General features: G+C 41.7%; 1 protein-coding gene across 1 annotated transcript; it reads left to right on the plus strand.

Moving 5' to 3' along the window:
- Nucleotides 1–15,599: 15,599 nt before the first annotated feature.
- metrnl (meteorin like, glial cell differentiation regulator) lies at nt 15,600–54,775 on the plus strand. The gene is made up of 4 exons (XM_003217167.4): nt 15,600–16,040; nt 25,512–25,900; nt 51,204–51,263; nt 53,670–54,775. The coding sequence occupies exons 1-4, from the start codon at nt 15,922–15,924 to the stop codon at nt 53,984–53,986; spliced, it is 885 nt and encodes a 294-aa protein (XP_003217215.1). The 5' UTR covers nt 15,600–15,921; the 3' UTR covers nt 53,987–54,775.
- The last annotated feature ends 17,314 nt before the right edge of the window (nt 54,776–72,089 follow it).

A 72,089-nucleotide genomic window follows, 5' to 3' on the forward strand; every position in this document is an offset into this window, starting at 1 on the left:
TTAACAAATTCAGTTTAGGCCCACAAAGAAAAGGGACAGATTACATTTTCAAGGCAATGCAAACATGAAATATAAGTTATAGGTGTGAACAATTGTCAGTGTGTCATTCTTTGCAGTTCTATAAATATGGGGACTATGAGAAAATCTTGAGGGAAGATTGTGATTTGGGAGAGGCAGTGCCCTTATTTTGCTCCCCACTTAGCTACACTATTACAAATAGAACAAAACTCATAGAAACATGTAATCTAAAATAAATGCATCTGTTGGGAAAAATGTTACAGAGTAATGGAAGAGTTTGCTCAATGATCATTTCTGTTCTAGCCAGAGGCAGTGTCCCACATTTGTCAATGAGACGTTGGAGCTTGTTTTCTGGGATCCTAATTTTGGTTTACATGACAAATGCAAAAAAGCCAAGCATCTGTAAAATGGGCTGTGTTTCATTCATTTTTAAAGTTCTGAACTCTGTGTTCGCCTCTCAAATAGGACTGTGTCCAATATCTTTGTGTATCATTCAGATGTATCCAGTGAGTTGCTTACCTTTTCACTGTTGTGCTATTGCTTTCCTACCTACTAACACAATAAGAAAGGAATGAGGCCTTGTTGAGGATGTTGTTCAGCAATGTAAAGTCTAGGAACTCCTGTACACTGGATTGTTATCTCACACAAGTCTTGGAATACCCTCTTTTTCAGAAAGCTGGAACCACTCAGCAAATCCATCACATTTGGAAATAAGTAAGTCACATCCTCTCCAGAACTTGAAAAAGTGGTTTTTGGGAATATTTAACAATTTATTCATAAAATATTGTATGTAATCTTATTTGATTGTGCCAAGATGGACGTTAAGAGCTTTAATTTTCATATTTGGTTCCAATCATGATCTTATATTGAGTGACCTAAGTCCTGTTCCCACATCAGTTTTAAATCTTGAATTATTTAGAATTATTCATGGAATTGAACAGTTTGTTTATGCTAGATACTAGAGATTTGGAATGGCTGTTGTATAATGTTATCCATAATTAAAATGACGTAAGTGCACATATACCAGTAGTTGGGTGAGTGATTTTTTTTATTTGAAAAAATGCAAGCTGTGAAGACTCCTATACCACATACATACCAGTATACATTTTAGATTCTTCCTTGGGTTGTTGCTTTGCGAGATTGTGAGAAAGAAATATGTCAGCTTCTTCCCAGTTCACAAATGGAGTGTTTTTATCATCAACATAATTGACTAAAGGAAGAGATGCATGGTATTAATTGTTTTTGTCATCTATTCCAAATTGTAATACAATGGATTTTGAGTTTTGTTAATGGCACAGTGATGCCAATTGAAGAAGAGGAATTTTTAATTTGAATCTTCTATTAATTCAGCGTAAAACCCATAGTTTGCCAGAGGGCACTAGGTCCCATTTTCTCTTGGAAGCTAAGCACAATTAACATTGCTTAAACTTGTATGGGAGGTCAACAACAAATATCAGGTGTTGTAAGCAATATTTCAGAGAAAAGAACTGGCAAAACCACCTCAATGAATTCCTTGCCAAAGAAAAAACTTTGAAATTAATGAGATTATCATTAGTCAACATTAGTCAACAAGTCAAGGTGACTTGAAGGTGCACACATACATTAGACCAGCATTTCTCAACCTGGGAGTTGGGACCCTTGGAGGGGTCACAAAAGGGTTGTCAGAGGGGTCACCAAAGATCATCAGAAAATAATATTTCTGATGGTCTTAGGAACCCCTTTGTTTTTGATTAATGCTCCCATTAGAAAATGCATAAGGGGCCATGTTGGGTCTGTGTCCCAAGTTTGCTTCAGATCCATCATCGGTAGGGATCACGGTTCTCTGGATGCAGGGAGAACTACAATTACCATCATGTTGGATCAGTCCCTGCCCTCAAACACCACCAGTATTCAAAATTAGTCATATTGGGCATCTGTGCCAAGTTTGATCCAGATGCATCAGCTGGATGCACATTGCTCTGTTAATGTGTGTGAACTATAACTCCCAACCTCTGAGGTCAGTCCCCTCGAAACCCCATCAGTATTCAAAGTTTGGCATGTTGGGTCTGTGTGGCAAGTTTACTAGTTCCATCACCAGTTTGGTACAAAGTGCTCTCTGAGTATTGGTGAACTACAACTCCCAGAATTCAAAAACAGCCCCCACAACCCCAGCAGTATTTAAAATTGGCCATGTAGGTAGTGTGCCAAGTTTGGTGCAGATCCATTGTGGGCTGGGTTCAGAGTGCTCTTTGATTGTAGGCTAACTATAAATCCCAGCAACTACAACTCCCAAATGACAAAATCAACCCCCCAACCCCACCAGTATTCAAAATTGGGTGTATTGGGTATTTGTGCCAAAATTAATCTAGTGAACCAAAATATATCTTCCATATCAGATATTTATATTACAATTCATAACAGTAGCAAAATTGCAGTTATGAAGTAGCAACAACAATAATGTTATGGTTGGGGGTCACCATAAAATGAGGAACTGTATTAAGGGGTCGCAACATTAGGAAGGTTGAGAACCACCACTGCATTAGACACTATTTTTGGTGGAAGAGCAGTACACATATAAATAAACAATAGGTGAAGTCTCCTGAGACAAGTCCTCCAGAAGTGGATGATCAACCCACTGCAGACTGGGTGGGCCCTTATGGATAGCATTCAGGTAATTAGGGCCTGTTTGTATAATATGTGAAACTATGACACAGGGTGGTGTTTGTGATCAGCAGTCTTTTAGCAATAGAGCCTAATGCTACTGCAGTAAAACAGAGGCTAGCAAGTAATTACATAGGAGCAGATACTGTATTCTTAAAAAGTACAAGAAAGCACACAGAAGCACAGTTCTTTGTATCTCTATCCTCCCACTGCTTGTCTCCTGTGGTAGTATTTACCACCAGATTTTTGTTGGAGAATAAGGCATTTCTTTACAAAAAATTAAGAACCTGAGAAAGCAAGTTCAAATTATGGTATGTGCCCAAGTAAATAAAGCATTTTGCAATATTTCATCTCAGAGTGCGACAGCATAGTATTGCTTTAGCCCAGTAATTAGATGTTTCAGTCACTGCATCATCATTTGATGTAATTACTGTAAACCACATTGGAACTTTGCAATCAACTGATTTGGTTTTTCAAACAAACAAAAACTCTAATTTGCAAAACAAAATTGACATGGAAAAAATCCACAAATAGATGGTGATACAGTTGTAAGACTGTGACCTTCTCCATCATAAGTGCTATGGGAACATAACCTCCAAACTAGAATATGTGAGCATGAATTTTGCAAGCATTTTTGGAGCCACCAGGGTTGTAAAAAGAGAGCTTTACAAACAAATTTCAGTGCTGATGACCTGCAGTCCGGGGGCAGGTTCACACAACTGGTTTCCCCACTGTGATTGTGAGCATGGGGGTGCGAAAGCTCATCTCTGTGGTAGGAGATTTCCAGTTTCCCATGTGCTTGAAGACATTTCTAGGGATGGATCCACACTGCCCTATATCTCAGGATCTAATCCCAGATTATTTTCTTTGAACTTGATTATATGAGTCTACACTGCCAGATAATCTGGGATAATCAGATATTCTGGGATCAGATCTTTGGATATAGGGTAGTGTAGATCCAGCCCTAAGGTTCCAACTACTGCTCAAAGCAAGTCCATATATTACAGTTATATCTGATAATGTAAAGTTCTGGCTCCCAAACTTTGGTCCTCCAGAAATTCTGGACTTCAATTCTCAGGAGCCCCAGCCAATTTGGCTAACAGTCAGGAATTCTGTGAACCAAAGTCCTAAACATCTGGAGAACCAAAGTTTGAGGGCTGCTGATTTAAAGTGTAGGCTGGAAAATATTCTTGGGTGGGCCTCCGTTGCTAACTTTAAATTCAGGTGTTAGTTTACCCACATTTGTAATTGCTGTTCCTGATTTCCTGCTCCCCTTTATACCCCTGGGCCCAGAGCCCAGGGGGTTGCATCAGCTGATTTCCAGGTTCTCTAGTGCTCTGAAGAATTGCTATAGCCACCATTTTGTAGGTCAGAAGTATTTTGAGAAGGTTCTTTATGTTTTAGGGTAAGGGATCTCCAAAAGAATTTACATTCAGGCTCAGCCATCTATGGCTTGAAAATATTCAATAAAATATCACCAAAGGCAAACCTTGATCTGGCCATTTTATAGAAATGACACTATTTATTATGCCATTGTATAAAATGGAACATGAGCATTTATGGATTTTGGTATACAGCAGTATCCGAGAGCCAGACCAAAGGTCCACTGTATTTTAATGTACTTAAACTATTTCTTGGCTGAAAAGTGAGTACAGTAGAGTCTCACTTATCCAACATAAACGGGCCGGCAGAACGTTGGATAAACGAAAATGTTGGATAATAGGGAGGGATTAAGGAAAAGCCTATTAAACATCAAATTACGTTATGATTTTACAAATTAAGCACCAAAACATCATGTCTTACAACAAATCGAGAGAAAAAGCAGTTCAATACATGGTAATGTTATGGAGTAATTACTGTATTTACGAATTTAGCACCAAAATATCACGATGTATTGAAAACATTGACTACAAAAACATTGACTACTAGCTGTGCCTGGCGAAGTATGGTGGTATGGGAAATAAAGTATTGAGGAATTGGTGGTAGTTAAGGTAAGGGGTAAAGGTTTTCCCCTGACATTAAGTCCAGTCGTGTCCGACTCGGGGTTGGTGCTCATCTCCATTTCTTAACCGAAGAGCCGGTGTTGTCCGTAGACACCTCCAAAGTCATGTGGCCACTGGCATGACTGCATGGAGCACCGTTACCTTCCCGCCGGAGCAGTACCTATTGATCTACTCACATTTGCATGTTTTCGAATTTCTGGGTTGGCAGAAGCTGAGGCTAACAGTGGGGGCTCACTCTGCTCCCATCCAATTTGAACATGTGACCTTTCGGTCCGCAAGTTCAGCAGCTCAGCGCTTTAACATGCTGTGCCACCAAAGGATATTATTTCCTAAAACTTGTTAATATACAATATTTCTGATTGTTCCTTTTTTTTGTCTGTTGGAAGCAAGTATGAATGCTGCAATTAGCCAAAATGATTAGCATGTAATGGCCTTTCAGCTTTAAAGCCTGGCTACTTCCTCCCTGGGGGAATTTTTTGTTGAGAGGTGTTAGCTGGCCCTGATTATTTCCTGTCTGGAATTCCCTTGTTTTCAGAGTGTTGTTCTTTGCGATATTTTATGTTCTTCTACTGTCTGTGTAGATGAAAAAGTACCCATATGCAGTGCTTGAATGCACACACTCAAAAAAAGAAAAAGAAAAAAAGGCTGTGGCCCTCAGAAAACAGAGGATTTGCCAGATTTTGGTGATAGGAATACAGTAGAGTCTCACTTATCCAACATTCGCTTATCCAGTGTTCTGGATTATCCAACGCAGTCGGCCTTTTAGTAGTCAATGTTTTTGTAGTCAATCTTTTCAATTCATTGGTGCTGAATTCGTAAGTACAGTAATTACTACATAACATTGCTGTGTATTGAACTGCTTTTTCTGTCAAATTTGTTGTAAAACATGATATTTTGGTGCTTAATTTGTAAAATCATAATGTAATTTGATGTTTAATAGGCATTTCCTTAATCCCTCCTTATTATCCAACATATTGTATTTTTCTGTTTTATTATACCACAGTAATTTTTATATATTCTGATGTTAGTGTTTTTTAATACTTGGAGCCAGATTGTGTTCATTTTCACGGTTCTCAGCAACACAATAATAAAAATAAAATAATGATAGTAATAATAATGACTTTGGTAATACACACTACTTCTCTCCCTTCTCAGCTTCCTTTCTGGAAGAATCCTTTCTTGGGAGGTGTTAGCTGGCCCTGATTGTTTCCTTTTTGGAATTCTCAATTCCCCTGCTTTCAGAGTGTTGCTCTTTATTTACTGTCCTGGTTTTAGAGATTATATTGTTCTGTGTTATTATACCACAGTAATTATTACACATTATATTTATAATCTTATATTATCTGCTTAGAACTGGATTATATGAGGCCCCTTCTACACAGCTGTTTAAAATCCACACTGACCTGGATTATATGGCAGTGTGGACACAAGATAATCCATTTCTAAGCAGAAACTGTGGATTATCTGCCTTGGCATTCTGGGCAATATAGCTGTGTGGAAGGGCCTTGAGTCTACACTGCCATATAATCCAGTTCAAATCAGATAATCTGTATGTTATAGGCAGTGTGGAAGAAGCCTAAGTGCCTGTCCCCTGGGCACCATCTTGGCTGAGGGAGTTGCTAGGATACGAAGGGGGTGGGGCCTAAAGGCAGCCGGGAAGGGGGGGGGGGGGCTAAAGGCAGCAGAGCCTACCTTTCTAATTGGCAGGTAGGGGGATAAAGGCTCTTTCCCATCCTCTGTAATTTGGACTATTTTTCTAGATTTTTTTAATTGAAAGACATACCTTGGATGACTATGGCTTTTGTGGCCAAATTTGGTGTGATTTGATCCAGTAGTTTTGTTGTTTAATTTAAGGGGAAAATGCACATTACATGTTTATATATATAGATTAAAAGGCCGACTGTATTGGATAATACAGAAAGTTGGATAAGCGAAGGTTGGATAAGTGAGAGACTACTGTATATGGAATTGGGAGGTGGTAGGGCAGTGGTTTTCAACCTGTGGGTCCTCAGATGTTTTTGGCCTTTAACTCCCAGAAATCCTAACAGCTGGTAAACTGGCTGGGATTTCTGGGAGTTGTAGACCAAAACACCAGGGGTGATAGGGACTGTGGAGGCCATGAAGGGCCCCAGGGACTTACTATTTTTCAGGTTCCTCATTCTTAGAATTGTCTCCTTCCCCCTTTAAAGATACCTATCTAGCACAGCTCTCGCATCTCTAGCTCCTTCTTTAAAGAAATATCAAAATACAACAAAATGATTTCTGAACATATACAGAGTAACCCTCCCCCCCCCCCCAAAATTAAGTACACTTCCTCCAGAAATTTAGAAACAGACTTTCCCATGGTCAACAGAAAGGTCCCTATTTGCAAGTAGACTCTGGCTTTTTTTCAAGCATCTCTCACATACCATTTTCTTATTCAAATGCCTCCATGATTTCACAGTTCAAAAGCTTACATAATATATGGAATTTTATGGAAGAATTGTTTACTGATGGTAAGTGTAATTGTATTATTGTGTACCTGACCATGCTCATTCACTTCAACAATTTTTGCAATTCCATGCTATGCCAGCTCCTATATATGGTACTATGTTTGTATGTGGTAACAGGGCTGGAAAGCTCAGAGCTGCCTGATTGTTTTCAAACAACATCTGTGCTGATCAGGTTTTTCATGTGGCTGTGCCAATGTACTTGGAAATGTGCTTTTAATGTGCTAATAGCCAGCATACCTTGTTATGCTGGCACAACCTTTTCCTCAAGAACAAGTTGATCACGTTCCTTAATTATACAGCCAAAATATGTGAGTTAGGTCACTATTGCAGATACATAACATTAATTTGTCTGAGGACATGTAAGAGTCCCCACCTATTGCTTTACAGCGATTAATTGAAATGTCTCCAGGTTCAGACATCCGGACTCTGACCAGTTTTAGTTTAGTGTATACTACAAATCAGCATGTATGTATTACTGAGAAGTCACAACTACAAAAGTCTGTTCCCATGCATACGTCATTGGAGCTACATATTCTACATTTGATTTAGTACCTGACATATTGAACTAAAAAGGATCTCAAACATCAAAGTTGGCAAATACTTTAATGTCAACTTTTTGAAAATGGACTTCTAGCCACTTATTTTGTTGGACTTTTTGGAGAAGGGGATTTGAGACAGGGTTTCAGGGCAGAAAATTCATGCATGGCAACTGTCTACCTCAGTTCTAAATCAATATATGTTAAAGTGACCATTTTAAAGCCATTTGGGAATTATTTTTACATTTTACAATATCCAAAGATTTAGACATTCCAGAAAAGAAATAAAATACAGGCTATAAATATACTTAGATTCTTCTCTAATGGCTATTTCCTTTGGCCCCCTATTGAAGGGGTGACTCTCGCCCCATCTACACTGTCTTATAAAATCAGATTATCTGGTTTGGATTGGATTATATGGCAATGTAGACTCATATCCAGTTTAAAGCAGGTAATGTGGATTATCAGATTGATAATCTGGATTATATGGCAGTGTAGAATGGCCTTAGAGATAAGAAACCCATAATATGCAGTTCAGGCTGTCCTCCTATACACACTTTTTATTAGTCCTTTTAAATTCAATGGTACTAAAATATAACATGTATAACCGTGTATAGTATCTCTAAAGTTAACAAAGGCCATATTTACACTGTAGGATTAATGCAGTTTCACACAATAATTGTCATTCCTCAATGCTATGAAATCTTGGGGGTTGTCATTTGATGAGGCACCAGTACTCTGACAGAGAAGCTAAAGATTTTGTAAATTTATTTATTTACTAGCTGTGCCCGGCCACGCGTTGCTGTAGCGTTGTCTGGATGTGTTGGTGAGAAATTGTTGAGGTAGTGGTGGTATTGAATGTCTGTTGTATGGTTGTCTTTATGTTTAGCATGCACACTGAAGTGGATTATATGGCAGTGTGGACTCAAGATAATCCAGTGCAAAGCAGATAATATAAGATTCTAAATGGGTTATATAGCTGTGTGGAAGGGCCTTGAGTCTACACTGCCATATAATCCAGTTAAAATCTGATAATCTGTGGAAGAGGCCTAGGTGAGGCCTAACTGTGCCTGTCCCCTGGGCTGAGGAGGTTGCTAGGAGACCAAGTGGGCAGAGCTTAGCCTTCAAACTGGCAGCAAATGGATAAAAACTATTATTCCTCTCCCTGTAATTAGGACTTTATTTTTCTTTTCTTTTTGTTGTATCAACCTAGAGCTGTGAATGATGGGTTGTGTTGTCAAATTTCGAGGTTGGGGGGCCTGTAGTTTTGTTGTTTTGTCCGCTGCCCTGATGCCATCACTCTTTTATATATATAGATGGTACTTTTACCCCGCCTATTTCAACCCCGGAAGGGACTCAAGGCGGCTTCACAACATGGCAACAATTCAATGCCTTCAAAAACATAGTACAAAAACAACCATTTAAAACATTAAAATACAATTAAAACCATTAATATTTTACTCTGAGCAACAGAGTAAATCACGTGACCCATAGGCGTAGTCCGGGCCATTCCATTGATCTGTTCCGTATCTTCAAATCTTCATATCTATTACTGCACCAGATTTCCGAAGGCTTGGTCAACGAGCCATGTCTTCACTTTTTTGCGGAAGATCAGGAGGGAGGGGGTTGATCTTATCTCCCTGTGGAGGGAGTTCCATAGCCGAGGGGCCACCACTGAGAAGGCCCCGTCTCTCGTCCCTGCCAATCGTGCCTGCGAAGAAGGCAGGACCGAGAGCAGGGCCTCCCCAGATGATCTTAGACTCATAGATGGTTCATACATTCAGACAGGTAAACCTACAACTTCAATGGTTCCCTATCCTTGAACTATGGCAGTTAAACTTGTGTCAATTCTATAGTGTAGGTGCACCAAAGCATCTGACAAAAAATGTTATTTTTGCAACGTCCTTTTATACCTGACCAGTGCATAGATTTTCTTCCTCTGTCTAACTGAAAGGATATTTCTTCCTTAACAGCATTGGTTTTGGAAGGCTGATGAAGAAGAGTTGGAAAAATTCAGACTTGCTCTCAGTTTGTAACAGTTTCTCTGCAGTAAACAATAATGTGAAGACATTTGAGCTGGGAAAGAACAGAAACCTATCTAGCTGATCTTATTGCAGTTGTGTGTGCCTCCCTAAATCAGGCAATGTAAACAGCAGCTGCCTCCTGAGTTTGTGTGATCAGCAAAATAGACAGAAAGAGAAATCAGTGTTTCATGGATTACTGGCTCCACATACATGTTTTTGAAAATCATAGTTCTGGCAATGTAAATGGAAATCATAAGAAAAGTGGAGACTAGTGAAAGAAAAAAACCCTGGATACAATGTGTTGTTGAAGGCTTTCATGGCCGGAATCACAGGGTTGTTGTATGTATTCTGGGCTGTATGGCCATGTTCCAGAAGCATTCTCTCCTGACATTTCGCCCACATCTATGGCAGGCATCCTCAGAGGTTGTGAGGCATGGAGCAACCTCTGAGGATGCCTGCCATAGATTTGGGCGAAACATCAGAAGAGAATGCTTCTGGAACATGGCCATACAGCCTGGAAAACATACAACAACCCTGGATACATTTTGAAAGGAACTGTCACGTGGTCTCAAAAAGGTTCAAAATGTTTTCCTTTTCTTATACAAGGGTTACCTAACCTGGGAGTTTAATTTTACTTGTGCATGTTGTTAGCTTGGAATAAAACCTGTGCTGAAACCTGTTGAACTGCTTGTTTTGTTTTGTGGTCTAGGAAACTATTCTATTCTTTCTATGTTATTTCTGCCTCTGGTACCAATTTTCCTGTCAAAGGTGTAATGTCCAGGAAAGCATCTATTGTATTTTGCTAACTGGGATATATCTGTAATCGTATGCCTTATTCCTTTACAATAAATAGTACTCATTAGTTTAGATTTCGGTTTCCATTAATTTAGTGTGCATTGTAAAGGTCACACTGGGCCAGCCCTACCCTTGGGCAAAGTGAGGCAAATGCCTTGAGTGGCAGATGCTGCGGTTATTTCCCTAGTTTTATGTTTGAAGAAAAATTTCACTACATTGCCTGAAATGCTCTTAAATGCTCTTAAACTAGTCTGATTCTTTCAGGTGGTGTGGAGAAAATTACCACATCATCAGTATTGAATCGATATTTGATTGCCACACCAATTCATGTCTCTACATGAAAGGAAAGGGGGCATGTGCTACCTTGTTCTTTGTCCCAAATAGGCAAGTGCTATGATCTGTATAACATTGATCTTAATACTGAAGGTCCACTATGGGTGAATTTACATTATAGAATTAATGCAGCATGCTACCACTTAAACTGCCATGGCTTAATGCTATGGAATCCTGAAAAGTGTAATTTTACAAGACATTTAACCTTTTATGCCAAAGAGGACTGGTGCTTCACCAAACTATAACTCCCAGGATTCCATAGCATTTAGCCATGGCAGTTAAAGTGATGTTAAACTGCAGTAATTCTGCAGTGTATATCAACCTAAGTTCCGTATCATTTACTCCCACATAAATAGGCACCGGCTTCATTTTCCAGTCCTGACTTCCTCCAGCACAGGTTTTACATAACTGGTGGTTTTTCAGAATAACTAAAGAACTGAGTGACTGGGACCAGATGGGATATATCTGTGTGGAATTCTGCCCCTTTTAAGAATCTGTTCATGGCTATTGTTTTATTCATAGCTGCTGTTTTAGGAATTAGTTAATGAACTTTTGCTTGTCTTGCAATGTGGCTTTCTTGAATGTGTGATATTTGGATTTGTAACATAAGTCAGGACTAGGGGAATTATGACCCTCCAGATATGTGTTGGCTATCACAGGCCTGGAGTAAAACATTGACACACACATTTTTCTAATATTGTAGCTGTTTTAATATATTTTTGAGTGTTGAATTTGAAAAGCATAATAAAAATGTCATACCACCCACAATTCTTTTGTGAATTTCATTACTAATTTCACTCAGTCACATACTGCAACATAAATACGTCAAAGCTTGTTGTGAAAAAAATGTATGCGACGGAGAAAATCTGAGGTCACTTTTGGATTTAGAACACCAAATTCCCATAAAATCCATATGCATTTTTAAAATGTTTTTATGATCCTCAGTTTTGTGAGCCTATGTAATCCTTCTCTACTGGCCAGGTTGGCTGCAGCTGCTGGAATTGGGATCTAACAACCTTTAACAGAATCCAGCTCCAGTATAATGTTTTAAATATGTGTGAATATGCATATACACATACAGTGTTCCCTCACTTATCGCGGGGGTTACGTTCCAGGACCACCCGTGATAAGTGAAAATCCACAAAGTAGGGATGCTAGGCTTCTCCTTAGGAAGGAAGTAGAAAGAGGGAGGAAGGGAGGGAAGAAAGAGGCAGGGGAACATGGCGTCGCCTCCTTCTCCTCCTGTTGCTATTCTCCTCCTCCCTGCCACCTGCACCCGACTGAGACCACTGCCATTGTAAATCATAATTTTTTATGATTTATAATATTATTTTAGTGTTTATTAAAAACCACAAAACAGTGAGTCCGTGAAAAGCAAACTGCGAAGTAGTGAGGGAACACTGTACTCCCCTCTAACCTAGTCTGGCAGATCCTTTCCAGAGCAGTTCATGTGTGTACATGTGTTTGTTGTTGTTGTGCGCTTTCAAGTCTTATCCAACTTATTGCAACCCTAAGGAGAACCTATCATGGGATTTATGTGGCAAGATTTCTTCAGAGGGAGTTTGCCTTTGCCATCCTCTGAAGTTTGAGAGAGAGTGAATTGCCTAAGATCACCCAGTGAGTTTCCATGACTGATCTGAATGCTGGTGCCCAGAGTCACAGTCCACTATTCAAACCACTACATCACCCTATATATATTCGCAGCTTGGGAATTCTCCTGGACTCATGGCTGAGCCTGGAACCTCAGCTCTTGGTGGTGGCCAGGGGAGCATTCACACAATTAAAACTTGTGTGCCAGCGGCGCCTGTACCTTGGGAAGTCAGACTTGGCCATGGTGGTCCATGCTCTTGTTACATCCCAAAAAGACTACTGCAACGCGCTCTACATGGGGTTGTTTTGAAGATTGTTCAGAAGCTTCAAGTAGTTCAACAGGCGGCAGCCCGGCTGCTCACTGGAGTGGCATACAGGAAGCACACAACCCCCCTGTTACATTAGCTCCAGTGACTGCCATTCTGCTGCCGAGTACAATTCAAAGTGATGGCTTTAGCCTATAAAGCCCTAAACGGTTCTGACCCAGTTTACCTGTCTGAATTATCTCCCTCTCTGAGCCAGCCAGGAGATTAAGATCTTCTGGGGAGGCCCTGCTCTCGGTCTCGCCTCCTTCACAGGTGCGGTTGGTGGGAACAAGAGACAGGGCCTTCTCAGTGGTGGCCCCTTGGCTTTGGAACTCCCTCTCTAGTGATATTCGATCAGCTTCCTCCCTCCTGACCTCCAGGAAAAGGCTGAAGATATGGATGTGGGACCAGGCATTTGATCAGTAATCTACCAGTGCAATAAGAGAATATGGATTAGTGCAATGACAATCTGGAATGGCCTCGGACTATGATATTGGATTTTGTGATTTTAAATAAATGGTTTTAAAGTTTGATCCATTTTAATGATTGTTTTAATGTGTACGTTTATATTACTAAGTATGTCCATATGGCATTAAATTGCTGCCTATATATGTAAGCTGCCTTGAGACCCCTACGAGGTGAGAAGGGCAGGGTATAAAGAATTCAAAACGATCTTAACAGCCTAGAGAGATGGGCCGAAACTAACAAAATGAAGTTCAACAGGGAAATGCAAGATACTTCACTTCGGCAGAAAAAATGGAATGCAAAGATACAGAATGGGGGACGCCTGGCTCGACAGCAGCATGTGTGAAAAAGATCTTGGAGTCCTCGTGGACAACAAGTTAAACATGAGCCTGCAATGTGATGCTGCAGCAAAAAAAGCCTGCATAAATAGGAGTATAGTGTCTAGATCAGGGGTCCCCAAACTAAGGCACGGGGACCAGATGCGGCCCTCCAAGGTCATTTACCGGGCCCGCGCCCTCAATTTTAAACTTAGGCTCGCCCAAAGTCTGAAATGACTTGAAGGCACACAACAACAACAATCCTACTTAACTTGACTATCTCATTGGCCAGAAGCAGGCAAACTTCCTATTGAAATCCTGAAAGGTTTTCAGTATATTGGTTAAAACTGTTTTTATTTTTAAATATTGTATTGTTCTTTCATTTACTAATATTGTGCTATGGTAATAATATAATATATTGTGCATACATATAATCTTGATAATAATATTATAATGTAATACAATATAATATTTATTTATTTGTTTATTACAGTATTTCTACCCCCGCCCTTCTCACCCAATAGGGGACTCAGGGCGGCTAATAATAATAATACAATATAATAATATTGTATAATATAATAATATTAATTATATATTATATATTAAATGTAATATTACTAATAATATTATGGTATAGTGGTATAGTACAATATATTCATATATAATGCTAATATTGTACTATGCTGAAAATATATAAGAACCTCCGGTGGCCTAGGGGATAAAAGCCTCGTGACTTGAAGGTTGGGTTGCTACCTGAAGGCTGCCAGGTTTGAATCCCACCCGGAGAGAGTGCGGATGAGCTCCCTCTTTCAGCTCCAGCTCCATACGGGGACATGAGAGAAGCCTCCCACAAGGATGGTAAATACATCAAAAACATCCGGGCGTCCCCTGGGCAACGTCCTTGCAGACGGCCAATTCTCTCACTTCAGAAGCAACTCCGGTTGCTCCTGACACGAAAAAAAAATTGTATGTACATACAACTTGTAAGCCGCGCTGAGTCTCCTTTGGGGTGAGAGAGGGTGGGGGTATAAATGTAGCAAATAAATAAATAAATAATTGTTGTTAGGTGGGGTTTGCACTACAAATAAGATATGTGCAGTGTGCATAGGAATTTGTTTTTGTTTTTTTTTTCAAATGATAATTCGGCCCCTCAACAATCTGAGGGACCATGAACCAACCCTCCACTTAAAAAGTTTGAGGACCCCTGGTCTAGATCCAGGGAAGCCATGCTACCCCTCTATTCTGCCTTGGTCAGACCACACCTGAAATCACACTGTGTCCAATTCTGGGCACCGCAATTGAAGGGAATGTGTCCAGAGGAGGATGACTCAAATGATCAAGGGTCTGGAGAACAAGCCCTATGAGGAGTGGCTTAAAGAGCTGGGTATGTTTAGCCTGCAGAAGAGAAGGCTGAGAGGAGACATGATAGCCATGTACAAATACCTGAAGGGAAGTCATAGGGAGGAGGGAACAAGCTTGTTTTCTGCTGCCCTGCAGACTGGGACGTGGAACAATGGCTTCAAACTACAGGAAAGGAGATTCCACCTGAACATCAGGAAGAACTTCCTTCCTGTGAGTGCTGTTCGGTAGTGGAACTCTCTCTGCCCCGGACTGTGGTGGAGGCCCCTTCTTTGGAAGTTTTTAAGTAGAGGCTGGATGGCCATCGGTCGGGGGTGCTTTGAATGTGACTTTCCTGCTTCTTGGCAGAAAGGGGGTTGGACTGGAGGGCCTGTGAGGTCTCTGCCAGCTCTAGGATTCTCTGAAGGGGCCTGAGTCCTGTTTGGCAGAGAAGGCTGAAGACTCGGGGCCCTTCCCCACAGCCACATAACCCCGAATAGCAAGGCAGAAAATCCCACAAGATCTGCTTTGAACTGAGTCCACACTACCATATATTCCAATTCAAAGCAGATCTTGGGATGTTCTGCCTTGCTATTCGGGGTTATGCGGAAGGGCCCCGAAGTCCCTGGATCCCCGGGCCTTGAGCCAGGGCAGTTGTAGTAAGATCCGACGGCGCTCCTCCTTCAGGGCAAGCGCGCCCCTTGGAAGCGGCGCCAGGGGAGGCAGAAGCGGAGTGCGGTCCGGTCCGGGCTTTGGACGCGGCTGGAGGGGGGCGGGTCCCGAGGAGGCGCGGCGCCGCCTCCTCCCCTCCCTCTTTCCTTCCTTCCTTGGGCTGAGTTTGGAGCTCAGAGCGAGCGAGCGCTGGCTGCGAAGAGGCGGCGCAGAGCGGGACGGAGCCGAGGCAGCGGTCAGTCGTGGAGCCGAGGCAGGAGGCGGGCTGTTTGGCGGCGCCCGGGTCGGGCCCCTGCCGGCCATGTAGCGCCCCCTCTTCTCCCTCCCTCGCCGCGCTCGCTTCCAGCCTTGCCCGCCTCTGGGGTCTCCTCCCCGGAGCAGCCCGCGGGGACCATGCGGAGAGCCCCGGCGCCGGCCCCGTCTCCGCTCCTCGCCCTGCTCTTGGGCCTCCTGGCGCTGGACCGGGGCTGCGCCGCGCAGTACTCCAGCGACCTGTGCAGCTGGAAGGGCAGGTAAGCGCCCCCTCCCCGGACCCTTTCCTTTCCCTCGAAAGTTGGACTCCGGGTCTGCAAGGCAGTTAGTTGGGAACATTATCCGAAGAGCATTGTACTGTGCCTTATAGTATACTGAGCATATCATCTCCTGCATGGTTCGGCAACCGCGATCCAGCCTTTGTCCGGGCACATCCCTACTCTCAGGCTCCAACTTACTGCCTCATCACACTAGAGCATGAATCTGCCTTAAATCCATTTTTTGCCGCTTTCAGGGTGCTGGGGTTTGTAGTTTGGTGAGGCCCAGGACCTTTCTGGCTGAGCTGTTTAAAGCCCCCTCCCTGAAGTGGATTTAAAGTGGATCCAAGCTCTAGTGTGATGGCAACCCCCCCCCCCTTACTCCCAAGACGCTTCAGACCCTCCATCTTCGGCTAGATCTACACCTAGAGTGCCACAATCACCATTCAGACCCATTGAAACTGCATGATAGGATAGTCTATAGACCCAGTCGTGCTCCCTCTCCTCGCCAGGTCCTTTTAAAGAGGCATCCCCTCTCCTTCCTTCTTTTCTTTCGCTCTTACTTTTTGGGGGAGGGTCAAAGAAATGGCGGGGAGACGCGGCTCAAGAGTGCCCACCCTTCTCCTCCTTCCCCTCCTCCTTTCCTTCTCCCCCGATCCCCCCTTTTTCTTCGGCTCTCTCTTGGGGGAAAGGAGACCAAGCGCATCGAGGCGCGGAGACTTGGTTGCTGGCGGAGCGTCGCTCTTCTTCTTCGCCGCCTTCTGAGTCTCTGCGAAGAAGTTTCGTCCCTCCTGGAAGGAAGGGTCGCGCGGAATCGTTAATCCCAGCCCACCCCTCTTCTCTCTCTCTCTCTCTGTCGTTCTCTCTCTCTCTCCCCTCGCCTGTCGGACACATGGATCTCATTGCGCGCCCCTTTCTTTCCCTTCTCTTCTCTTTCCTCCGCTGGTGTTTGCGCTGATTTATTATGGGAAGGGGGGAAGCTTCGATTCGCATTCCAGGCGCGTTTCGGGCGGAATCGATTGCCAAAGCAACGGGAGCGGGAGCCAGAGGCCTGTGGGAAGGGGAGGGCACGGGAGACAGACAAAGGTAAAAAAAGGGGGCAGCATTTCCGATCGCCCCCCTCCACATCTGGCCCACCCACCCCAGCAGGAGACGGACTCTTCCAAAGAACTCCACCGACTTGGGCAAAGCCTCCCTTTGAGTGGAGCAGAGGTTTTGGCAACTTGTCCCAAGTTGGAAAGCGTTTGTTGTCGAAGGATTTCGTGGCAGGAATCACTGGGTTGCTGTGAGTTTTCCAGGCTGTATGGCCATGTTCCAGAAGCATTATTTCCTGACGTTTCACCCACATCTATGTCAGGCATCCTCAGAGGTGTGAGGTCTGTTGGAAACTAGGCAAAGGGGGGGGGGGGGTTATATATCTGTGGAAGGTCAAGGTTGGAAGAAAGAACTTTCCTCTGTTCCAGGCAAGTGTGACAGTTGCAATTGATCACCTTGAACAGCATTTAATGGCCTTACAGATTCAAAGCCTGATTGCTTGCCGCCTGAGGGAATCCTGTGTTTAATGCTGGCTACCAGCATTTAAAAAACTCTAAAATCAGGACAGTGAATAAAGAACAACACTCTGAAAACAGGGGAATTCCAGATATGAAACAATCAGGGCCAGCTAACATCTCCCAACAAAGATTCCCCCCAGACAGGAATTAGCCAGGCCTTGAAGCTACCAGGCTTTTCAATGCTAATCAAGATGTTTAATTGCAACATTCACACTTGCCTCCAGCAGACAAGAGTTCTTTCTCCCAACCAGGACTTTCCACAGATATATAACCCGCCCCCCCCCCCTTGCCTAGTTTCCAACAGACCTCACACCTCTGAGGATGCCTGCCATAGATGTGAGCGAAAGGTCAGGAGAGAATGCTTCTGGAACATGGCCATATGGAAGGAGTTTTTTTTTCTGGAGTGGATTTTCCCTCCCTCCTTAAATATCGGATGAGTGTTTATTTGCGTGGTTTAGGGTGCAGCTACACTGTTGCATCAATGCAGTAGGGCACCACCATGGGGGCTGTCAATTTTCAGGTACTTTAGCTTTCTCTGCCGGATCAAACTACAACTTCCATGATTCCATAGAATTGTGAAGTGGTGTCAAACTGCACTAATTCTATAGTGTAGATCAAGCATGGGCAAGAAGGAGAAGGAGACTCTTAAGCATCTGAAGGGGAAAAGGAAGGGGGGCTGAGGCTGTTAGAGATGATGGGAGTTGAAGTCCATAGCACCTGGAGGGAGGGCCCAAGTTTGCTCATGCCTGGTGTAGATGCACCTTTAGCCTGATGGGGCCGTCAAGGGAACTTTCAGTTGGAGAAAATAATCCAAAATCCAAGCCACATTTTAGGACTGGATTTAGTGTAAATGCCAAGGGGGTGTCTGTGAGTAAAGGGGGCAGGAGGGTCCATCAATGGGTGGCTTCTTCTGGCACTCACCTGCTGGAAGGCAATACAGATCTGGAGAGATCCTGGGCCTGGTGGCGCTCTTCCACCTGTGGCTTAACATCAATGATGCTACTTTAGATTTCCATCAGCATTGCTGATGGCAAACTCTTTGCCCAGTAATTCCTTGGCTGCCACAGCTATGCTAATCGTTTCGGTTGTGAAATCTTTAGAACTCCTTGGCTCCTCAAGTCTTCCCTCTCAGCCCCACACCCGCGCCACCCTTTAATCCTCTGTAATAATTTTAATGTGTCTGTACGGTTTTTCAGAACCTTTTATAGATCCCAACTCTGAACAGAGTCATTCAGTCATGAAACCATTGCTAAATGAAGTGCATCTGTATCTTGCTGCTTTGGGAGCAACTTTCTAAAGTGGAGCCCCAAGGAATGGTTTGACTTACGTTCCAAGTTAAAGCAATGACTTGGAATTGCAGGCTGCCTTTTTTGTTGAAAGTGCAAAAAAGAAAATGGTACAAGTAGGATTTTGATCCATTCTTTTTAGTGGTGGTGTTTGTTTGCTTGTGGGGAATTAAGGCATAGCTTGTCCTAGTTTGGTTTTAAGAGTGAAGGGAAGTCAAATATAGTTAGCCCTCAACTTCTGCTTCCATGAATTCAACTATCCATGACTTGGAAATTTCCCAAAGGCAAACTTTGATCTTGCTATTTGATATACAGATGCCATTTTACTATGCCATTGTATTTAGTGGGGCTTGAGCATCCATGGATTTTGATATTAATAGGGAGTGTGTCTGTGTCCTGGAACTAAACCTCAGCAGATATCAAGGGCTCGCTGTAGTCAATGAATAATTATCTCCAGTGGCAAGAATGGTCACATGGTTTGTTGCAGTCTTTTGCATTATCTGGAAAGATAATGTCCAAAATCAGTAACATGGGAGACTTACTGAGCAACATTTGAGCACTTTAAAGGCTCAAAAATCCTGTCAGCCTTGGGCCTCTTCTATATATATTGCCATATGATCCAGATTATCAAAGATAATCTGGATTTTTATATGGCTGTGTAGAATGGGCCTAAGCCTGTAACCCTAAGCACAGCTAGTTACAAATAACCTCAGTATGATCTGTTTTTCTTATTCATCTTATTGAGTCTTATCCTGATTACTAAATCATAAGTCTACGCTTTCCATTTACTGCATATCCAAAATTATTATTTCCACACCCGTGCAAAGTGCAGTACATGCAAATGTAATGATAAATAATTGCTAATCATTCTATAGGATAAATAGTTCTTTGAGTTATAACAAATGAGGAACTGAGGCTGACTGGTACTTTTCCAAAACAGGCTTCATCACTTATTGGGTTTAAGGGTAAGCTAAAATATGAATGTACATTTTTTAGGTCTAAATCCAAGGTTGTTTATTGGACAACAGTTGGCACCAATTGGAGATAGGGGGTGGTCCTAGTCATACATGTGAAGGGTACTAGTAGCTGGAGTTGGCTATCATTACTATAGTCACTGGAGGTACAGCTGTCATTTCGAGCCTTTCACACAATCTCTTTAAAAAGGCCAAACATATTAATGTGCTACTCATTGTTCAAGTGAAGAATAGTTTTGTTTAACTTGTTCCAGCCGTGTAATGGGTGCAGGAATAGACAGTACAGGTGAGGCAGACTCTGGTGCCTGAGCCTCTCAACCCTAAGTTTAGACATAATAGCAAAGCAGGAAAATATCATTCTTTGGCTGTGTTTGTGTGAGCGTGGCATTTATGGAGAATGGCTTGCCTTAGGTGATCTCACAAATCTCCTACTGAGGTAGGATCCAAACCAGCAACCTCCCGGCTTATGTTTCAGTCTTTCAGCCATTCTCCTAAGCCAGCTCTCATTAATATGTTACCCTGCCGATGAATGAAGCCTCTCTTCTGGGCTTTTCAGTGCCCTGAATGCCAACCACAAGGGATGTGTATGAGCAACATGACTCACCTCCCTGTTGCAGAAGTGACCTAACAATACCCCCTCCCCCCACATCTGTCATCAAGTATTTTAGTTTCAGGGAATGACACATTCTTGCTGACATTTACAGTTTCACAAGAACATCTGACTTTGGGGCGAAAAAATTGATGGAACTAACCAAAGCAGGGTTAAGCCATACTTACTGTAAATCATGGTAGACCATATAGGTGGGTTATTTTATTTTTTTGGAAGGGGGGGGGGAGAACTAGAGCTGTGAAAAGACTACTACCAAAAACCTTTGAGTTTCTCACAGAGTAGCATTTGGGTAATGTGTGGTCCTTTAGCTATTGTTGGATCGCGCCCTAGCTGATGGTGTAGGATGGTGATTGCCCAACCTCAACTGTTTTGGACTCCAGCTCCCAGAAACCTCAGATACTTTGGCCAATGGTTAGAGATTCTGGAAACTGGAGTCCAAAACACTTGGGAGACCAGACTTTGGAAATCACAGGTATCAAAGAATCAGTGGTTGTTGCTTGTCTTCAAGATATGTCACATGTATCCCATCCCAGTGTTTTCTTGTTAAGATGTATCCCAGGGAGGTGTGGCACTGCTTTCCCTTTTAATTTACAGTGTATGTCTTGCCCAAGGTTACCCACTGAGTGGGGATTTAAATTCTGAAGTCTTATTCCAGTACTTAAACCACTATACCACACAGGCTCTTAGCTTTTATGCAAAATGAAATTCTCAACAGCTACATACTAACTTTAGCCGTGGAGATGTAGCTGAGTGATGAGTGTGGGGAGGCTTCTGTTGTCCTCATGTTCTGCCTAGGGGCTTCTAATAGGGATTTGGTTGGCCATGATGGGAATCAGGTAGCTGGGCTTCAGAGGTCTTTGAAGTGACCCAGCACTGTTCTTTGCATGACTGTAAGAAGCAGGGGTGGTGACCGTAGGCCCTGAGGCTGAATCCAGCTCTCCCCCTGTGACCTTCAGAAGTGATCTCCCTGCCCATTATTAAGTAGTTTCCCAGATTTCTTTGTGCTGTTCTCCCTATTCTGAATGTTGCAATGCCCCTCCTGAGGTTTAGTTACTGGCACTAAGAACAATAAACTGAAATATACTGCCATTCTTGGTCCCACTCCTTTGCCCCACCCACTACAGGAATCCCCATCTTCACCACTTCTCTGAAATTGCAGTTGGCCCTTAGGCTGAAAAAGTTTTCCCATCATTGCTATTTGGGCAATACATTGACCTCTGGTTTTCTGAAAGACAAGCAAGCAGGTGATGCTACAGCTCCTCCTGCTCTCCTACTTCTATGAGCTGTAGTGATATGCTAGGCCAGTGGTTCTCAATCTGTGGGTCCCCAGATGTTTTGGCCTTCAACTCCCAGAAATCCTAACAGCTGGTAAACTGGCTGGGATTTCTGGGAGTTGTAGGCCAAAACACCTGGGGACCCACAGGTTGAGAACCACTGTGCTAGACTTTCACAGCTAGAGGAATGGAGTTTGGATATGGGAAGACCAAAGTCAAATCTTGGTCTCCTTTGATGTTCACTGCATAGCTGTGGGTCATGTTTTGCTCTCAGCACTAGGGTTTTATTTATTTATTTATTTACAGTATTTATATTCCGCCCTTCTCACCCCGAAGGGGACTCAGGGCGGATCACATTATAACACACATAGGGCAAACATTCAATGCCCATAAACACATCAAACAGAGACTGAGAGACACACGCAGAGGCAAGTTAACCTTCTTCTGAGGGGATGTTCGATTCTGGCCACAGGGGGGAGCAGCTGCTTCATCATCCACACTGACGGCACTTCCTCATTCCAGGTCGTAAATTAGTTAATCTTGCCTCCCCACTATATAAGTGGTACCTTATCTCCTACTTGATAGATGCAACTATCTTTCGGGTTGCTAGGTCAGCAACGAGCTGGGGCTATTTTTTATTTTTAATTGACGGGTGCTCACCCCACCACGGGCTGGCCTCGAACTCATGACCTCATGGTCAGAGTGATTTAAGGCAGCTGCTCAACAGCTGCGCCACAGCCCGGCCCCAGCCCGGTTGTGAGATTACATGTTTCACCCATGTCCTAAAAAGGAGAATCATGTGCAAAGTATCATGTATACAACAGTTCCTAAGAATTGGTGGGTTTCAGTGCTAGCTTTCCTTTAAAAAAAAAAAAAAACAGCTTGTGGCAATTGTGTCTTGCATATCCTGGGGCACTCAGGGAGTTCCTGGAATGAAGAGCCTTCTTCCATGCCCAGAGGATCAGCCTGCCATTGCTCAATCACAAATGGCATGCCATTGTATTCATTCTTTTCTAAAAGCAACTTTGTCACCTGTACAACATTAAAGCTTTTAAGGCAGAAAAAAACCCTCCAGCTTGTTTTTCTACATCACCACATTGCTGTGTTGAAGACTGCATTGAGGAAAGATACATAATTTCTGAGTTGTCCTAGAACTTGTCCTCATCTCTTTGACAATCTAAATAACATATGAGCAAATGGTGTATATTGGCACCTGTGCTATCTCATCAAGTCTGTTTTAGTTACCTCTAATAGTTAAAAAGAATAGATTGTGCAACTTCTCCCAAGATGCCTGAAATACTAGGCATGGGGTATTTCTGCTTTGCCCCAAACCCTCTGTTTGCCTTTTAAACCTGATTTATTACCATCACAACAAGATGTATTGGGCTCCTCTGTAGAAACTATTTTTATAAGGGTACAGGGTGTCATTTTTTAAAACTACGACTTTAACTTTGTTCAGTTTGAGAGATAAAGAAAATGGGGAAGTACTCTTTATAGTTTCCTTTGTACTTCCTAGAATCATAGAGTTGAAAGAGACTGCATGGGCCATCTAGTCCAGCCCACTGCCATGCAGGAAAGGCACAATGAAGCATCCCCAACAGATGGCTATCCAGCCTCTGTTTAAAAACCTCCATAGAAAGAGCCTCCACCAGACTCTGAGGCAGAGAGTTCCACTGCTGAACAGCTCTAACAGTCAAGAAGTTATTCCTAATGTTTAGGTGGAATTTCTTTTCCTGTAATTTGAACCCATCGCTCTGAGTCATGTTTAGTGCCTATCAAATATATCCTTCAATTTCTCCTTACAATAGTGAATAGTTATAGATATAATTAGATCATAAAACGTAAGGCAGGCCAATTTAATTTTTGAACACAATTGCACCAAGCATTGCAGGTCACTGTCCTGGTAGGAGCCTTAATGTGTATCCAAATTTCCTGCTCACTGCAATCTTGCTTTTACATCTTTATGGTACTTTGTGGCTTATAGGATGCACTTGTCTTCAAGAGAAACTTCTGAAGTCTGTGCCCACTTTCCTTTCAGCAACATGTAAAGCTCAGAGCCACCCACTGGTGTGTAAATCCATTGTCCCAGCAATGTCAAGGTCACTTGATGCAGAAACTTCAAAGCAAAAGCCCCATTCTCTTTTCCAGTGAGCTTCTACTTTCCCTTTTGATTTCCTTTCATCTCTATAAAGAGCAAACATTTTGGAACTTGAAGTAGTTTCAAGTGGTGTGTTATTTGATTTTTACGCTGTTCTTTCACTCAAATCTTAATCACACACTAATTCAGAAACTTGCTTCCTTGATATAATCATGATAAAGTGTAGGTTCTCAGGAACCTGAAGGCTTTGTGGGCTTGGATTTTTTTTTCTGCCAATGCAGGGTTCAACGGAAGAACATGGGGAGTTCTTCTAAACATGTTTGCTCTTGCTGAGAAATAAGATACCCACATTTAAGACAGAGGAGAGGGGCTCCTCAGATTCAAATTCAGTTAGTCTCTTGAGAGGTAGACTGTAGCTGAATTTTCTGTGTTATAAGTGAGGTTGGTATGATGTCCATCACATTCCAGGGTCTGACTTTCTCTCTGAGTTTAACATTTTGTGACAATGCCACCTTGACATTAGGAGCCTCATGCACTGTGCTGGGAAGTCATCTTTACTGTAGTTTTAGTCTTGCTGCAGGACTTTGAGAAACCAGGGTTTGCCTTGTGGCCATTGGGCGATCGTAAGCAAGTTAAACTTTCTCAGCCTAAGAGGAAGGTGATGGTAAGATTCTTCTGGGTAAATATTAAAACACTGTGTGATAGTCACTATAATTCGAAATCAACTTGTGCATACAACTGCCAGACCACACTGGCATTCTTATGATAGTTATCTTGGACTCCCCAGCCATAATACATAAGCAGATCACAACACTTTGTTTCTTAAGTATTAAATATCCCTTGAGAAATACATTTCTCAAATACATCAAGTGCTTCCTTGTGCTGGGGGACAAAACATAGTCAAGAACCAATCTCTTCTCCCACAAGCCCAGGTGCTCTTGATGTGGCTTTCAAGATTATTCAGCAGTGTATATTTGCAGACAGTATTATGATGTTGATGATTAAAAATTGCATTTCTTGGAGCTTCCTCGTGTAACCTTTCAGCAGAATGTTGTATTGACATCCCCCATAATGTCAACCTCTTCACTCTTAAATGGAAACCATATGTTGGCTTGTATCCTTATTTTCTCTCCCACTGTCATAATGTATCCCATAATTAATTTAAATGCTGGTTGATCTTGAACATAGTGTGTCTCTTTATCTGCACAGCAGAAAAGCCATTTGACTTTGTGGTTTTTAACAGCACGTATCCTTAATCGAAATTTCATTCAGTTTATTTTTACCATGATACTGAATAAGAATCTGTATGTAAGTGAAAGCAGTTGATGGTGATTGAGGCACTGGATTTGAGGCTCAGTATTTGTTGCCTCATCCACAGATTTCCCAAGTATTTCTATCACTTCCCTTTGGTACATTAATTTAATAACTTGAACTTCAGCAAAATAATGTGTGGTTTCAGATCATGGTTATTAATGTTGTGACCTTTTGTGCTGGATGTCAACCCTTTCTGACTCAGTGAAAAGCCACCTTAAACTTTTGAAATCTGTCTGAAACTGTACTTCACAGCAGTGTTTCTATTAGTTACCTACACATCTCTGCAAATGTATTTTTTTGGTAAGCTAAACATAGTATTGCCATCTTTCTAACAGCATTTCTGTCTTCTTCCCCCTTTGCTCCAGTGGATTAACACATGAGTCTCACAAGAAAGATGTTGAACAGGTCTACCTCCGCTGTGCTGAAGGATCCATAGAATGGATGTATCCCACAGGAGCGTTGATAGTCAATCTGCGACCGAATATTTTATCTTCCTCTTCCAAACATTGGACTGTTTGCATAAAGCCTTTCAAGGACTCCGCGGGAGCAAATATTTATTTGGAAAAAACTGGAGAACTAAAACTGTTGGTCCGAGATGGAGACCACAGCCCCACTCGAGTGCATTGCTTCAATTTTGAAGAGGGCGGACTCTTTGTAGAAGCTACTCCTCAGCTGGACATTAGTCGGAAGATTACAGGCTTCCAGTATGAACTCATAAACAAGGGGACGGCATCTGATTTGCACACTATTTCTGGTGAGTTCTGAGATAGCTGGCTGCTGTTGGACTTGGCTATGTAAGAATACCATACTGGGTCTGTAGCTCTTCAGTGTTCTGCCTCTACAAAGCTTGAAAGCTTTTTAGTTTCACAAGTGGCTGACAACATTGTATGATTTGTTCAAAAGCTTTGCCTTTCAGATACAATCATAGCAAAGATGGGTTTGATTTTGGTAGAAAACACTGAGAACTTAAAATGTACAATATCCCCAGTGTCCATTGCCCTCCAACCAGGTCAGCTTTGTTTGTGAACAACGTGTTAACAAATAGTATCTACATTTTTCCTTAAGAGAGTATGTAATTAGGTCCCTTGGCCATTATTTTCTGTCTTCTCACCATATGTGCAAATACGGATTGTAAGATGCTCCTCAAATCAGGGTGGTAACACATATGATTCAGTGGGAGGCCATACCTTCTAAATTCAGGCCTGTTTCATGTATGGCTGACTTTCTGTGTAGGCCTTGCTTCCAAAGGGAAATTATATGTATCCAGGTGTAAGAATGGCACACACTAGTGATGCTGTAGGTACAGTGGTTGAATGCAATCAGTTCAACCAGATAGAATTTCTGGTTAGCCAAAGCGCTCTCTGCCTCATTCCATTGTTTTTGTTTTGCTTTTATTTGTGTGTATACCTGTTTGTTGACCTAATTACTCATTGTTATGAAGGAGTGGTGCTCCCCCTCCACCCCCAGGCTTTGGGCCTGCCTTACTTTTCTGTTGGTACAGTTTCAGGACAGTGGTGACAGTCTAGTGATACGGCACATTTTTTCATGCTGTGTAATTAGCACAGTTCCTGCTGATCCAGCTCAGATTATACACACGTCAAAATGCTTTAAAAATATTTTGCAACGTTATGCCTTTGTTGCTGTTTTCTAAAAACTCTTGAATTAGTAGCATAGCATAATGAATACAGTTTAAACATTAGCTTAAGGATCATGGATGCCTTTCATGCAGAGCTTACAGAAATTACTTTTCTGAAATACAACTGTTCTCTGGCCAGCATGCCCACTATTTTCTGGAAGTGGAAATCTCAAAAACTAATATAGTATGACTGCCTTGTCAATAGACTGATACGGTTTCACTTATCCAGCATCAAGAAACCTCTCCCCCTAAGTGTTTGTGGTCGTATCTTAAGTCCTCCAGTGCAATTTTATGGTATGCTTCTGGCCCAAATACAATCAAAATATATCCACAGTTTCAGATGTCCACAGTAGGTCTTGGAATGTATCATCTGCAGACACTGAGATTGTACTGTATATTTGTATTGAATGGTCAGAGCACTTGGAGACATTGCTTCTACTTTCAAAAAACAACCTATGCTTGAATATTTATGCAGAATTGGCTTTTGGCCTGCCGGTTTTAAAAGCTGACATTGTTTTGACTCACTTGTTATCACTCAATTCTAATGAAACATAGTTATATGTGTCTGGGAGCACTACTTAAAACTGCATTTCAAGTTTAGTTTTATACAAACATTTGCTGCGGTCCATTTTGTAAAAACCTTCCATTCATCTGTGTATCAGTAATTCTTCTTTTGTTATTCTTGCCTTCTGCAAGTTGATATTTTTTCCCCAACATTGGCACTCCGTCAATTCCAAGTGTCTGATATTAGACATCTGCTGTTGGGTGACCTTGCATCTGTAGCAGGGTCCTGATCTACATCAGCTGCTACACCAGACCATAGTTCTCCACATAGGCCGATAGGTGGCGCATTTGCATTTGTTTAATATTATGATTAAATATTAAACATTTTGCTTTATGAGCTGTAGCTTTGCATTGCCTGTGGTATTTTAAAGTTGAGAATTTTAGGATCATAAATATTTCTCCTGAGACCACCACACCACAACAGAATTCTAAGCAGTTCAAGCAATACCTGTATCTTGAATTAAGCCCTTTGAGTTCAGTGGGACTTAATTCCAGTGAAGTCAATATGGGGTTGCAGCCTTAGTGTATTGCTACTTGCATTGTTTAATAGATTTCTCTATTGGTTTTCCTTGCAGACACTGTTAAAAATCCAATTGATTATTTTTCTCTTGTTACATATGATTTTAATTAGGTTGTACTATTTTGATTTGCCTTAGCTGGCTAAACTTTTTGGAGCATTGGGGAAAATGTGATTAACTTTCTTTACATTTATTTCTTTTAACTGCTGGCTCTTCTGACAGTGTATCGACTAGTATTCACTATGCATTTAATTAACTTTTTACCCTATCATTTCTCCAATAAGGGAGTCAAAGTGGTTTACAAATATTTTAAAAAGTCCCACTATAATTTTGGTTTATATGGCTAAGAACACAATTACACCAACAATATTATTTAGAGCAGCATATAGTTAAAATAGCTTGGAACAGATTTGAATTGCAGTTCAGATACAAGGATAGAAATGCTTCATTTGACATGCAAAATACTCATCTTCTAAATAATTTAACCATCAAAGGCCAGCCTAAATAAAGTGCCTTTGGCTGCCTGCAGAAGGATAGCAGAGAGGGGGCCAGTCAGATCTCCTATGGAAGGGAATTCAACTGCCTGGAAGCAGCCATGGAGAATGGTTCTTACTAGACAGGCCTATTATGATGGTGGGATTGAAATTAACCCTGTCCTGGGTGGTTGGTGATATATTAGTTCAGTGGGATTTGCCTACTATCTCATTGTGAAGATCAAATTTATGGATTTGTAGAATTTTTTGGGGTTTTGGTTCACTGAGTAGACCTATTTTTGTCTCCTCATATTTAAATTCAGTGGGACTTTCTCCTAGGAAAATGAATGCAGGGTTGCAGGCCTGCTCTTTCCATTCATTTGCCACAATAGGTTGGATTGACCCAAGCCTTGTTTGAGAAATGTATAGTTACTATCTTTCATTTCTATAATTATTGAACTAGAACCTATTGTTTCATAGCTGAAAGGTCACAGTTGCCCTTCTTCTATAATGCCTTGCTGTGTTGGCTTTTTCCTGCAGTCATGTTCTCTCATCAGTGCAATGACTGCACATGTTTTGCTGCACCCTGGTGATATTATTGAACTCTGCTCTTAATAGTTTTTTACTTCGCTTCTACCCAAGCTGTGATCAAAGCTCGCCAGTCATCTTATTAATGCTTTAATGACTTGCCATGCCCCCAAAATCATGACATTGCAGAGTGCATCAATACACAAGCAAGCCATGCTTGGCAGAGTGCCTTGGTTTTAATTAGTAGATCTAGCATTTTATTAGTTTACACTTGCCTTTCTGCTCAATCTGGCCTTTGCAAATAATGCCATGAGAACTGGACTCAAGTTCCCAAACAAGCTTCTGAGAGCAGTGAGTTGAACACTCTTCTTTTTCTGGAGGCTTAGCCAACCCAGTGCTGCAGCAATGTTTGCCCTCATTTTCTGTTGTCTCTAGTGGGTGCCAGGAGGGGAATTGCAGTATTGCTTTAAATAAAAATCCTGTTAGGCTAGTTGTAGCGTGGATTTGATAATTGGCGAATGTGTGATAAATGCAAGTGCGTGTGATGGATGGAAGCAAATTAATCTTCAATTTGAATACTCCAAACTCCAGTTAATGACACTTTATGTCATGAGGAATTGAGGCCATATTTTGTACATTAGCTCTGTCTGCACATTGACTTCATTGCCTGGTTCTATAGGTCAGATATATCTATCTGCTGATCCACAATGGTAGTTGCATAGTTAGAAAGTATTAGATGTGACAAGAGGAATGCTAGCTTTGGTACTCTTTATGCCACCATCTTCTATCCTTATAACAACCTGAAGGGATTGCACCTGATTATGTCTTTGCAAGCACTGTATTTATTGTTACACATTCTATTGCCAAGAGATAAAAGCTACCTCATGCTGTACTTGCTACACTTTGATATGGCTAACTGTCAAGGACAGAACGCCACAAGATTCAAAGTAACAGAGTTTATTAGATTACAGAACTCAAAAATGCCCGTAAAACACAAGGGCCAGGCAGTTTTTGCCTTTAGGAGCAAAAAGGGGCAAAAGTAAATGTTCAAAAGATAAACCGGATTAAACCGGAGTTTAATCCGGGTAAAAACAAAACTGCTTTCTTCAGCCTGGGTATAAACAAAACGAAAGCCAAGGAACAAAAGATACAAGGAATGCAACTAATTGGCAGCAGATTCCTCTCTGCTGCCAACACTGTTTAGAGTAACTTGCGTCGCTCCCACACGCACACACAGCAGACAGGATCTCCAACACGAGCAGACGCAGCCAGGGATTTTAGCAGTAGAGTAGACCAGTTCCGTTCCGTAGATCAAAGCCAGAAGCAGACGTTTGTAGTTTTTCCAAGTCCAAGAAGGGGGGGAAGACAAGCCGTGGTCAGTTCAGTCCGAGTTCTCAAAGCAGGAGATGGCGTCCGTCAGGAAGACGACGGAAGGTCAAGGTCTCAGCACAGGAAAGTACACAAGTCTTCAGGGAAGCGTCCCACACACACACACGAATCCCAAGCGTTTGCCCAGATTACCTTGCCCGACGCAATTTGCAATTGCTCCCAAGCCCCATTTTATGCCAGTTACAAATCTTCATCACTGTCAGCTGCCCTCCTTAACCCGGGCGTTTCCTCATCACTTTCCTCGTCAGAGCTGGAACACCTCTGACTACGCCCAACAGCATCTCCAGCTGTGGATCCCGTCCCATCCCTCCAGCTACGCCATGGGTCTAATCCTGAAGATCCCCATTCATCTTCTGCCCCATCATGGCCAGTGGCCCCCAATTCCTCCCTTACCCGAGTCCAATCCATCTCATCCTCCTCTGAGCTAACCAGCCCTTCCTCCATTCTCTCCGTGAACCCTTCGAAAGACTCTTCGTCAGAGGGTGCTGCAAATATGTCTCGCAATCTTTTTCTCTCTCGCTCCTCGAGAGTATCCGACTCTCGAGGAGTCTTACGCCCACGCCTGTCAGAAACAGAGCCACGAGGCTCAATCATAACACTATCCCCTCTCACAAAGGCCTCCTCCCCCGATGGCGGAGAAGTGGCAGTGATACCCTCCGCTATAGCACCACGACGACTAGAGGTATCAAGTTTCAACAGCGAACGATGAAAGACTGGATGGACCTTTAAACTAGACGGTAAACGCAAACGAAACGCAACCGAAGAAATCTTTTTAACGATAGGAAAGGGACCCAAATACCGAGGCGCAAACTTTCCCCCAGCCTGTTTAATATGTTTGGAAGATAACCACACCAAATCCCCTTCTTCCAACTCCTCCCCTGCCTGCCTGTGGCGGTCAGCCTGAGTCTTCTGCGTTGCCTTAGCTTCCAACAGTAAGCGACGGGCAACATCATGCAATGCAGCCATTTCCGTAGAGCGGTACACAGGGTCCGAAGAGACCACATTGGTCGACGGCGCCACACCTCCCCGTGGGTGAAAGCCATAAGTAAGCTCAAACGGCGTATGCTGACTAGACGTGTGCACCGCATTGTTGTAAGCAAATTCCGCCACCGGTAACCACTTCACCCAAGCCGTGGGTTGATCTAAACAAAAACAACGCAAATACTGCTCTAAGAGCCCATTAACCCGTTCCGACTGTCCATCCGTTTGCGGATGGAAGGCGGACGACACGTTTAACTTAGTCCCCAAGCACTCATGGAAGTGTTTCCAAAAGCGTGACACAAATTGCGGAGCCCTATCGGAAATAATCACCTCGGGTGCTCCGTGCAAGCGATAGATGTGCTTTGTAAATAGTAAGGCCAACGTAGGGGCCGCCGGAATGGTTGAACAAGGAATAAAATGAGCCAGTTTGCTAAATAAATCCACCACCACCCAAATACAAGTATAACCCCCAGACTTAGGCAAATCTGAAATGAAATCCATGGAAATGATTTGCCATGGCCTCTCCGGAACAGGTAAAGACGACAACAACCCTCTAGGGCGCCCAACAGGCGTCTTACTTTGCTGGCAAACGGCGCAGCTGTCACAAAAGCGCAGAATGTCTTGCCGCATCTTTGGCCACCAGTAGCTCCTGGTGATAAGCTGTACGGTCTTGAACCTGCCAAAGTGCCCAGCCATGGGTTCGTCATGGTGGGCTCTAATCACCTCCAACCTGAGGGCCCCCACTGGTACGTAAACCTGCCCCCTACGCACCAATACCCCGTCTTGATCTTGGAGATGCGGCAGTATGGTACGGTTACCTGCTGAGAGCAGCATCAGTTGCTCCTGAGTCCACACATCATCTTTCTGAGCCTCAAGGATCTGGTCATGTAACCCGAGCTCATTATCTACAACACACAGCGAGGCAGTAGGCAAGATGGTCTGACATACTACCTGCTCATTGGTCTTAAATTCTGGCTTGCGGGATAAAGCATCGGCCCGCAAGTTTGCCTTCCCCTCCACGAACTGCACCTTGAAGTTAAACCTGGAGAAAAACAAAGCCCAGCGGATTTGACGCTGGTTTAACTTCTTTGCTGTTTGCAAGTGCTCTAAGTTCTTATGATCAGACCTGACCACGATCTGGTGCCGTGCCCCTTCAAGCCAGTGCCGCCACACCTCAAACGCCACCTTAATCGCCAACAACTCCTTCTCCCATATGGTATAGTTCTGCTCGAAGGGTGTTAGTTGCCGCGAGTAAAATCCACAGGGACGCAAGGTCCCTGAGGAATCCTTCTGAGACAATACAGCCCCCAACGCGTAGCTAGAAGCGTCCGCTTCTACCACGAACGGTTTGTCAACATCAGGATGGGTTAGTATGTTGTCCGATTGAAAACTAGACTTAAGTTGTAGAAATGCCTCGTGAGCTTCCCGCCCCCACACAAATGGCTGTTTCTTGCGCAGAAGCTGCGTCAAAGGTACCGTGAGCTTTGCAAAATTCGGAATAAACTCCCGGTAGTAATTAGCGAAACCTAAGAACCTTTGTACATCCTTCTTAGTCTTCAGCTCCTGCCATGAGTTGACGGCGTCAACCTTATGTGGGTTCATTTTAAGTTCCCTACCTGACACTACATGACCTAGGAACTCCACTTCAGGCACATGAAAGACGCACTTGGAAGCCTTGGCGAAAAGCCCATTAGCCCGCAGTCGGTGCAGAACCTGCTTGACATGTTGACGATGTTCTTTCTCGTCCTTAGAAAAAATCAAGATATCATCCAAATAAATCACTAAAAATTGGTCAATTAGGTCCCTGAACACATCGTTCATGAACCTCTGGAAGACCGCAGGAGCATTACAAAGCCCAAAAGGCATGACTCGGAACTCGTGGCATCCGAAACACGTGTTAAATGCCGTCTTCCATTCATCCCCTTCCCGTATACGGATTAAGTTATAGGCCCCCCGCAGGTCAAGCTTGGTAAAGACCTTAGCCCCTTGCACCCTTGATAACAGTTCCGAGATTAAAGGGAGCGGGTACCTATCCCGAATGGTGTATTTGTTTAGGATCCGATAGTCGCAGACCAGCCTAAGTTCCCCAGTCTTTTTGGCTACAAAGAATACTGGTGCCGCAGTTGGAGAACTAGAGGGGCGAATAAACCCCTTGGCTAAATTTTCATCTAGAAACTCCCGCAAAGCTTGCCTTTCCGGTACAGTCAAGGCATACAGCCTCCCTGCTGGCAGTTTCGCACCTTCTGCCAACTTGATGGCGCAATCATATGGCCTGTGCGGTGGTAATTTGTCCGCTTCTTTTTTACAAAATACATCAGAGAACTCCCCATACTCAGCAGGCACTCCCTCCATATCAGAATGAGTAACATTTAGAGTGCAACAGTCCTGCCTCTTTAAAATCACTTTACGTGTTGCCCAATCTACTTGTGGGTTTACTACAGCTAGCCAATCCATCCCCAGGATCACATCATATCTAGGCAAGCTCGTAATATCCCACACAAACGTTCCCGTTACTCCCTGCACCTCCCACGTTACTGCTGAGGTTTCCTGGTTAACCACCCCAGTCTCCAGCAGTCTCCCATCTGCTCCTTCCACCCACACGTCGCATGCCTTGCGCACCTTAGGAATGCCATGCTTGTTAGCAAACTCAATATCTACATAAGAGACCGTGGCTCCTGAGTCCAGCAGTGCCAAAGTAGAAACAAGTTCCCTTCCCCCAACAGATAATGTAATGGGTACGAAAACATGCTTCCTCCCCTCAGTTGACTGCTTGAGGAGCCCTAGTGCGTTGGACTCACGTCGCACTAGGGCTGGCCTTTTCCCGAAAGCTGGGAAGGTTTCACATTACAATTTTTGGCAAAATGCCCAGCATTCCCACAGTACAAACACAAGCCCAGCTGCCTCCTACGGCTCTTTTCCTCTGTAGACAGCTTTTTAAAGACCCCCAGCTCCATGGGCTCTTCCCCCATCACCACAGGTGCCCTGGTTACATGCATGGGTGGCGCACACATTGCTTTTGAGTGTTTACGAGCCTCGAACCTTGCGTCTAAACGCAGCACCTTAGCTACTAAGGCGTCCCAGCTTTCAGCCGGCTCCAAGCGTGCTAATTCATCCTGGAGCATCTCACTTAACCCGGCAGTAAATAAAAGCATGAATGCATTTTCCCCCCAATCCAGCTGGTGGCGATACAGGTTAAACTTATTTAAGTAATCCAAAACAGTCCCCTTTCCCTGTTTCAACCGATACAGAGCCCACCCAGCGTTCTCCGTGCGGAGAGGATCCCCAAAAGTATCAGTTAACAACTTTTTGAAATTATTCAAATTGTCCTTGACTGGGTCATTTCCCAAAATTAATTTAGTGGCCCATTGTCCTGCGGGACCGGTCAACAAACTCAAAATAAAGGCCACCTTGCTAGTGTCTGTGGGATAAGCATGAGCACTGAGCTGAGAAAAATAAAGCTCCACTTGTGCCAAAAAGGTTGGCAACTTGCACCTGGTTCCGTCAAAGCGTTCAGGAGTCAAAACATGTCCTTTCACGGCATGAGCGGTTTGGCTAACGGTAAAAGCCGTTTGCAATTGGTCTAATTTGACCCTTAACTCATCCATCGTCTTCCTGACGGGTTTATTGCTGCAATAAACCTTTTATGGGCGTCGGGCAATCTGTCAAGGACAGAACGCCACAAGATTCAAAGTAACAGAGTTTATTAGATTACAGAACTCAAAAATGCCCGTAAAACACAAGGGCCAGGCAGTTTTTGCCTTTAGGAGCAAAAAGGGGCAAAAGTAAATGTTCAAAAGATAAACCGGATTAAACCGGAGTTTAATCCGGGTAAAAACAAAACTGCTTTCTTCAGCCTGGGTATAAACAAAACGAAAGCCAAGGAACAAAAGATACAAGGAATGCAACTAATTGGCAGCAGATTCCTCTCTGCTGCCAACACTGTTTAGAGTAACTTGCGTCGCTCCCACACGCACACACAGCAGACAGGATCTCCAACACGAGCAGACGCAGCCAGGGATTTTAGCAGTAGAGTAGACCAGTTCCGTTCCGTAGATCAAAGCCAGAAGCAGACGTTTGTAGTTTTTCCAAGTCCAAGAAGGGGGGGAAGACAAGCCGTGGTCAGTTCAGTCCGAGTTCTCAAAGCAGGAGATGGCGTCCGTCAGGAAGACGACGGAAGGTCAAGGTCTCAGCACAGGAAAGTACACAAGTCTTCAGGGAAGCGTCCCACACACACACACGAATCCCAAGCGTTTGCCCAGATTACCTTGCCCGACGCAATTTGCAATTGCTCCCAAGCCCCATTTTATGCCAGTTACAAATCTTCATCACTGTCAGCTGCCCTCCTTAACCCGGGCGTTTCCTCATCACTTTCCTCGTCAGAGCTGGAACACCTCTGACTACGCCCAACAGCATCTCCAGCTGTGGATCCCGTCCCATCCCTCCAGCTACGCCATGGGTCTAATCCTGAAGATCCCCATTCATCTTCTGCCCCATCATGGCCAGTGGCCCCCAATTCCTCCCTTACCCGAGTCCAATCCATCTCATCCTCCTCTGAGCTAACCAGCCCTTCCTCCATTCTCTCCGTGAACCCTTCGAAAGACTCTTCGTCAGAGGGTGCTGCAAATATGTCTCGCAATCTTTTTCTCTCTCGCTCCTCGAGAGTATCCGACTCTCGAGGAGTCTTACGCCCACGCCTGTCAGAAACAGAGCCACGAGGCTCAATCATAACACTAACACTATCCAAGGACAGAACTACATGTTGTAAAAACAGAGGGCTAGCAGTAAAAACAGATTAAGGTTGTGAGGGCCCTAGAGTGGTTTCAGAAACAGGACTCCTCCCTCTTTTGAGTGTGTTGTGAGTAACCCTGTTGGTGTGCCAACTGCATATTGTGATGGATCAGCTGTACATCAATCACAGGAGCAGTGTTGCCAGAAATCCCAAGCTATCCGTGTTTATTTATTCCTCAACTGTGAAATGGAGCAGGACAGTTAATAAATGCTACCACTCCTGGATGAGGATAGGGAGGAATATTGAAGGAGACTATCACCGTTGTCAGCAGTTGGTGCCATTGCCGAACCACTCTATTAAGTTATTAATTCTGGTTTTACTCCCTAGGGAAGGTGAGAACTGTCCTGTCCTTTTTTTTCCTCTGTAACAGTCCTTGAGAATATTCTTCCTAAAATTTATGTGGAATTTCTTTCTATGCAATTTAAATCCATTGCTTCATGTCCTAGTCTCTGGCATAGCAGAAACCAAGCTTGCTCCCTCCTCAACATGGCAGGATTGAGGAAACTTTGTCCTCCAGATGTTAAGGAACCAGCAACTCACATTATCCTTCATTATTGGACAGGGTGGTTAAGTCTGCTGGGAAATGACTTCATAGAATCATAGAATCATAGAATAGTAGAGTTGGAAGAGATCTCATGGGCCATCCAGTCCAACCCCCTGCCAAGAAGCAGGAAATCGCATTCAAAGCACCCCCAACAGATGGCCATCCAACTTCGGTACTGGCATGCTACAGGTTTCTTCATCTGTTCTTCTGTTTTCTAACCACATCAGTGATGGCCACTGATGTCTATGGGGCCTCAAAAGTGTGATTGAGGACATGGTCCAAATTGTAATAGATATTAGAGAAGAGGGAGGGAGAGAGTCAAGCATATGAAGTGCAGATTCCCTTCTCAAGAAAGGGTAATGTGTAGGCCTCTACTGTCGCATGCTTCAGAAGGCAATTTTATGTAAATTCTTCAGAGCACAATATGCAGGCTGCTTTCTCAGTGCCACTTCTGTTAACTGAAAAAATAAAACTTAAAACTACTGCTTCCCCTTTACCATCATGCAAATTCCAATTTACAGTTTAATAAATTCAAAACAGAAGTTTTATTGAATCATTTTACAATGAACAAATAAAAATAGATTTGAAGTAAGGTCTCCCTCAAAGGTAATTGTTGCTACATCCCCCCCAGCCCTGCTGCTTTTAAAACGTCTTATTTTAATGAAAGGAAGGAAAGTTGGGGTCCCTTACTGAGCTTGGAATAATCTTTCCTTTGCAGCTGTTCAGCTAGGATTCCAATCCTCTTATTCATGTTGAAAAGCACTTTACTTCATACGAGTTTGCTCCAAACATTCAAAGTGTTTTAAAATCCAAGCTCTAGGTTTTCACTGCAAAACTCCTTCCCTGTGCCTTAGCCAAGATCTGCAAACTTAATTTACTGGAATTTAGAAATATAAGCCTTGGTTACCTTCAGGGGTTATTTTGCATTAGGCAAGTCAAACTTTAACAAATGTTTCTTCTATCTTGATTGGATCTGCTTAGGTAGGTTTTGTTGGTTTATGGGTTTCCTATATTTTAATGTCCAGTAGCTAGTTGGAAACATTAAATGGCTATATGCAAAGAGCAATCAATGTAATTTGGAAAAATAGCCATTTCCCATCGGTGGGTTGTTAATGTTTGAGAAATACAGCCCTTCAAAAACATTTTCTGTAGCCTGGTAAAAGGGTATTTAAGAAGGGGAAAGATAAAAGATCTACAGTGATCAAGAGAGGACAAAATGTTCTCCTGCCAGTTTTTTTTTCAGCATTTGACCCACCAGATGCCCTTTTCCCTTTTCTGGCAAAAGAAATGGTGAATTATTTCTACAAGAGCCCTTTAGGAGCAGTCATTTATCTTTTAAGTAAATCACACCTATACCATTTAATACAATTTTTTTTGGTTTACAACAAAAATAATTGGCTTTTGGTCATTTCCAGGTTATTTTTCCTTCCTATTATAATTATCAGCCCTTGGGATGCCCCCCTTCCCCCCAATATAGATAATACTCACCACCTTGAACATCTGCACATGGTATAGCCTTGACCAGGTCATGTGCTTGCACTAAGAATGCCTTGCTTACTAAGCCAAGTCCCCACAGAATCTAAAACATGACAGCAGACTCAGATCCATCATTGGAATTCATTAAAACACTTTATAAGAGAGAACTGGCCAGGTAGTTGTATGAGACAGAAGTTATGACTTCAAGTGCTATAGATACACAGAGCAAATTAAACCTGGGTAGTGTAATGAGTAAAAAAAGAGTGACTTCCACCTTTGTTGTTCCTTGGCATTTGGTGCAGTGTGTTCTGACCTGGTAAGTTGTGTGTGAGCAGACAGTTGGCCCCCTTAATCTAATCTCCCTTCTGTTAGTCTTTTTGTTCTGGTTTGGCTGTGCACAGTCTTCCAGTGCCTTTGAAACTCCTCCGGAATCCATTATCTGGGTATGTTATCTGGTTGGCACATTCCTCTCTGGTACATTGAGGACCATCCCTGCCATCTTCTTATCATTGGTCTCCTGGCAGAAGGCCCTTGGCCTCACATTCATTTCATTGCTTTGGCTTCACCCTGTGGGCCATATCAAGTAGAGGCATTCCCCTTCCTATTATCACTGAAATGAACAAGCAAGGCCATTCTTCCAATTAGTGCCACAGCCTCTTCCTTCAAGGGATGTCTTATCACTGAGTGCCTGAGTCTGCAACAACGACTGCTTTTTCGCTGTAGCTGCTTTGAGAGTGTGATGTGACTCATATTACCTTTTCAGGTCTGGGTGGGTAGTTATTGTCACTGGTGGCAGTGTAATGTTTTACTGTGCCAGGGTAGGGAAGATTCAGTTCTGGAGGAGGCAATGCTCTTCATGTCCCCAGTGACTTAGCCATAGATGAGAGAAGATAGTGCCCGATTATTTTGCTCTTGTATTACATTTGCAAGTGTTTTTTTTTTCGGGGGGGGGGGTGCTCCATGAATACTTGAAAAACTGTAGATAATGGAGAACTCTATATTTAGGTCAGAAGCATACTATAGAATTGCAGTGGAGGACCTAGACAGACCCAGGAATACTTCCAGGGTGAAAATACTTTTTGAAGGGTTAGTAATAGTAATTGGTGGATAAAGGTGTTGTCCTGTCATTCTTATGACCCTCCGGTGGCGCAGTGGGTTAAACTGCTGAGCTGCTGAACTTGCTGACCAAAAGGTCGCTGGTTCAAATCTGGGGAGTGAGCTCCCGTTGTTAGCCCCAGCTTCTGCCAACCTAGCAGTTCAAAAACATGCAAATGTGAGTAAAAGGTAATGGCAGGAAGGTAATGGCGCTCCATACAGTCATGCCAGTCACATGACTTTGGAGGTGTCTACAGACAACGCCAGCTCTTTGGCTTAGAAATGGAGATGAGCACCAACCTCCAGAGTTGGACACGACTAAACTTAATGTCAGGGGAAAACTTTTACTGTCATTCTTTGAGGTAAGGTGTTCCTGAAGTCTGAAAAGCCTTACCGTTTTGTCCATTCATAAAATTAGCCTGTTTCCTTTTCTGTCTGTCTGTCTGTTAATGGCAAATAAGCATTAAGCTGAAAGTTGTTCTGTGGTTCAGCCCTCCTCCCCACAGCAACCTAGTTCTTTTTGGCCTTAAATGTTGTTGGCAGGAGAGGAAAGGGCAGAAGGATGTGTAAGCTGAGAATCGTTTGCTTATAGTTTCTTTCTGAAGCGGCATAGTCCTCTGGAACCTGCTTTACAGAGTTTTTGCCTGCCAAAAGGACCATAATGACCTTTTTACAAAAAAAAGAGGTTGCACTTTTAAGAGCCAAAATAAGGTCACACCCAAAAGCAGTGGCTGAAGCTGGAGGGAGGCCTCTTTCCTTAGTTGGGAGGCATCCTCCTCAATAGAAGCCAAACCGGTTATTAACATTAATAAATAAGTGCTTTCTTTCTTTGGCTAATCCTTTGTACACAGATGCAATTTTTTTTTTTAAAAAGCAGCTGGTTATGCCAGTATTCTGAATAATGTGATACCGATTATTTGCAGCACAAACCTGTGTCCTCATTTAAGAAGCTCAGTTGATTTGTTGCCAACTAGCATTGACTACTTGTCTAATCCTTGACGGGTTGTTTTCTGGACTGATCGGGTACAGTGTGTGCTTGCATTTGTACAGCCATTTAGGAATAAAATGTTAAGAAGCTGTAATCCTATTGGACTTTGGTAGCCCAGGTTTACAGGATGGGCTGGGCTGGTGGAGTAGATTATAGGATTTCCTCGTTGTTACTTAAAAAAATCTGCCCATATCATGGGGAGGAAAGGTGGTCATCTTGGTTACTATTTTCCTGCTTCAGCTTCTTTCTTAACCATGCTGTATGGATGCATCTGTAACATTAAGGCGATAATTCTAATTCTCATTTATGTCAGAAGAATATACAAATGAACAGCATATCAGTGATGATACTGCATCTGGTTTATTGTGAGATTAGTTTTTCAGAATACATCACATGAAGTAGGATTAGGTTTGAGAGAACAGCACTGGAGAAAGGTAATGGCCTCTTTTTCTGAGAAATAATGTGGTTGGGATGCTGTTTTTGGATGCTGTTAGTAGCTGGGACTAAAGCCCAAAGTGGCCTTTTATTAATCTTCTCTGCCCAGAGGCCACCGATGGAGGAAGAGGTTGCAGTTGCAAAAGGCTTGACCATTTGCCGAAAGAGTTTACCATGCACTCGACCCAGGGCCCTTTAGCACTACATGATTATAGCATTTCAGCAGATTCGTATCAAGTCCTGGGATTTGTAGGTTGATCAGAGGCACTAGAGCTCTCTGGCGGATAATTTTAAATACACTTTCCTAAACTACAAATCTCAGGGTTCCAGATGGGATCATAACACTATAATTTGGTAGTCTGAAAGGATTCCAAGTTAGTAATGGGAGAGCTGGAGACAGCAAAGGTAGAAATAGGGGAAAAGCCCATCTGGAATGCTCAACCGAAAGTTGTATGAAATTCTGTTGGAAGATTGCGTTATTGCTTTACTGGGCTAATTTTTGCAGAGGGAGTTGAAAATCAGCATTCCAAATATGAAGCAGTTCCAAGCATTTGATATGTCAGGAAATACTTGTAATCTCTCGAAATATTTGTGGACTGTGGTGTTGTTGCCTCAAGGTAGTCCAGTCCAGTATAGTCCAGTAGTACAATATAAAGTTATAATAATAACAAACTTACAATTAGAAAAAAAGAGTATCACAATGACCTTCCATGAAGTCTGACTTGCGAGATTAACTGAAAGTTGGAATGTTAAAATACTTGGAAGTACAAACTTTTTATTTAAATAAGAACTCAAGGAAATACAATGTGGCATGCAGTAATCTTTAGATCATATAGAACAACTCTATGATAATCATCATAGAATCATAGAATAGTAGAGTTGGGAGACCTCATGGGCCATCCAGTCCAACTCTCTGCCAAGTAGCAGGAAATCTTTAAGCTGGAAGACCTAGGGATTCCTAAAGAAATGTTATTTCAGGTCAAAAAAAGTATTTTTCACATTTTCATCTCTTTTGCTGGGATCCTGTGTGCCCATCCTTCATAAAAGTAGAGGACCTACTGTAATGGCAATGCTTAATAAGAGAGGCTGCAACCTTATAATCTTTTACCTACCCAGAACATATTGAAGCTTACTTCTAAATAGGTTTGTATAGGGTTGCAATGTTAAAGAAACTTACGGTAATCCTAACATAAATGATTTCAAAAATTTGAACTCTGACATGTTCTAGATTTGCAGAAACACTTTGCAGAGCTGCCAGAGAGTGGGGTTCAGTGCTCAATTTCCTCCCCCCCCCAAAAAAAAATTGTGCTGAAATTTCATGGAAAATTCCTTCAAAGCTCCAGTACTGTGTTTACTTTGCATCAAAACCTGGATTGTTAATCCACAGAGCACGCATAGTTCTATCATTTCACTATGTAACCATTATGTAAGGTACCATTGGGTTCATTGGGAGTTTTTCTGAGATTCTGCAGTAAAACTCAAACCCCACCCTTTATTCTTACTTTAAGTAGGAAAATGGTGTGTCTTTCTTCAGTATGTGATTTATAACTCCTGTTTGTTTTCATTTATATCCATTCATTTCAATGCGAGACTGAAGGAATGGCACAACCATCCTGGCAGTTCCAGACACTTGAATAAATTGTTGAAGATGAAATGAACAAAAAAAAATCAGAAATGAACCAAAATCCACGATTTCTCACACCTATACCCTCTTTTAGAAACAACTCATAAAGTATTGTTTAGGTTATTTTTAAAGGCTTGCTTAAACTTTGATCTGTCACTAACTTGCTTTGGAAGTTTAACTTTAACCAGCTCCCAGTCATTTAATTCAATTCCACTCCAATCTGGATTCCATATGGAGCTGAGACATTTTCCTGGCAGGCCTCCAGCTTGGGTTAATATATACCAGCTTTGGTTTTATTGTCCTGATACCAGAGGGCAAGGGAAAGTTATTCTTGTGCTGGAGTGGTACATGAGATAAGAGAGTATACTTATAAAGGAACAGGAAATTTGTGGCAAGTTATGTTCTTGGAGCAGTTTTTGCTGCTCTAAGTATCACAATAATATTTGAAATTCTTCTTCCGCAGCTGTGTCAAAATAAAAGGAAAAAATGCTGTGTAGTATAGATTTAAAAAATCCTAAATTCTGAAGTAGAGCTAGGGAGTGATAAGATATGGTCTCACATTTCCAGAGTACTGTACAGTGAAAAGCATTTACCTTGAGAGGGATTCCAAATTTCATTACTGCCACTTCAGAATGTGACAAATGAACTCAAACTTTATTAACAAAGAACAATGAACTAGGCTTAGTTTTTCTGCTGTATCTACAAAATGACTTCAGGGATTATAAAACAAGGGCATTAGAGAAAAAAAGAATGGCTAAAAAATGGGGCATTGCTTCAACCAAGGGTCCAAAGTGACCTCTGAAATAGAACACACAATTGCTGGTGAAGTAAAACCTTGTCCCTTGCTCTTTCCCACAACTATGATGTACGTTTTAATGACTTTAAATGTGTACTCCAGGCCTATAAAACCAGTGATCCAAACATAGTGACCCCGTCATGTTTGCTCACTGTGATTTGCTGCCTGGATAGGACAGCAGATCTAAAGAAGCATAACCAAGAGCATTAAGTAAAGAGTGAAGCAAGCTTGGATGATGGTGTAGCATCAGAGCTTTGACATGTTGCTGCTTTGGACTTGAATGCCTCTGGTGCTCCAGCCAGCATCGCCAGGGGCTAAGTAGTTGAAAGAAACATTTTTTTCCAAGCTCTGAGCCTAATGCAGGAGTGATCTGATCCCGGTTTTGTTTAAGGTTTCTTAGCCCTTTGCTTCCATCATCTGCCAGTTATGCTTCAACTGCCTTGCCCTTTTTGCAGTGTGTCTGCTTTGCACGGCAGATCTATGCAGTCATACATCATCCATCCAGCAGAGCTTTCTTTGCAAAGAACTCTGCCAGCATTTTTGTCTTTTAGGGACATTCCTAAAGCATAAGGTACCAATACAAATATTAGTAGATGTGTTCATGAACATTAGTTGTTTAATAGAAAATTTGGTACTAGAGGCAGGAATAACATGTGGAAAGGGGAATAGGTTTCTGCATCACAGAAAAGAGCAACAGCTCCACAAACTTGCAATCCAAAACTTTCTGCACATGTGAAAAGAAATAACCAGACCAGGTAAGCCAGTAGAAGTAAACGGTGTGTGTAACAGTCTAGAAACCACTTGAAGGCTTCTTTCAGCAGCCTCTACTTTTCTTATGATTTCCACATCAGTGGACAAACCTTTATAGATCTAGGCTGGGAATAGCTGGTGATGCAAGCTTAACTGTTTTCCACTCTTCTCTGTTTTCCTGCTATGTATGCTCAGTAAAAGATGCTGTTTGGCTTGGCTGTTGGAGGCAAATACAAACAACTACATTAGAATTGGATACAGCAGAATTCCATTCTTTTCTTTTTCAAACTTTATTGCATTGTTTACTGAAGGCATAGTATTACAACTTGACACTGAAAGTCTTTGTTTCTCCAGCCCTCTTCTCCATTTTCCCAATGCCAATACAATACTTGGTTAAAAAAAAAGTGATAAAATTCTCCAGCTAGACAGGAGCAAATGGGGAAAAGAGGGTTTGGGGGGGGGGGGTATAAAAAGACTTTGTAAGATATTGTGTTAAAGGAAGTATGCCAGTAAATAGAACATCTGATAAATAGGTGTTCTTTTGGTGAACCTATTGATATTCTGCCCATGCTGGGTCTAACAAACTTCTCTAAGGACCAAAGTTGGTATGTTCTTTTGACTTTGAATTGTCACATTCCCTGATCTTGAATAATATAAACATGCCTAATGGAAACCTTTCCCCTTGCAAATAGCTCTGTGTGAGGATGTATAATGTGACAATTAACATGTCAGTTCCCTACTCGTTTCCTGCCTCCTCTCTTGTGCTCTATTCTGCTAGTGGGGGTAGGAGTGTGCCTTGCCAATTAGATTTTGTTTGTTTTGCCTTGGAGTTCGTAGAGCCTGGAGTTCAGGCTCTACACATAGACTTATCCTTCCAGCAGCACTTTTGAGATGGGGTGGGGAGAAGGTTGAGAAACCAGACTTAACAACATCACACCAGCAAAAGTTCAATTTGACTACTCTTTCATCTCCTTATGTTCTCTGATTCCTTGACCTCTGATGTCAAAGCAAGCAATAGTTTGCTGGTTTTCTGTTTTCTTCTGGAATAAGAAGTACAAGAGCAATGGATGATATAAGCCTGAGGCTTTCTCAGATCATGGTTTCTGAGTGGGCGCCTAGTGGCTTATTTAGGCGTGCCAAATTCAAGGCAAAGTTGGGATCTGAGCTCAGACTTAACAGATCAAGGCATGTAGTCTACATTCTAGATTTTCCACATTTATATAAAGCATTTTCCACCCAGAATGGGATATTGAAAGAAAAAAGTTCCATTATTTTGGCTCAGACCAAGTTCACGACATAGTAGGATTTTAACCTGTAAATACATTTAATGAAATTCCATACCCCAGCAAGAAAAATCCAGGATCGTGTTATATGCTGAGCAATCAAAAAGAGATGAATTTTTGTTTTCTTAGCCTTTTCTTTTCATGACAATAAGCCACAGGCTCTAACAGAAATGAAAAATAATGTGACATTAATAACTTTTGCAAATCCAAAATAACCAATGAATAGCACTTTAGCTTGGTTCATATATAATGTTTTCTTCAGGCCCCAAACCCAGCTGTGAAATTGTAAGATTTCCTCAGGTGTATGCTGCTCTGGTTTTCAGTGGAATTCTGCCAGATTCTGGCAGCTATTCAATCTTTAAATCTTATATTTCAGTGGGCTGATATCAAGCTCTGGGTTTAAAAGTATCATTTGTTAAAATAGTGACTCCATTAATAGGTTTAACTGAAGCACTGGGGAAAGGAAGATGTTTTCTCAAGATTTTTCTCTCATCTGGAGAAGAAAAATAAACCATAAGGGTGGGAGTAGGAATGGAATTCTGGGTCATAGAGAATCGTGGTTTGTGTATTGGACTATGACTCTGGAAACCAGGATTCAAATCCATGCTTGGTCATGGAAACCAACCTTGTGACCTTGGGCAAGTCACACCCTTTCAGCCTCAGAAAAAGGCAAAGGCAAACTGCTTCTAAATAAATGTAAACTAACAAACCTTGTGAAAATAGCACCTTAGGTTGTTAGAAGTCAGAAATGACCTGATTGCATTGACAGAAACAACTTTGGGCATGGGCATGAAGCACTGGGAGAATGAGGATGAGTTATTGCTTCTTCTGACTGCTTCGGAAAAGCATCTAAAATGGTCTCAGGCACTGGATATTAGGAGCATGTTGCTCTTCATCAGTCTTATTTTCCTCATATCTCTGTTTAATTGCATGTCATTGCTTAAAGTACAGTCCCATGCATGTTAATTCACAAGTATACCCCACCGTGTGGGGTTTGTTCCATGTAAGTGTGTACAGAATGGCAACTTCTATTATTGTGGCAACCAGCTTGTTCATTCTTCCTCACTGACTAGATTGGAAACAGTCTTTAAAAGTAGTTTGAGAAATATTTAAACTACAGTGGTCCCTAGATCTCTTGGTATCTGCTGGGGTTTGGTCCCAGGATTCCCTATGATACCAAAACCCATGGATGCTCAAGTCCCTTATATACAGTGATGTACTAAAATGACATTTTTTCATAAAACTGCAAAGTCAAAGTTTACTTTTTCAAATTTTGCATGGTGGAATCCCTGGATATGGAGGACAAACCGTACACACAACCCTTTATTTAAAATTATTTTTTTTATTTTTCTCTTAATATCAATGAACTCATTGAGGTTCAACTCATCCATCTTCTTTTACTGAGCCCAAGGCATTTCTGATTTCCACAGCACTAGAATTAGTCAAGGGAATGTGCTTTTTCTGAATTTTGACTTTCACAGATTCCTTTTCTGTAATTGTGGTTTTTTGGCCCATGCATATATACAGCTATTTTATAAACTTTCCCTGGCTGTTCCTGGCCACTCTGTCTAAAGTTTTCAGTCCATCCCGATTTAATCATAACTGCTGTCAGCCATGGAGAAAATTGGACTTTCTTAGCCCATATGTAATTATAGAAGAACTACCAGCCTTGGAATATTTTTTTCTGTTATGAATATAATCAAGTCCTGACCACTAGTATTCAAAGAGCTGCCAATAGTTCAGCAATTAGCTTGCCTTTTACTGGGTTTTTGGCTTGCAACATTGCTACATATTTGATTGTAATGGAATGTTAAATCTGTTTTTGTGGAAAATATGAGTATATGGAAATGAAGTAAAAATTAAGGTGATTTAAGAGAACTGCTTATGCTTGGTGTGTCTCTAATATCTTGTGCTATCAGACACCTGGAAGTAATAAAAGAGAACAAGAGTTTTTCTTACTTTTTTTGTGGGTCATTTTTTTGATATCATCTGCTGGCTGGCCATTGATCGAGAGAAAAGTCAGCACTGAATTCACTTTGAAGACCTCGTGGCAATGCTCTGGAGTGATTCTATATTGGGTCCTAGGGCAAGCAACAGCACTGATAGGCCTGGAGGGCTGCTGGAGCTTTACAACTGCTTGGAAGTGTCCATGCCAAATCTAGTGAAGATCATGGATTATGTGAAACCTGATCATGATCTAGGAGGCCCATGACATGCTTAGGAGCATCTTTTTGTTTTATGACCACAAAAATATATGTTGGTCTAAACTAACACTTGTTTCCTGAACCAGTTAGTTTTCATCCTTGTGCAGTAGCTGAAGTAATTTGTATTTGGCACTGGAGGCTTTGCTATGGGAAACTGAAAGCTATTTTCAGCATAAGATTGCTGATAAAATACTCTTGGATTAAAATCTCTTAACTCCAGGGAGGAAAATGCAAGATTACATGGAGAGTTTTGATCCCCGAATGCTGTCCAGGGGCTTTCCAATGAGACATTTATATTAGGTTCTTTCCTCTTGCAAAGGAGTAATTAAAAGAGAGAACAACTATGCATGATACGGGTTGACTAGGCGGCCCTTGTGCTCCCTCCCAACTCTATAATTCTGTGATCCTAAATTTGCTGGTTAATAATGGACATACTTGATGTCTTCAGATACTTTCCTCAGTACAACATAAAATGTTACTTCACAAGACGGAATGTGGAAAAGTATGATTCTTTCCTTCTCTTTTCCTCTTGCCATCAGCAAAAAGAAGTAGATGGCCTTCAGATACATTGGTTGGTAGTGTTCAGGAGGGGGCAGAATAGGGTGGCCAGTGGGAATAAGGGCTGCAAAAGGTTACTTTGGGTCATGACACTCTATCAAAGGAATTCCCCATTGATTTGACAGCAAGCATGTACAATGCCAGCATTATGCCATGGCCTCTTTAGCAGAGTAAAACATCCGGGGTTTGGCAGTGCAGTGAAATTGCTTTTCCTTCTCTTGTGGATTGGAGGAGGAGAGTGGTAGTTATAGAGTTTGCGGTTTGATGGTTTGTTTGACAGTCCTGACCATCGGAGTCTATCACAGAAAAATGCACTGAGAAGAGTAGTTCTAAAAAAACAGGCTTTTCTTTTGTAATCATGCAGCAGTTTGCTCATAAACAGCCTCTATTCATATATTGTAGTTGTAAGGCTTTCCATAGCAACACATCTACTAGGCAAGAAACCAGCACGAAACTGCAGAAATGTGCCTCTCATAGGAATTGTTTCTCTTTGTCAGAATGCTGAAATACAAGGAGTGATACTTTTAACAGATTGCATTTTACATATTGTGTGTTTGGGGTCTCTTCTCTCCCCCTGCCTGGACACACCTGGTGTGCTCTGGGTTTTGATTCAAGGTAATAAAGATTTGAGGGAACATTCTCTTGCATGTTTGCTTTTTACTTCTGTTAAGTGATCCAGCAGCGGAATTAAGTGTACTTAGGCACCACCTGTTGTGAATCAAAATCCTGCTGGAATCTGAGGCCATCAAGATATTACAGAAGTGATTTGCAAATCCTCTTCTTGCATCCATGGTAGTGCCTGAAGCAGAAACGTTTCTCATTTCTCCTGGGACGATATGTTCATGTAGTAGATGCATTCTTTTGTAGATGTTGCCCATGACAGACATAAAGAGAAGCATCGGTTCCTCTGATTTCTGGTCATTTCCCTGCATTGTCTAAAGCAGTACAGGGCAAAATGCAACCCTGGTTCACTCCAGGTTTCCAGGACCACTATTATTTGTCTGATTAAAGAGGAAGAAATGGGGAGTAGGATTGCCTCTTCTGAAAGCCTCCAGAAGCAGCGATGCACTTTTAAAAATTAGCTTCACATACTTTGTTGCTGTTTAACATTTTTTTTAAAAAAAACAAAAGCCTGATATTTGCATCCATGGCCTTCTGGACACTACAGTTTTGTTTTTTGGAGTGGCAGTGTCGACTGTTTTGAGTGCTGGACTAGGACTATGAGAGACCAAGGTTTGAATTCCCGCTGAGCCATGGAAAGCTAACTCCCCTGTGAACAAATCTTGTCAAATTCCCCCATGGATAGTGTCTCCGTAAAGTGGAAACTTGAAATCACACAATAACAAGGTTTTGGCAATCGCTGACCCACATACAATCCCAATACTGAAAATGATTCCCAGAACGCACCATCTTGGTTGTTTTAAGATATCTGCTGGTGTGCTCAGAGGCCACATTAACAGCATGATGTGCATATGTCATGAGTACAGAAATACCCATGATGCATTCAGTACATGCTTTCTCCACCTTTATTTCCTTCTACTAGTTAGTAAAACAACAAGGAAGAGAGGCATGTTTTCCACATGGGCTATTCTTCTTATGAAATAGTTATGTAGATAATAAAGCTATTAACTGAAGTATTGATCTGTATAAGAATTCTCAGAGCAGATCTGGCCATTTTTGAGGCTTGCTTGCCTCAATCCCTCCACCCAGAATTTGTTTACCTTCGATTCCCCCCTCCCAATTTCACTATATATGGGGCTAACAAGACCTATTTGAAAGTTCTTTAAAAATCAGTGGCGGAGGGGCATAGCAAAAGTGCACCTGCAGTTCCCTGTCTAGGTCAAGATCTGCTGTCAGATAATAAGTGAATAGCATCCATGTAAGCACCCACCGATTCACACCTGCACAGTTGGGAGGATTTTGCATTGTGGTACACAAAGCACAGCAAATTAACTTGTGGTTTTCTTTAGATGCCACTCTTACAAAAATATCTGTCATGTTTGACACTCTTACAAAAATATCTGTGAAGGACAGCATCTGATTTAGTTATACGGTATGAGTGTGATCCTATGCATAGTTACCAGGAAGAATGGAGAATTAATGTACTATCCCACTTCTTAATATCTCTTTCGTTCCTCCAGTTATTACAGTATTACCCTTCTTCTTCTTCTTCTTCCTCTTCCTCTTCCTCTTCCTCTTCCTCTTCCTCTTCCTCTTCCTCTTCCTCTTCTTCTTCTTCTTCTTCTTCTTCTTCTTCTTCTTATTGTTATTGTTATTATTATAAAGAGTAGTAGTAAGTTATATTAGCAAGTGAGTTCCCAGAAGTTGTTAGTTCTGTATTCTGTGCACTGGCAGCTTGCATGTTTTTAAAAAATGTAATCAGTATATGCTTCAGTTCATAATTTTAAGATTGGGTGAGAGCCATGCTGTTTTTTTTTTTAATTTTATGTAGTCTTGCTGGGAAGCTCTTGCAGCTGATTGGATTAAAAAAGGCAATAAAGAAATGTATAAGTGCATAATTGGTCATTCCTCTGACCCATTAAGTGCTTGATCATGACTGTCTTTTCACAGTGATCAGTGAGATTAACATTAGGTCTTAGCACCGTCAATGGATTTTCATTTGTATGATCAAGGCATGTTTTGGGATGACAAAAGAAAGTTGTATCCTCACCGCCCCCTCCTGCTCTCTGGGCCTCCAGTGGGTAGATTTAATTAGCGTGTTGCGAGATAGGGCAGACCTCAGAGGGAAAAAAAGGAATTCCATAAATGAATAGGGTATTATAGAAACATCTGCACTTCTAACAGCACTACCTTCTCAGCAGAAGTTGCTGGCTGAGTACAAAGAGCAGCTACATTCTTGCCTTGATTAGATTAGCTTGGGGTCTCTCTACTGCTTCCAACCTACACACTTCTCAGAGTGGTAACAGATCTGGCCTTGGGTTTCCACTTGATCTTCCTTTCCTCAGACACACTGGCCAACTTTTATTTCTTCAACATACAGTACTTTAATTATATTTTTGTTAAAAATATAGAAGCAGCTCAAATATGCAAGATTTCATTATGTGATTGTTTTTGTATTTAACAACTGTTCAAGTTATTTTGTAGTGCCTGTGTATTTTACAAACAATGTCATCAAAGGAATGTGGGTTTGGTTCACAAACACATTTTACTGTGCTGATCTGGAATATTGATGTTCAAAGGAATATTGTATCACCTTAAAGAGTTGGTAGCATAGGCTTTTGTAGAATGATTGGTGTTAAACTGCATTCATTCTATAGTGTGGATCATCCTTGGTCTACAAAAGCTTATGCAGCCATTTAACTCAGTTATTTTTATGTTGCTACAGGATCCTGTATCTTCAGGCCTGCTTTGCTTGTGTGACATGTATGTTCTTGAGACACTGAAATATCCTTTCTTTTTTCCTAGCTCCTTGCCGACCTTGCAGTGACACGGAAGCACTCTTGGCTGTCTGCACTAGTGACTTTGGTACGTTTACTTGATTTTTCAGCAACTGTATTGTGCTCAGCACTGGTTTTTTAAACCCCGGTCTTTCCTTATTGTGGTAGTTTGCTAGATATGTTCTACTGAAACCTCAGTAAATGACAAACAATTTGAAAGTACCAGGTAGTGATAAACAAGGGGGTCCTTTTCTCCCTGTATCAGAGTAAACAGAGTATGTCCAAGAACTACAAAGGGAACAAAGCGGTAAAGGCTTTATGGGTTTTAACTCTGGAGAGCTTCAATTAAAGCCATTGTGTGTTGGCTAGCGCTTTTTCTGCAGTGGACAAAGGGAGGTGGACAGCAATTATAGAGGCAGAAGTTCAAAGGAGCAAGCAGCAGGATTCATCCTCTTAATATTCCTAAATAGGCCTCTGACAAAAGTCTAAATACTAAACTTCTTGTTTTTCAATTAAAGTTTGTTTTTATTTTGTTTTTTTAAAATGGAACAATTTTGCCTGTCATTTTTCTATGTTATAGTTGAAGTACTGTATGTGATTTTCCTCACCTCATAGGCATAAAAGGAGGTCAGCCCCAGAAAGGCTTTAAACATAACAAAATGTAAGGTGGAGTTGAGTTTTTGGACAGGTTTCTATTTTTGTAGCATTGGCATTTGAGATGATCTGCAAAGCTGGGCTATACCTCCAGACCAATTGCATATCAAGGATAAAGGAGATACTGAGACGTAATACTGGAAACAAAACTCAGAAAGCAAGAGAGACCCACTTTGAAAAACCTTTCTCTGAGCAATGGTTAAACCCTCTCCCCAACTTTATGCTTATCTAGAATTGTCTAATAAACATATGTGCAGCCATGAAATACTATAACATATATGACCTTAACTGAGTTTGTAAGAACCTTGGATAATAAAAACACCATTTTGTTAGAGACAATACCTGTGTAAAATTGCAGAACAACTCCCATGAATAGACAAAACTAAACTAATAAAAATTATCCTATTTTCTGGTCGGTCACACCCACAAACTCTCAGAGGTTTCTCCAACTGGTGGGGTATCTGTCTTCCTCTGCCTGATTATTAAATCACATTAAAGCAATTTTCCCACGCTCGGAATGTGGAGTAAGCGCAGCAGTGAAACAGCTGGGCATGTCTAATCTTGGGCATCTGCTACAGATAAAAATACAGTCTACTAGTGTTATGAACATAATGGGCAATATTCTGAGCAGGGGCAAGAAGATGCAACATCCAAGAATTGCAGTGGGATTGCTCTAGGTTTCTCTCTGTGGAAAATGTTCCCTAGACAGGTGGTGGCTCGCTTTGAGTAATTCCTCATGGGCAGAGTGCCAGAGAATTCAACTTAAACATTAGTAAGCCATTAATAGAACTCAATTGAAAGGGCCTCTCTGTGTCTTAGAGCAGGTATCTAATTGTCTTTAAAATACTTGCTTTATTGGATAGTAGAAAGAATTCCTAGTTGTACACAGTGAAGGGCGTGATTAGGTTTTCCCATTCGGTAGTTTTCTTGGTAGGTTGCAATGAAAAGAGGGTTGAGAAAAGACATGATCACCATGTTTAAATATGTCAAAGGCTGTCATAAGAAAAAGGGAGCAGGCTTGTTTTCTGCTGCCCCGGAGACTAGAACTTGGGCCAATGGGTTCAAATTACTGGAAAGGAGATTCCACCAAAACATTAGGAAGAACTTCCTGACCGTGAGAGCTGTACAGCCGTGGAACTCTGCCTTGGAGTGGGGTGGAGGCTCCTTCTTTGGAAGCTGGATGGCCATCTGTCAGGGATGCTTTGTGTCTTTCTTGTATGACAGGAGGGTTGACTGGATGGCCCTTGTGGTATTTTCTAACTCTATGATTCTATGATTTTATAATTGTGGGCTTAAAATAAACTGGTGTTAATCTTGTCATTTACCGATATTGTTGATTTGGTACTTTTGACAGGGAATTGCCTCAAATGATACAGAACAACAACTAATGAGATCTGAAAACTTGCTGAAAAAGTATTATTTCCTGAATCAGTGCAGAAAATGTTTCTGTTTTACAGTAGTTGAATCCAGAGTTGAACATAGCCAGCTGTAAGACCATTTAAAAAAAAATCCTCACCTGGCAACATATCTTACTTTAATAGTCATAATCGAAAATACTTTAGTACAGAAATATATAGTAATACCAACAAGTTTTTACCTTTTCTCGTGGTGTGTGTCTCTTGGATTGTATTTTTGTTTATTTTTTAAAATGTTTACAGTTAGATGGTACAGTTTTCTTTCTTCAATGTGCCATTGAATCAGTACCAGACATGTTTGTTACCCAAATTTCCATAGGCATTAAAGGGTAGTAGTAGATGTCTTTCTGTGTGTATGTGTGTACTGCAAAGATATTTGTATCTGGAGCTCCTCCTTGTCCTAATTTTATATTTTCCATTTGCAGTTGTCAGAGGTACAATCCAAAATGTCATCAATGAGGAAGAGCAGAGAGACTCCATCATCGATGTGAGTGTGGACAGAATTTATAGGCAGAAGACAAAGATCTTTAAGCCTACAGAAGACAGTGACAGGTGGCAAGGACAGATCAAGACTTTACTTCAATGTGGGGTGAGACCAGGAGAAGGAGACTTCCTCTTCACGGGCCGCATGCACTTTGGGGAGGCCAGGCTAGGCTGTGCTCCCCGTTTTAGAGACTTCCAAAGGATGTATAAAGAGGCCAAGGACAAAGGTCTAAATCCCTGTGAAATTGGCCCAGACTGAAATGGCAGCCTTCAACATAGGACATTCTTGGAGTTCAGACCGAACTAACTCTTAGTTGCTACAGATGCTTTGATCTAAATGGAACTAATAACTGATGAGAGTGGAACAGCTTGATGGTAGAGCATGCTCCCTCCGTTTGGAGGTCTGTCAGAAGAGACTGGACAAGCATCTATCAGGAAGGGTTGAAGTCTAAGGACATGTACTATTCCAGGAGGCTGGACTGTGTGACCCTGGAAGTACCTTCTAGCAGCTCTATGATCTTATGAATGCAAGAACCACAACAAGCCAAGTCCTTGTGGCCCTTGGCATGCTTATGAAAGTAACAGAGGTACGAGTTAAAGGATTCAAGAATGGAATGCTCTTCCACATCTTGCCCCTCTGAACTAAATTATTTTTGTAACTTGGGTCTGGGGGTGGGGAGGGAATCCCAATGAAAAGAAAAGAAAGAACTGCATCACGATCTCCATGTCTTAAAATATACATCAACAGGTGAATTTTTGTATCTTTGTAATACTAATGTTTTAAAATGTGTTAAACAGATGTAGCATTTTGCATGATATAAATGGACAACTGTGTGGTAGAGACTGATGAAACCATCCAATGTTTTGTAAAAAGCTTGATGTACATTTTTAAAAATTGTTTCTTATGACAAATTTATGGAACCAAACACTTGCTTTCCTTAGAAAAAAAGAGAATGTACAATTACCACCTGATTTTTTTCCCCTCAGGCTGGTGGGTTGTTTGCATTCCAGATAAATAAAAAAAGTTCCTGGATTTGAATTGATTTTACTTTTGACTTATAAATATTTTTCTTTTCCTCTCATAATATCAGCATCACAATTGAAAATGCAGAGGTGCCTCTGGGAGATCAGGAAACAATTTCTTTAACACTAGGTTTATGCACAATAATCATGCATAATATAAAAATTGCACTGGCTTCATATTACATTCATGATGGAAGTCGGGATGTTACTCTTAAATAGTTGCTGTCTCCTTACTTCTATGTAACAGCAGAAATGGCCTTTAAAAACCCTTTATCCTTTCTCAGAGTTTGGTCTACAAAGGCACATAGGAAAGACTCTATAGTAGATGCTCCTAACTTAAAGAACTTCACATACATTTTTGTGTACAAGTTTAAAACATGAGACCAAAATCATCTGTCGTCTTACCCACAGATCAATGCTGGAAACAAATGACTATGATATTGGCTTGATTAGCTCTGCGCTTCCTGCCATTTTAGGTGCTTGAAGTGGAACAGGAGCCATTTTTAATAGGGTCTCATTGTGTAAGACTTACGAGGCTTGGCAGTCTCCCTGGAGAAGCTTAGTGAGTTAGGTATATTTATCCTGTAGAAGACAAGGTGATATGCTAACCATGTTTAACTATTTGAAAGGCTGTCATCCTGAAGATGGAACCAGCTTGTTTTCTGCTGCCTTAGAGACAGGACACAGGGCGATGGATTGAAACTGCAGAAATGTACTCCTTTAGTGTGTGGTGGGGTCTCTTTCTCTGAAGATGTTTAAACAGAAGCTGAATGGCCACATGTCAGGAGCACTTCAATAGTATATTCCTGCATCGCAGAATGCGGTTGATCTGGACGTGCCTTGTAGTCTCTTTCAATGTTATTTCTATGATTATATGAGCTTTTCTGACCACAAATAGAATTAAAAGACATTGCTGCTTTAGTCTGGATCAAAGTGATCATGTGGCACATCTGATACTAAGAGGAAGGAGTTGGAAGCATAGCTTTCGTAGTCTGACAAAGTAGATTTAAGTCTAAAAACTTATGCTTCCAACTTCTTCCTCTTAGTATCAGATGTGCCACATGATCACTTTACATGCTGAACAGAAGTGCCATGCATTCTGGCATGCTAAACCCCAGGAGCAATGAACTGTTTTGTAGTCTAGACTCAGATTTGTAACTACAACATATTGTTATTCTCCTCCTTTTCATACTAACCAGTTACAGCACTGTGATTCTAGTTTACCTGATATGATATCACAATGGGATTTGCAGTTAATCCCACTTTCCCCCCTCATGGGAGTGTTATTATCATTCAGTGAGTGCCTCCAACCAAACTATAAATGTGGGATCCTTTCACACTCCAGAATTATAGTACAGTAGAGTCTCACTAATCCAAGCCTCGCTTATCCAAGCCTCTGGATAATCCAAGCCATTTTTGTAGTCACTGTTTCCAATATATCGTGATATTTTGGTGCTAAATTCATAAATACAGTAATTACAACATAACATTACTGCGTATTGAACTACTTTTTCTGTCAAATTTGTTGTATAACATGTTTTGGTGCTTAATTTGTAAAATCATAACCTAATTTGATGTTTAATAGGCTTTTCCTTGATCAGTTCTTATAATCCAAGATATTCGCTTATCCAAGCTTCTGCCGGCCCGTTTAGCTTGGATTAGTGAGATTCTACTGTATTGTGATTTCCAGTATATCTATATAGCGTGAATCTCACATTCATGGGGAATATGTTCCAAGATCTTCAGCCCCACCCACCCCCGAAATTCTCAGGGTGGTCCATGAGAAGGCCTTCCATTTATTATTTAAACTGTTATGTTTATTCATATCATGATCTGATCACCATGCTTAGTATATCCCATATGCGTGGGGGTATTGGGATAACGATACAAAAGGTTTGCTAGGGTAGATCTTCCCCCATCCAGACTCAGCCCCCCCCCCCCGAACCAAAATCCCAGCCCCCTCAGAATCAAAATTCTGGTTATGGGCCTGCTTCCAGCTTATCCATAGTATATCTATGTGGTTTGATGACTTTCAGCTTCATCTTTTTTATCACATATAAGTCCTAGTTGGAGCCTGGCTTTTGTCCTGGGGTTACCACTATGCTGAACATTCAGCTTGCTAACTACGGCCCCATCTTCCCTGCCATACAGTTTGAAACTACCTTAGTGGTCAGTTGAACTACATTATATGAGTCTACACTGGCCATATAAGGCAGTTTCAAACTGCATTATATGTCAGTGTATACAGGGCATATGTGTCCATTGCTTGAGGTTTTTGTGCTCCTTACATCTTGTGCTTTGCTACATGCAAAGTTCTCTTTTTGTGTGGGAGGTTTTCAAAATTGCTGACATGCATTGCTATATGCCTATTATCACAGTGCTGGCAGGTGCACACATAAAAATTACAGGCTTTGTGAGGGAGGGAACTGTCAGGAGTAATTTAATGCACATTTTTTTTCTTCAGAAGGGAGTATTTATCATAGTCTTTATCATGAGCCATATTGGATGGTCAGAGATCGTATGCCCTGTATTTTACAGCCAAATTTTTAATATCTAGGACATTCCATGTATTTGGCATAGATTCTATGTATTTGGCATAGTTCCAAATATATGTCTATAATTATATTAACTGCTGATTTAGACCAGTTAGAGTTGGAAGAGTTGTAAATCATGGTGTTCAGCTCATCTTGTATCAGAAGATGGCATGCAAAGAGTTGTTATTTGCTATAGATTCCGCCACCTCCTTCAGTCAAAACTTTAGAATTGGCAATTGTTTAGTTTCCCATGAAGACAAAGATGCCATCTCGCCTGGGACAGCTAAGATAAACAATGACTCCAGTATGCCAGCATCAAATTCAAGATTGCTTCTTGCAAGAATCATAACTTAAGAGTGAATTTGCTGAATTGAGAGATTAAGAATGTGGTGAATAATGTCTTCCAGTGGATATGTTTGACACAGACCATTATGAATTTATTGTTGCTTACTATAGTTATATTATTTTAGATCTCGCTTTCAAAAGTGAACATAATAGACAACAACATAAGTGATGTTCAGACTTTGATCTAGAAGGACCCATTACATGCTTATTTCCTTAGAAAAATTTGCAGGGGAACATTGACTACCTAACAGAAAACATTCTCATCAGTTCAAAATATTGATAGTTGGGGAAGAATACTATTCTGATACACGATGTTCAACCCTGCAGCACATGGCCTGGGCACATGGCCTGGGAGAGAAAACCAAATCTTGCTTGCAAATGTTTTTCACCAACAAAGCCATTACCAATTATTCTGCTGTTATTGTGCTCTAGAGAGAAGATTGCTAGACATAATGGAGAAGAACCAGTTGTAGTAGAAAATAAAGTGAGTTCTCACCAGCTTCCCTTTTAGGGAAGGTTCTTGAGAGGGAGTTCACTTAGAAATTTTGCAGAGTGGACACATAGTACTTGATATTTCAATTATGTATGTTGCTCATAATCAAAGTTTTGCTTGTTGATTATCAGCTCAGAAAGAAAATGAGACAATTTGGAAAATTCTGACCTTAGTAATAATCCTGCAATCCCAGCCACCAGCAAAGAGATGGACAAACACTGAGAAAGTGGGGGACTTCAAGGAAGAATAGGTATATATCTGATATAAAAAGCTAAATCTGGTATAAATACATGGCAGATGATGAATATTATTAGGGCTAAACTGTTGTAGGAGCTGGAATGTTGAAACAGGCCTCTAGGGACCCTTCCAGGCAGGCAAAACATTCAAGGGGAATTGGGGTTTTAAATCCCATTTCCTCTTGGGATGGAGGCCACACAGCTGTCCTAAATCCTGGGATTTTGCAGGAATTGTGTCCAGATACTCACCCCTGCTGATCCGAGATCAGCAGGGACAGGCATCATGGGCACTGCCAGCCTCCCTCTTCCTTCCCCCCTCCCTTGGAACAGCCGAAAGCCTTGCACTTGGATCTTTCAAGGAGGAGGAAGAGCGGCAAAGGCTGCAGGCCTGCATGCAAGGCTTCCTCATTAAGTTGAGAAGGAAATGGAGGCAGGAGTGAGTCCAAACTGGAGGGAGGGAAGGAAAACGTGTTTTCCATACCTGCATATTTACACAGGTATGGAAAATTGCATTTTTCTTAGGAGGAACCGGGTTTAAAGGGCAGTTTTTAAACACATTTTTCTAGACTTTAACCTGATTCCTCCTGATTCACCCTGCATTTCGGCTAAATGTCATGTAGCCACTCCCCCCCCCCCCTTTTAACCTGATTTAACCCAAATTATAATGCATGTGTATAATGGCCCCTAAGAGAAACCCATGGAAACCCAATGGGCCACCTTGGACAAGTCATATAACAACAATCAAGAAACGCAACAACTGTGAATAGCTATCATCCATCTGTTTCTTGACAACATATCCATGGTTGTTTTTATGTTCCTTCAAGTCATTTCCAACTTATGACAATCCTGTAGCAAACCTATCATAGCAGTTTCTAGGCCATATATATCAACAATATTCCTATAAGAGCAATATTCTATTTTTTCCCAAACAAGGTCTCTTTCTAGACCTTTACAGCATCGATTAGGTTGTGAAGTAGGTTGGGGTGGGGAAATATCAGTCAAGTTATCCACCTTATCAGTCAAGAATGCTGAACTGAGGACAAATCTAAATCAGGATCCTTCAAATCCCAGTCCAACACTTTCTAACAACTGACCCTTTACTAATTGCAGAGATAATGTAAGGAGGTAGCAGTGCTGGACTGGTGGGTTGTGCCCTGTAACTGATAGGCCATGGGATTGCCTGGCACTGCCTGCCTCACCCAGTCCACCCCTAGTTCTTTCCCAGTTGAGCTTTAACCAGTGATGCACTTCCATGCACTTTTGACATATATTCATTCCAGGACTCCTCTTTCTAACAATGCTTTTATTCCCCTCCCACCTTCCCTATTCCAGCTGCAGCAGGTGAGTCATTTCTGTACTTTGAGGGTCTCTGATAATGTGGAAGTTTCCATTCTTTAGTCCTGGAAAAGGGACCTGTAGAGCAAAGAGAGATCATTGCTTCTGCTTGCCCTGAGTCCTAGGGCATTAACCTCAGTCCCTGCAAGAATATACAGAAGAATGAAATCTTTTAGAAAGTTACTCCCAAACATTCCCTTTCCCTTCCACCTTGGTTGGTATGTCTCTTGGTCACTAAGGGGGTCTAGAATAGCATAAAATTGAAATAATCTATTATAGCAGTCCAGTTTCTCCGCTGGGGTGGAAGGGGAAGAGATCTGAGACTGAATCTCTGTCCCAACCATCGAACTCACTGAATTCCATTTTCTCTCTTTGTCTTACTCTGTCTTACTGAGATTTGAGGATAAAACAGTGCAATTGCCACATTTATTTCCCTGAGCTCCTGGGGTGCGTGGGGTGGGGGATAGAAATGTGAGAAACAAGGTAAGCAAAAATCATACTGTGACTTTGATATGCTGTCTCCCTTTATATCCAAATCAAACAATATTTTGTGTTGGTGGAAATACTGTTGTGATGGGATTGATCAGTGCAATCTTCTTTCTTAACATATTTTAGCATAGAAAAAGAAATGTGGAATCCAGGATTTCTAGCTACCTTACTGTGAAGTGGTTTTATCACCTGACATTAGTAGGATGTCCTAGCAATTATAGGCTAGGTGACTAGGAGACATGAGCTTCACCATAAAGTCTTGCAGCTGCTCACCAGGTGGATGTAGGTGCAACCTGATGGACTTGTTCTTCTGATCACTTGGTTAGTCTAGCACATGTTTGTTGCAGTGAAAGAGACGGGGATAGAACACATCTGTTGTGGTTGTAGTGGAACATTTGGCATGTCTCTCGTGCAATGCATATTTAAACAGTTGGGTATCAGTTTACACATCCTGGAAAAGGGAACCCTTGTTTTAGGATCTAATCAGTCTAAAATCAAGACTAAGGTCAAATGTAGGTGGTTGAGACCTTGGAACAGTACTAGTAACTAGACCCACCTTTTACAGGTAAGGTATACACTGTTTGAAGACTGGTGATAAATATATGAACAAATGATTAATGAAATAAAAGCATCACAGGAACAGCACGACATTCTTCTCATTTTAGTGCTGCAACTTCAGTGAGGCAAGCAGCCTAATTATGCAGTTGTACTGTGTAACAAAAGTAACACAAAATATTGATGGTAATGGAAAAAGCCAGAGGTTCACAAAGAAGAAAATATGCACTACATCTCTCTTCAGCATTAGCCTCCTTGCCTGTGAGGTGTGAAGCAATTATGCCATCTAAACCATTGATAATTTGGGCTGGCTCATGTCAATGCTTGGCATTCAAGAACACTCGGTATGGGATAATTTCAGTGGAATAGTTCCATAGGAATCCATGAGAAGGATCTTACAAAGATTTAACACCAGACAAATCCATGGGAAATCTGTGTGGGTCCCCAGATCTGCCAGTTTTTCCATTTGTGTAAATGGAAAGAGGAATGCAAATCATTAAAGAACAGGAAAGGAAAAAGAAAGCCAGGTCCTGTAAGGCATGCTGGAACTATAGCCCCTCCATCTGTGAATTTCTGTGTTTGTACAGTTTGCAATTCTCATTGGTACAAGGGACTACTTGGGGTGTATGTTTTGATGCATGAAACATTCCCTTTGTGTGCACTTCAGGAAGGGGGGGGGGGGTGGAACTACAAGCTATTTATTACTGCAGAAAGGCTCTCTGAGGGCCTATCTAGACAGGGCTGAAAACATGCAAGCCCACGCGCTTTTGCCGGTAAAATCAAATTAGAGACAAAGCAGGAAAACCCTGTTTTGTTCTGAATAAATTTGACACCTGAAAAGACCCAGAGCTTTAATAAGATCAGGGTCTTTCCAGTTGTGAGCCTTGTGTGGATTGGGCCTGGGGATTGTATCATGTGATGCCCGGGCCCAATCCACACAGCTATCTCAGGATTTCCGGGCTGCTGAAGCCTGGAAAACCCAAGACAGCACCCACGTCCTTACAAAACACCCCAGAAAAGCCCTAAAATTAAAAATTACTTACCAGGCTGCCATGAAACTGCTGTCAGAGTCCTCCTGGTGTGCAGAAATAATGCACTGGGCAGGGAGGGGGAGGAAAATCACCCCTCGCACCTCCGTCTCTTGGTGTGTTATTTCTACGAATCAGGAAGACTCCGGCAGCAGTTTCATGGCGGCCGGGTAAGTTTTAATTTTTAGGCCTTTTCTGGGGGGGGGGGGGTGTTAGGACGGGGGGTGCTGTCTTTGGTTTTCCAGGCACCAGCAGCCTGGAAATCCTGAGAAAAGCTGTGTGGATTGGGCCTTGGCATTGAGTTATGTGATCCCTGGGCCCAATCCACACAGGTCCCACCACCTAGAAGGTCTACCAGGGCATCTAGACCCCCCACCCAAGAAAGGTGCAGGTTTTGGGGGGAAGGTGTGCAAACTATAATTTATGCCCAATCAGGTTTCATAAACTTGATTGGGCATGTGGTTGAAGATCTGTCTGGAACTGGCCTTAATTTCTTGGAGTGACATGAAAGACCCTAGGATCATGTTGTATGTTCTATCTGTGTTGCTGTCTGTGTTGCTGTTTTCAGTGTTGTATGACAAAGTTACACAGACTCTCCCAATGCAAGCCTCTTCATCCTCCAAAAATTTGCTCATAACATCCCCAAAAGTATCACAAAGTATCACAAAAACTAGTGATGTTGGAAGAGGTTGAAAAAGGGTAGATTTGCTCTACCAGTGGTCTTCAATCTCCTGGTGAAAAAAGAACTTTGGAAGGAACCCATGGCTCTAAAAATGTGAAATTATGGGGAGACACATCGCAGCCACAAAAGTGGATGATCAGAAAATCCTGTATGATGTATAATACTGGGACTGAAGACATTACAGTTGCATGGTGAAGAACACACCACCCACTCTGGAGTAATTTTAATTGCTGGGCAAGTCAGGGTTGGAGTAATATATAGAATGATGAAACATGACTTAAAACAAATGAGTGAATCAGAGTGCATTACATGCTCCCTTTTTTATTTGCAAGGCTTTCTGGAGCCATGCTGTTTCATAAAGGGAGACAAGAAGTGGTACATGCAGGAGTCACCACAAAACTACAATGTTTGGCAGCTATATGGGCCTGAAAAGCCAAAGGGATAACTTGCAAGTCACAGAACTTTAAATAATAGAGAAACCTGCAAGGGTTTATTTGGTTGGACATTGTGGGGCAATGGGTAACACATTTTGCTTCATAGAGAGTAATCGAATCACCATCTAGTTGAGATAGATGCTGGTTAACCTTAGAGAATCCTTATCTTTCAGCATAGCCCAGGTTCCAGAATTATTAATAAGCCTGAGAACTGTAAAGCACTTGAATAATTAAAAATGGTACAAAAAGGATAAAAAGAAAAGTTTATTTTCACGATAGCCCTTCAAGGCAGCAGAATTGTGTTTACTTAGTAACTGTCATTCATGGACTTACCTCATAAATGCAAGGTGGGAATGTATTAAATTGTATCAGGCCTGACCCAAGACATTTCATTGCCTTAAACAAGATAACATGAACTAAATCATATTGTTAATTCTGACTAGAACAGACTCATTGAATCAGTTGGGTTTATTTTCATGCTGACTCACCAGCTGACCCAATTGGTCTAGTCTACATAGAACTAACCTACAGTAATCAAGCCAAAGTGAACTGGAGGTACTTTCTTCAATAGTGGTAACATACAATCAGCCATGTCATGCCTACGGATTATTAAGCACTCAGAACACCTGAATAACTTTTATTAATGGGTAGTAGAGGCTGGCAGTAGACATTTGTTATCGTGTGCCTTCAAGTGATTTCTGGCAGTAGATATTTGTTATTGTGTGTCTTCAAGTAATTTCCATTTATGCTAACTTTAAGATGAACCTACATATTTGTTCAGAGTTGCCATTGCCTTTTTTCTGAGGCTGACATATGTGTGTCATCCAGCAGGTTTCTATGGGTGAATGGGAATTCAAACCCTGGTCTGCAGAGTCATAGAAAAGGTCTTCACTATCGTTTATGGATCAACTGGCAAGTCTCTGGAAGACAATCATACTCAACCATGAGTAATTGCCCATGATGAGTCCAACATTCAGATCACTACATCATGTTAGCAGTAGATATAGCTAAGACAAAATAGTTCTGACTTGTTCAGGTGGAATAAACATGTACCTTTCATGGTTATGTATGATTATATGACATCTAATGCCTGTTGAAATTTCCTTTCCTACACAAGTATCTAAACTACAGTCCCTTATTTTATCTGGTAGCCCTTCTCAGATATTTCTGCCCAAATAGATCCAAAGAACACAGAATTTATCATGACATATTCTGTTTTGAACTGAATGCAGCACTGTGCAACCACTACTGGAAAAAAAAAATCTAGTCTCTTGGGAGAGGTTGGTGTACATAGTCGAGTCAGAAGTACCAGTTTTCCTGTGCGGTCATGTCTGTTGACGGCAATAATTAAGGTGCCATGGAGAAGAGGTAGGTGAGTAGGTGGGATCTGTCAGCTCCTGGCAGCCAATTCCCCAAACAGGTCTTTCCAGTCAATTCAGGAAATGCTGAGTCAGACAAAGTCAAACCAGTTTGGAACAAGGTATTTTTACATCTATAAGTCCATTTTAAAAACTTCCTTCAACTTGTCATATGCAAATAGTGGGTGAAGTTAGTTAAAGTATCTACATGAACTAAAGTATATTTTTGTAAATTCAATAGATCTAAACGTATTGTAAATTCCAATGTCATTGTTATGACAGATGTTTGGCATGAATAAATATGTAATACTGACAAAATTGTGGATTTCAAAACACAATAAAGGGGTCAAATACTTAATTGTAACAAGGTACACCACAGAGGTTGAATAGTTTTAAAGTGATTTGAGACCATATCTGCATATCTTGAAATGGCAACATTTCTTTAAATTGTATTCCATAATCAGTGCCACTACTCACATGAGCAGTTGCTCAAAAATAGATATTTCATTTTTTTTCTAGAAACCATGAATATCTGTAACTGAGAATGTACCCATAGTATACAACTGTAACCACTTGAGCATTTTCCCACTTCAATCCACTTTAAATGCTGTGACTGCCTCTTGCAAAATTCTGGGGCTTGTAGTTTAGGGGGGCGCAGGGCTTCTCTGAATGAGCAGTTTAAAGGCTCCTCCCTAATCTACAAACCCCAGAATTCTGCAGTGACTCTCTCTTGCAGAATTCTGGAGTTAGTAGTTTAGGGAGGGGCCACTAAACTGCTCATCCAGAGAAACCCTGGACCTCTCTAAACTACAATCCCCAGAATTCTGCAGGAGGCCGCCACAGCATTTAAAGTGGATTGAAGTGGAAAAATGCTCAAGTGTGATGAGGCCCTATCTGAAGTTGCAGAATTTTCAAACTGCTAGTGTGGTGAAATATATTGAATTATTTGTCAAAGTTCATGACGGTACAGATATCACTCTAGGGTACAAATACGTGAAGGGAAGTCATAGGGAAGAGGGAGCAAGCTTGTTTTCTGCTGCCCTGCAGACTAGGACACGGAACAATGGCTTCAAACTACAGGAAAGGAGATTCCACCTGAACATCAGGAAGAACTTCCTCACTGTGAGAGCTGTTCGACAGGGGAACTCTCTCCCCGGGGCCGTGGTGGAGGCTCCTTCCTTGGAGGCTTTTAAGCAGAGGCTGGATGGCCATCTGTCGGGGGTGCTTTGAATGCGATTTCCTGCTTCTTAGCAGGGGGTTGGACTAGATGGCCCATGTGGTCTCTTCCAACTCTACTATTCTATGATTCTATGATTCTATAATTCATTAAACTACATAGGTGGATTGGATAGTTACCATTATGCTGTGTGACAACAGCCTAAGATGGACTTGAAAGAAAATAGGGAATGATGATGTGAAAAAGTTATTAGAATAAGGGCAGGGTTGATGCCAGTGAACAACAAACTGGGTAGTTAAGAGGTCTATACTGTTTACATCCTGAAAGGAGTGGCCATAATTGTATTTACAAGTATGAAAGAAACAGATGAATGAGCGTGAAGTGGAAAATTGCTGAAGGAAGATTAGTAAAACTAGTTCATGAATAACATAGGAAAGAATGCAGAAAAACACCACAGTGCAATTGATAGTCATCAAAATCCAAATACTGATAATTGTTTGTGGAGATGGTCATTCAAAGTCACCACCCAAACCAGTAGAAGTTTCAGCTCACTAAAATGCTAAGTTTGAATCTAAGTGCTTGTAGCCTACAGAGGAAAATATTTCAAATTTCATAGCCACTTCAAATTTAAATATAAAAAGAATCCAGTTTAAATCTATAATGCTGGCTACATATTTCTACATGCACACCGAATTGTGAATTCAAATTGCCTCTAGGGAAAATGCTAATAAACTGGACCCATTCTTTCCTTCTGTCCCAGAGTGCTTCAGGTTCATTGAGGAATTCCTAGTTTCCAGTCATTAGATGGAAACAGAATCAATGAGATGGTTCCACAAGTTTCTTAATATTCCTGATTGGAATATTTTTAACCAAATGAATTTTGTATTTAGTCCTCATGTCCAAAAGATCTCATTATGTATCCAAAATGTTTATGGTGCCAAGATCCTCAACCTGTATCTCTTTTACTACAAGGTAGTCAGAGTAATTTGGGGCTGCTTGAAAGAGAAGAGGACTGACTCAGGTAAATGGCTGGTATAAAGAGTGCCAAAACAACCACCTAGGTCTAGGCATTCCTAAGGGTAGTTCCACACATCTCTTTAACGCTCCCTTTAATGGGAAGTTGGGAACAGTCATGATTTAAAAACATGGCTGCTGCAGGATTCTAATCCACTCCCCCAGACAGTGTGTGCTTTTCTTGGGGAGAGGGAGTGTCCAGATGCCCTCCCGGAATTTTCCAGGAGGATAGGGAGACAGTTCCACCCCTCCCAAAACCCCTTTAAAAAGTGTTTAAAAATAAAATAACTTACCCAGCTGCCATTAAAGTGCTGTGGGAGCTCTCCTGGTGTGTAGGAATGATGTACCGGGGGGGGGGGGGGGAGACCAGGAGCGATTTTCCTCATCTCCCCCCCCCCTTCTTCTGGCGTGTCATTCCTAAATGCCAGGAGAGCTCTGGCAGCACTTTAATGGTGGCTGGCTAAGTTATTTTATTTTAAAATGTTTTTTAAGGGGTTAGAGCCCTCTCGGATATTCCGGTCTCATGGAACCTGGAAAATGTGAGCGGTCTGTGCTTCTGAGGGGGCAGTCCAGACTCCACCCACAGCTTAAAAGACCTGCATCTTGCAAGAAGACCCAGGACTTTCCCACTAAGAAATACCTGCTTTGTGCCGAATGCAGTCGCATTTATTGATGCCCATGCAAAGAAGCAGGAGCTTGCTCTTCTAAGGGGCTGTCTGGATGGGTCCTCAGTTTTTCAGTTGACTTCCTCCTTTAAATACAATAGTTAAATAACATGATCAAATGCTCTTGCCTGCCAGGTTAATATCATGCCATCCTTAAGGTTTTAGGGTCAAAACTTGAAGACTGGAAGATCAGCACTTGTATCAAATGCTCTAAGTGGATTGAAACTGCTTCTCGGTTAGTTTATTCATGCTGTGGACAGGAGAGTAAATGGTAAATAAGCCCATAATGTGAATGAGATGCAGCTAACCAGGTAAATAGTCAACCCAGAGCCAGGGGGTAACCCACAAGGCATGTTTTGGTTGGGGAGGCAGGTGGCAAAGTATGTCCAATAGCTTGCAGTAATTGTCACATTTCTTTCCAGGTCTTACAGTCTTTGGAGCCTTACCTTTCACATACAATTTGTAGGGAGGTTTTTATCTAGACTGAAGATTTTATTGCATAAGGTCCTAAAATGAATTCTGTATTGCCAACCCATCTTGTTGAGAGCTGGAGCACACCAAGATAGGCACTGTTCTTAGTGCACCAATATTTGCTGTAAGCATTTTCAATAAGCTGAAAGTACTTTCAGTTGACCTCAGCAGCTAGGGCATAACTCTTTCCAACCCCTGCATTGCTCCTCTCTGCTTGTGCTCCTCATTTTTTGATTGAGAGTTTACTCAATTTCATGGGATTTCTGGGCTATCTCTGGATGAGCCTGCAGTTGTGCAATTAATCATTTCTGCATTTCACATTACACGAGTACTGTCCTTACAAATATTTAAAATATTATTAATAATTAAAAATAAAGATGCATCTTACAATATTAAACCTTTTTCTATTTTGTGTATTCTGCAAAGATGACTTGTACTTACGATTTTCAAACCTTGTTTTGAGCTGTAGGGAAATGCATGAGCTGGAACTTTTGCAAAATGGACCTTGGAAGTCTTACAAATAGTTAATTAACAAGGGGAAGTCATATCAATGCCTGCAATTACCCATTAAACTGTACAGTTACTTGAATTTTTAAAAGGAAATTAACAAAGCCCTGTACAGCTGTGTGCCACAAGTGGAAAGGCCAGCAGCTTGGGGATGGGGAAGTGAAGTGGAAAGAAATAATGCCCACAATATTATGTGCATTTTCTAAACTCTCTGCAATGCTTTTGACCTATCACATGAACTCAACACATTCTGAAAACATTTTCTGTTGCAAAAAATGGGGGTCCCCTGTTCAAAAGAACAGCCTGATAATGAATTGAACACTTGTTTGAGGTGACTGTAGAATGATGTTGTGCAATGGTGAGCACTTCCATGCATGGCTGGAAAGCTTCTAACAGGTGCTACAAGTCTCATGAAACAATCTTCTAAATATTGCTACTGCGGTTTGTGGAAGATTCACTGCCAGCTTTCAGTGAGTTTTTTTCCTACCCAGCCAGGCCCTGCACCCATAACACGAAATTTCCAGACTCGTGACATGGATGATCAATTTCTTTCCTTACACCAAATGGCATGATGGCCCCAAGTGTAAGCTCTCACTAGCTCTCTCCCTATGATTGGCCTTTGGTACTCTATCACTTCCATTCTTTGGCCTGCTGACTTTACAAAAGCCCAACACATATTGCAAACATCTTTATGCTGAGGCAACAATCTATGACACCCACTAAGATTGGGCGAAGATGGGTGCTCAGTCTTTAAAGCCATCTCTCATATGCAAATCAAACCAACTCCTCCTTAACTCCTGCTTGTCCTGAGATTTGCCTTAGGACCCTCTGGACCAGACATGGGCAAACTTCAGCCCACCAGGTGTTTTGAACTTCAACTTCCACAGTTCCTAACAGCTGGTAAGCTGGCTGGGATTTCTGGGAATTGAAGTCCAAAACACCTGGAGGGCTGAAATTTGCCCATGTCAGATACAGTGAAGATATCTGCCCTTGTGCTTTGCTACTGTGCTGCTAAATATATGCATGTCCGTTGTGAAAGACATCTCACCACGTTAAAACAGTGGATGTGGCTCTTAATGAGACATTATCACATTATCACAGAATGTCTATGCCCTTTCCTGTTGGAGAAATTATACTTTTTAGCTGATATTGCACCACCTGATATCTGTCGGGAAGTAGTAGCCAGTAAAGAAAGGACCAAGGCATGGACATCTTTGTCCCATCCTCTGTTCGGATATCAGCATGCCAACATCTTAAATCAAGAAAAAGTTTTCTAAGATCTACAGATACTCACAGGAATACCTCAACAGTCCAAAAGTGGCAAGCTAAAACTTGGAACCTCAAACAGTGGCTGATATTGAATGAAAAACTCCCTCCTGGACACACAGAAGACTGGGTGACTTGGAAGGCACTGAACAGACTGTGCTCTGATGCCATGAAATGCAGAAACAATCTTAGGAAATGGGGCTACGACATGCAAGTGTGGAGAAGAACAAACCACAGACTACTTACTACAATGCAGACTGAGCCCTGCCACATGCACAATGAAGGACCTCCTTACAGTGACACCAGAGGCACTTGAAGTAGCCAGCTTCTGGTCAAAGGAAATTTAGCATAATGGCAAGTTTTAAAGTTTTCTTTGTGGTTTTTTATGCATTATAATTGTATTCTCAATTATTATTCACTTCTAATGCGATAAATAATAAATTAAAAAGGTATGGAACCTTCAACTCTCCCTATCCTGATGAATGGCTTCTTCCATCATACTTCATGGACTGGCTAGAACCAATAGGAAAACTGGAGAGATTCTCAGTCATTGCCTTAATTTCACTGTCTCATAACAGTGAACTTAAAAAATCTGGCTCAAAAATACCATAAAATTAAATAGAAGGAATTCAGGTTATGCTCCTTTTGAGCTGAAGAGGCAGGCAAAGGCTGGCAAGGAGCTGATTGCTGCTTCAGGGCAGGATTGACACCCACTTGGATCCAATTGCCCAATTGCCTCTCTGTGCCAGCTTGCGTAAACAACATGAATTTGACTGTGCAGTGCTGACTGTTGTACTATATTTGGTAGGTGCTCCAAAGGTTTTGTCTGTTGGCACCAGGCCTCTCTCCCTCCAGCTTTTCGTCTATTTTTTTCGTTCCCACCCTGCCTTCTTTACTGAGGTTGCTTCAGGCACAAAGCTTTTTCTTAGGTTGTAATCCCACCTCCTTTTTTGGCCACTGATTTTGTTGGGGGCATGCCAAAAATAGGATGTCTCAGATGAGCTAGTTATTAGATGTACTTTATGAGCAAGAATTCATCACTTTGTGAACCTCCATTCACAGTAATCAGCTCAAGCCATTGGGGGAGAGGGGGGATGTAATAAGATGGTCAAATTATGTCCAGATGTTGGCAACAACTACTCCCCCTTCCAGCCAGTACTGGCAATGGTACAAAATGGCAAGAGCTGCTGTCCAATATTATTTGGAAGATTTCCCTCAACAGGTTAGATAAATCTTTAGGTGTGATACAAAGGGACTATTTTGGGCACCATTTTATTGAAAAGCTTGTGTGTGTTGGTGTCCAGCACATAGGCAGATGAATGGGGTTGTCCAAAGAGGTTGGTGGGCAAATTCCAGTGTTAGCAATGGAGGTGCAAGGGCAGGGCAACACCAGTCAATTGTTTCTCATTTTCTGATATGGGATCAGAGTGGAGAAAAGGAGAAGCAAAAAAGAGAGCTTTAGCACCTTAACTGGCAATGATACTGAAACTGGCAACAATACTATCACATACACTCATTTGGACTCTATTAGGTCTCCAAATATCCTGGTTGCTTTTGACTGAATGGATTGAAGTTGCTCTTCCTGACACTGGGTACATCTACACTGGAATTAATTTTGACAGTACTTTAAATACCAAAGCTCAGTTAAAGTGGTATTAAACTGCTATAATTCTGCAGTTTAGATACAGAAGAAAGGGGGTGGGCAATCATGCAAAGGCCCCATGCAAGCATATAATAATAATAATAATAATAATAATAATAATAATAATAATAATAAAAAAACTTTATTTATACCCGGCCACCATCTCCCCAACGGGGACTTGGGGCGGCTTACATGGGGCCATGCCCAAAACAATACAAACAGCATATAAAAGAACAGCACAACACAATACAATAAGCAATACAGTAAATAATATCAATTACAAAATAAAACAAGGAGACAATAAAAACAAGGGCAGACCACATGAACATTAAGTTAAAACTCGGGGTGAGAAAGACATAAAAATAAAAACCACAGCGAACAGGGTCATAAGGGAGTGGGGTATTCTGGAGGATAGATATTAGGGGGAGCAATGGAAAAGAAATATAAAACGGGTTGTTCTGCTCACTGCTGGAGCATGACCCCCCCCCCCCCCGATATGCTTGTCCAGAACTAATTTGATCCTTGACCAAAATGCTTATCCATTGCTGTCTTAGAGAATGCTCCTATTACTTCCTTTTAGACAAAAAAGTAGGCCACATTTAGGAAAGATGGAATTTGTAGATGTCTTTGCTCAGCACAAGCTAGCTTCTCGATAAACATTAAAATGTGGAATAGATCACTGCTTCTTTGCACAGTTGCCTATTCAGAAGCAGTACCATCAATAAAATTATCTTAATTGACATGACGCAACACTAATTCTGCATGTCACTGAACAGATCTGATCTATTTTTATGGTCAGGCAGCTTGTGCAGTTTTTAGTGGTAGATGGAAATGTTAAAATTCTCTTACCATATATTCTTTGATAGAAAAATTTGCAAGTTCATGTTCACCAAGATTCAGCAATCATATCTCCACTTTGATATTTCAGGTTTTAGTACTAATAACTTGTTCTCAGAGACAGAGACCAAATCTCTGAGAGATAAGCTTAAGTCTATTTACAAATTCAAACTGTTTTTTTTAATGTAACAGGCAGCCCTTTTAAAAAATAATCAAAATAAACCAGGAACTGTTATAAACACTATGTAATGATAGACCGGATTCATGTAAG

The sequence above is a fragment of the Anolis carolinensis genome, chromosome 2, assembly GCF_035594765.1.
Source record: "Anolis carolinensis isolate JA03-04 chromosome 2, rAnoCar3.1.pri, whole genome shotgun sequence".
NCBI classification, from domain to species: Eukaryota; Metazoa; Chordata; class Lepidosauria; order Squamata; family Dactyloidae; genus Anolis; species Anolis carolinensis.

Coding starts and splice junctions, on each gene's coding strand:
- metrnl (XM_003217167.4), top strand. CDS start 15,922: ATGCGGAGAGCCCCGGCGCCGGCCCCGTCTCCGCTCCTCGCCCTGCTC. Junction 25,901..51,203: donor TGATTTGCACACTATTTCTG/GTGAGTTCTGAG, acceptor CTTTTTTCCTAG/CTCCTTGCCGACCTTGCAGT. Junction 51,264..53,669: donor TGTCTGCACTAGTGACTTTG/GTACGTTTACTT, acceptor TTCCATTTGCAG/TTGTCAGAGGTACAATCCAA.